Below are 72,089 nucleotides of genomic sequence, written 5' to 3'. Positions count from 1 at the left end.
CAATTTGTTCGATAGGACGTTACAGCCATATTAATTAAACCTATGTGGCATCATGGAAAGACAAATTGATCAATAGAATGGAATTGAGATTGTAGAAATAGATTCACGTATAAACGTAAAACCATCTATAATAAATATGACTGTTTAAACCGAAGAGTGCATTAGTCAGGGATGAGTGCAGGAAACAGAAGTTGCTCTGGGTATTACAGAGAGATTTTATATAGGGAATTAGATATTTACAACACCACTGGAAGTCCTACAGGGGAATATTCTAGGCTGGATCTCCTGAAATGACTCAGCATAAATAGAGCTGATCCAATGGGGAGCCTTAGACACTGTCGCTGAAGCCATGCCAGAAACAAGAAGCAACTGCCTCTCACATGCAGGAAACCAGACCATGGTGTCCAAAGCTGTGGTCTGGGAACAGGAAGTCACACGAAGAAGTTGTCCCCATCACCACAGCTTCTTGATTCCTAGGAAGCTGGAGGATGGACACAGGAGTGCCATATAAGCAAGCTTCACGGTTTTTGAGTTTCCTTCCCAGTGGCAACATCGAAGAGACATGAAGAGATGGCTCACCCCGGCCTTCAAAAAATCTCTCACAAGTGCATCTAAATGATGGAAGATAATTTCCTCACAGAACCTCAGTTTCAAGGGAGTCTAGAAAATGTTTCCTCTGGCTTTCTGATTTTGCCAAGTAGAAGCCAGATAAAATGGAGGTTGAAAGAATTGATCCAAAGTACCTACTGGTAACAGAAAAGAGTACTGTATTGGGATCATTGGTCAGAGCCTCACTTCATTCCAAACATAAAAATATTCTCATGGGATTCAAGATTTAAGTGTTGAAATTATGCATAAGATTACTCAAAAACAGATGGGAGAACAGATCTATAATCGTGGGGTAGGGTGTAGCTTTGATTTTAATTGATTTTAATTTAATTTTAAGCAGTTTGGGTTTGATAACAGATACCCCAAACCAAGTTCAAAGACAAAAAGTTAGGGGCGCCTGGGTGGTGCAGTTGGTTAAGCGTCTGTCTGAGTCTTGGTCTCGGCTCAGGTCGTGATCTCAAGGTTGTGAGATTGAGCCGAACATCGGGCTCTGCGCTCAGCATGGAGTCTGCTTGAGAGTCTCTCTCCCTCTGCCTCTGCTTCTCCTGCTCATGATCTCTCTCTTAAAATAAAATAAATACCTCTTTAAAACAAACAAAGCACCAGAGACAAAACGTTAAGGGAAGTATCTATAATTTTTATTCTAGATATAGGGTTAATATTTTTAATATGTAAGAGTTCTTACAAATCCACAGAAGATCGACAGCCCATAAATGAGATCGAAAGCCAGTAAAATAGGCAATGGACAGGAATAACTGATTTTTGAGAAACTCAGATGCAGATGACTTTGAAGCATATGGAAACACGAGTAACGGGGATCCCTGGGTGGCTCAGCAGTTTGGTGCCTGCCTTTGGCCCAGGGCGCGATCCTGGGGTCCCGGGATCGAGTCCCACGTCGGGCTCCCAGCATGGAGCCTGCTTCTCCCTCCTCCTGTGTCTCTGCCTCTCTCTCTCTCTCTCTCTCTCTCTCTCTCATAAATAAATAAATAAATCTTTAAAAAAAAAAAAAAAGAAACACGAGTAACTCCATTAATAATGAATACATGAAATTACAATGAGAATTCATTGCTTATCCACCTGGCAAACATGGGTGTGTGATAATATCCATTGTTGGCAGGAGTGGTATGGAAATCGAGTGCCTAATGGATGCAAACTTTAAGAAAGTGAGTCTGGCGATATGCGTCAGATGTTAAAATGTCCCCGCCTTTTAACCTGCAATACGCTTCCTAGAATCTGTCTCACAGAACTAGCAATACACTTCTCAGAATCTGTCCCACAGAAATAATCACATAAGTAAGCAAAGACTCACGCTACAAGGATTTTGACTATAGAGTTGTTTGTAGGAGGGAAAACTGGAAACAATGGGGGCCGTCAAGGGGCCGTTAGTTAAATAAATGATGATACATCCATACAATGGAATACTAAACAGCAGTTAAAAAGTAGCTCTATTTCTATTGGCTGGAAGAAGGCAATAATGTAGTGAGTTGAAAGTAGATGTACACAGGTCATATCATTCCACTTGTATCTTTTTAAAAAGAAAAGCATTTTATTTATTTATTTGAGAGACAAAACAAGAGAGACAGAGAGAGCATGGGCAGAGGGAGAGGCAGAGGCAGAGGGAGAAGCAGACGCCTTGATGAGCAGGGAGCCCGATGCAGGGCTTGATCCCAGGACTCAGGGATCATGACCTGAGCCAATCAAGAGTCGGATGGATGCTTAACCCACTGGGCCACCCAGGTGCCCTGATTCCACTTGTTTCTTTCTTTTTTTTTTTTAATTTTTATTTATTTATGATAGTCACACAGAGAGAGAGAGAGAGAGAGAGAGAGAGAGGCAGAGACACAGTCCGAGGGAGAAGCAGGCTCCGTGTACCGGGAGCCTGACGTGGGATTCGATCCCGGGTCTCCAGGATCGTGCCCTGGGCCAAAGGCAGGCGCCAAACTGCTGCGCCACCCAGGGATCCCTCCACTTGTTTCTAAAGACAAAAATGTATATCATACATGCGGTGGATCCAGAGGGATGCACACCCGATGTTGCTCACCCTGGGCTACAGGAGTAGCGCTCAACATGGGCAGAGCTTCCACTTTTGACTATGTGTGCTTCTTCAAGTTTCCACATCACAAAAAGACCTGTATTTTCTTTTTTAACAAAGAAGATCCATAAAGAATTAAACCCCAAATTAGCCATTTAACATATAAGCACGGCATCGAGGGTCACTGAACCCTCCCCTTTATTAAAATCAAAAGTTGCTTGGAGCTCCCTCGATAGATACAGAAATTAGGGCGCCCACTTCATTGGTCCGGAGTCTAGATGGAAGGAATTGCATTATTTCCTGAGGCCGTTACTTCCAAATTCCAAAACCAGAAGCAAAGAACACTTTGGCATTTTAGAGTTGCACTTGCACCTTCCTTGAGAGGAGCTGCTGCTTTGGCTTATAGTGATTAACTTTCCTGCCCAGGTTGCCTGGTCTGCAAGACCAGCATCTTCCAGGCAGCCCTGAGGGGGGCTGTGTGCAGGATTTGGCTCCTGATTGACACCTGCAGTTACTATTATCTGCCTCTTGCCTGCCCAATCTGCGTATTATTTTTATATTTATTTATTTATTTATTGCTTACACTGAGTCACCTTATCGTGGCTCGCCGCTTGCCTGTGCAGGCTGTCGTAACGGGCCTATTGCTGTAACTTCCTGAATACAATCAGAGATGTTACATTGCTTAAAAATTTCCTTTGAAATGTCAGACGCGAAGCTTTGTTTTCGACCCAGCCTCTTTTGAAAATCTCTCCCTCCTCGCTGTTGGGGGGAGCAAGCGGATGGCAGAGGGACCAAAGTGGAGCAGGGAGGCCCCCAAGGCCCGGCCCGCGTGTAGCCAGCCACGCCTTTGCACGTTCACAGTCGTGCCCTCGGCCTGGCCGTCTTCCCCTCTGCACAGCGAGTGGCAGCCCAGCTGCTCCGCGCAGCTTCTGCACCTCAGAGGCTTCCCGCCACCCTCGGGGGAGAAGCCCCCCTCCCACTGTCATCCGTGAGGGTCTGCGAACCCTGCTCCCTGCCCTCCCTTCACCTCACACCTCTCTTCTCGTTCCCAGATGCACTAATCTTCCTCCAGTTTTTGTTTTTTGTTTTTTGTTTTTGTTTTTTTTGCTTATGTTACTGTTTCCCTCCTCTCATGGCCTTTGCCTGTGCTGTTTCCTGTGCCTGGAACATTCTACCCAATGTTTTGTATGGCCTCCTGCTCTGTCATTAGGTCTGGCTTCAGTACCATCTCCTGTGAGAGACAGGTGTGTGTCCACCCAGCACCTACTCCTATGTCTATTGCTTGGGATAGCAATGCCCCCAGGTCCCTCTGTGGAATTGTCCCTCCCACACTCCGGGGGGTTGACACAGGGGAAGCCACACCAGCTCCAGCAAATAGGAGCTATGAAAGTCTTCCTTCTCACTTCCCCGGGGGAGAATCTCTCAGGGGTCCCAGCGATGGGGTGGGGACAGTGCCATGGTGGCCACATGGGCAGAGGAATAAAAGTGACCTTGTACCCAGACTTTCAGGAGCTCCTCTCTTAGCCCCGCCTTCCTGTTATTGGCCTGAGCCTCCTGGCAGCTGCACCCGGCAAGTGAGCCCCTTGCATGGATCTGTCACCCGCGGGCACTTGTGCAGCAGCCGCCTCCGCTCTGCAAGGCCGCCTCCTCTCCACGCTCAGTCTGCAGAAATCGCTCATCTCCGAGTGGGTGGCTCCTGTCCCATCCCCTGCGTCCCGCTGCATTGATACCCTTGGAAGCCCGGCCCTTTCTTGCAGTTCCCCTGGCTTTTGAGCAAGGAGAAGAGACTCCTCAAGGAGAATGAGGAGTCCAACACGTCCAACTTCAAGAGGGTCCCTAGAAAGCTCAATCTTCTCCCTTCGGAAAAGGACTGCAACCTTTTCCTGCTTTGCTCAGACCTCCTACTTCATCACCTCCCTGCTCAGACTCAGGAAATGACCCCATGCACTAGAGTTTCACAGAGAAAAGACAACCTCCCCGCATGGCCTGTCATCATGACAAGGTGACCCCAGTGCACACAACTCCATCACCATGAAGGAGGTGCCCCCTCCTGTCTGAGCCTGATAATTGTCCTTTTATGAAGCTCGGGTTCAGTTCCCTCCCCTAGGGTCCTAGCTGGGCCCCCCTCTCTCCAGCATTTAGTATTGACCAGCTCTCATTAGTATCTGAACTTACAGTGACCACCTCCCTCCAGTGTATGAGGGGGTTCCCTGGACTCAGAAAACTTTCAGCACAAAAACCAGAATGAATTTGTCACCCGATTTTTCTCCTAGATTCTGAACTAATCCTCCTTCAACCCTACTCTTTCTTCATCTTCATCTTTCCCTAAATCTCTCCTCTCCTTCACGCCCAAGATTCTTAAAGCAGATGTTTGTAATCTGGGGTGAGGGGCGGTGTTGTTTACTTCCCAGTCACTTCCCAGGGAGAAAAGGAACAGAACCACGTGACTGCAGGAGCAGCTTGGGGCATCTGCCTGTTGTCCCTGCTGCAGGGGGCTCCCCATTCTGCGGGGCCGTGGGCAGGACCCCTTTCCCTCCGTTCCACCACACACTGTTACCAGACCCACCATTTCCTTGAGATGGTTTTTGGCAGGGTCAATGGTTCATATCCAGGTACATATCCCATCATCATTCCCCTTGGATGTTCGGTTGGTGATGCTCAACACAAGTGAGCCTTGGCTTCTGTGCCCTCATACTGTCTTAGTTCCTGTCAACCTTTGCAGGTTTCTTGCAGGCTCCATCCCCCTAATCATGAAATCCTTAGGCCCTCTTTACACACTCACCCCGGGGAGCTCATCCACTTGTCTGGCTCCACTTGTCCTATCTATGCTGGTAAGTACAAGTCTCTGTCCAGTTCTAATCTCTGTTCCAATCCAAATTCCTCCTGGACAAACCCATCTGGATGCCCCCAAGGCAACTCATGCTCAGCTCATTGAATATCAATCTCATCATTACTCCTGCTTTACCCCGCAGCAATTCCTGGGTATCCATCTCAGACAGTGGGGTCAGTATCTACCCAGTTGGACAAGCCATGGGTAGCTACCGGTCATCCTTGAGTCTTCCCTCACCACACCTTCTATGTCAATGAGGATTCTTAATTGCAAGCCAAGAAAACCAGCTGGAAGCAACTGGAAGGATGTTCAGTAGCTCACAGATGCTACAGCAAGACTGCTGAGCAACAGTTCATCTGAGTGGAGCCAAAATCAATGATGCCTGCTCAACCGACAGAACCGACATTGCCCCCAGGCACTGACTCCACTGTTTGTGTCACTAACAATTCTGATCCTGGACCTCAGTCGCTACTGCTAGAATTAACACAGATGCCACCATTACCAACTTCACCAGAATGGAGTCTGTGTAGTACCAGCTTATTTTTATGATTGGTTTACAACCAAGAAAGCAGGATGGGGTTGGGGGTAGGGAAGCCACTGCAATTTGACTGACAAAGTATAGCAGCTTCATGCCAGTGGCTTCACTGCAAGCAATGTTGGGAAGTGAGTATCTCGCATTTTTTGCTTTGGGAGTGGGAGTAGTGGTTCTGCATCACACGATGGTAGGAATGCATCCTCAAGCACGGGAATGAGGTTCTGATGCCAGGTGGCTGCAAAGAATGGATAGTGTCTACTGTCCACCTATTGACTGCTCAACAAACACTCTTCACACACTTATACTTCATTTTTAAAAAATATTTTTATTTATTTATTTAAGAGAGAGGGAGAGAGAACGCACAGGGAGAGGGCCAGAGAGAGAAGGAGAGATTTCCTGCTGAGCTTGATCCCAGGACCCTGAGATCATGACCTGAGCCAAAGGCAGAGCTTGACCTACTGAGCCACCCAGATGCCCCTCACACACTTAAACTTCTTTAAAAAAAAAAAATGCTCCTGCCCAACATAATGCAACTCGCCCTCATAAAAGAAAGCCCATTTGTTATCTGTCCGGAACCTTATCTTTTTTCTGCATGCAGCTTCAAATCCAGGATCTTAGATAGTGACCATTTCTACCTTATTTCTAAAATGATCCCATCTCCATGTTTTGTTGTGGAAGGATTATGTGTCAGTTATATCTCAATAAAACTCAGAGAAAAAAATTCTTCTTAATGGTGTGGAAGAAGAAAGACAGATGATTTCAAACCATTTCCCTTACACTTGAAGCAGCGAGGAAGAAAACACAGGGAACTTCTGTGGCCATAGTTTTGTAACCACCCCGTGCCTCTACTAAGCACATCTAGCAAGCAGTTCCTTAAAGCCTTGGTCTCCTTGTCTCCTATCATCCCTCAGTTAATCCTTTATACTATGAGCTGATATAAATAGTCACCCCTGAAAGATCTGAGCCATAGGTGGCCCTGCCTTTATAGACTTCCAGTAATACTAATCCTTGGAAAAGGGGAGTCAGGAGCATCAGAGTGTCCCTGGGGAACCCCCGCCCCACCTCAGGTTCATGCACATTGTCTACCAGTCTCCCACCTGTAACTGTCCTTATATCCTTTAGGCAATTAATTTAGCCCCTCCATCTGATGGCACAGCCCGTCCTGTATTACCTGCTCCCTGAAGGTCATAAGAAGCCTAACATGGCCAGCTGGCAGTCTTAAACTTCTAGTTTAAAGGCATCTTTGCTATAGCAGCTGGTGGGAGCCTCTTCTTCCTCTTGGGTATTAAGTCTGAGTGATCAAGGCACAGAGTTGTGAGGATCGAGAGAAAGACTTTGACACAGCTGGTAGTCCAAGTGTCAGGCTCCTGAAAATGCTGCTGCAGAAAAAACCCAACATCTCTGTGACCTTCTTGCCTGTAGCGATTGCTAAATCAGCAGGAAGATGTGCCTCACCCCTCTTGCACCATCACATCTTCTCTCAATTTGCATCTGAAACCCTAGTTGCAAGAGACTTGCAAATGTGGAGTTCGGTCTCTGTGTCACAGGAAGGGCTACTCAAAGGGGATTGGGGTGGCACTGGGTGCCAATTCTATGGGGACTGACCCCGTCTCGACCATCTGTGCTAAAGTGATGGATGGCCACTCTGTTTGGCACCAGTCTGTTTGGTCACTGGTGAACTGGAGTCTCAGCGGTGTCAGTAACTAGGTCTGCCTTGGTGGGGTGAGGACTAGGACTTTGCCATGTCTTCATGCTTATTATCCTATTTCCTGACACTGACCAGTTAGACCCCTGGTGAATCTTCAGTGAGGACTTTACTCCACGTGTCCACGGTTGATAATCCAGGTCACATCTCACTTACACAGGCCTTGGGCCATCAGAACTCCTGTGCTTAATACTACCTGGAGTTTGACTTCCTTCAATAACATGTCCAGAAAAATCCAGTCCATATTTCACTCAACTTCCTGAAGATCTGGGACCAAGTTTCATATTATTTAGGGTACTTTGCTGCAAGCAACAGAGACCAATTCTGGCTAATGTAGTCAGAACAATTATTATTTCAAAATTACCAGGCATTTCAAAGAATCTGTGGAAGGGTGGCAAATCAAGGTTGGATACCACAGAACTGGTAGTCATCTCCCAAATTAGACTGCAGGGATGGTGTTATGAATGCACCGCCGTCTATACCATTGGACAGCTTACATGGCTGGCTCTTTCAGTGTTGCCACCAGAATCAGTGCCCTTGCAGAGGGGATGTAGCCGCTTTCACATGTACTGCCCCCCCCCCCCCCCCGCGCCCAGAAGGACTCTGCATGACTTCACTGCTTCATGTCACCATCTTCTGATTAAACACTGGAGATGAGGAGCCATAAAGAGGGTAGGTAGTTTTGATTGGCAGGGTCCTGGCTACTAGGAGGCTAGCAAATGAATACATGATTTTTTAACTACTGTGTTAGGAGGCAGACTCTGTTCCCAGACCTGGGAAGAGCTTCAGCTGCAGTGTGGCCATAAAGAATGACAAACACTCACTATGTCCCCCATATATACTCAATTACTCATTCTACCCATAGTAGAGTATCTATAGTAAATTCCTACTAACTCAACCTCCGAAATCTCTCTCTTTAATGGCTTTATTGAAATAGAATTCACGTGGTAAAATTTACCCATTTAAAGTATATAATTCAATGGTCATTGGTATATTATATTATGAATGTTTGTAAATTGGGATAAAATACATAACATAAAATTTGCTGTTTTAAGTGTACAATTCAGTAGCATGAATTACTTTCAGAATGTTGTGCAACGATCACCACTATTTCCAAAACTCTTTCCATCATCCCGAACAGAATCTCTGTAATCATAACCATCATTTTATATTCTCACCAGCAATGTGCAAAGGTTCCAATTTCTCCAACATCCTTACCAATACTTGTTATTTTCCATTTTTTAAAGATTTTATTTGTGAGAGAGAGAGAGAGTGGGGGGGTAGGGATTATAGGGGGGAAGCAGAAGGAAAGGGAGAAGCACATTCCCTGCTCAATGGGGAGCTTGATCCCAGGACCCTGAGATCATGACCTGAGCCAAAAACAGATGCTTAGAACAAACTGAGCCACACCAACACCCCTATTTTCCACTTTTTGTTATAGCCATCGTATTAGATGTGAAATGGTATCGCATCGTGGTTTTGATTAGCGTTTCCCTGATGATTAGTGATATTGAGCATCTTTTCATGTATAGATGCATGTGTATATATTCTTTGAAGAAATATTTCATTCAAGTCCTTTTGCTATTTAAAAAATTGAGTTGTCTTTTTGTTGTTTAGTTGTAGGAGTTCTTTATGTTTTGTGAACACTGGACCCTTATCAGATATATGGTTTTCAAATAATTTTCTCTAATATGTGTGTTGCTTTTTCACTCTATTGATAGCATCCTTTGATGAACAGAAATTTTAAAATATGGTGAAGGACAATTTGTCAGTTTTTTCATCATTGTTACTTGTGCTTCTTGTTACATTTGGGAATTCATCGCCAAATCCAAGGTCTTGAAGATTTACCCCTAAGCTTTCTCTAAAAATTTTATAATTTTTGCTCTTATATTTAGGATATTGATCCATTTTGAGTTAATTTTTGTTTAATTTTGTATATGGTATGAATTAGGTGATCTAATTCCATTTTTTTTTTGCACCATCTGTTTAAAAACTGTGTTTTTCCCCATCAAATGCACTTGTTTCCCTTGCAGAAACCAATTGGCCAGGGTTGCGTGAGTTTATTTCTGAACTGTCAATTCTATCCTACTGATCTTCCATCTATTCTCATCAGTATCACATTATTTTGATTACTATAGATTTTGTATTAAGTTTTAAAATCAGGAAATATGAGTGCTATAACTTTGATCTTCTATTTTCAAAATTTCCTTGCCTATTCGAGGTCCCTTATAATTCCATATGAATCTGAATATTGGGTTTTTTTATTTTGGCAAAAAGAGGCCATTGGAATTTTGATAGAAATTGCATTGAATCTGTAGATCTTGGTTAGTATTAACATTTTTACACTATTAAATCTTTCTATCTATGAGCATGGGATGACTTTCCATTTACATAGATTTAATTTCTTTCAGCAATGTTCTTTAATTTTCAGTGTTCAAGTATCTCACATCCTAGGTTATATTTATTTTCAGGTATTTTATTTTTCAGATGCTATTGTTCCTTCTTTTCTTTTTCAGTTTCCTTTTCTGATTATTTATTGTGGGCGTATAAAAATACAACCAATTTTTATGTGTTAATCTTGCTTCCTGCAACTTTATTGAATTCATTTATTACCTCCAGTAGCTTGTGTGTGTGTGTGTGTGTGTGTGTGTATGTGTGCATATTCTTTGGGATTTTCTGTATGTAGAATAATGCCATCTGTAAATAGAGGTATTTCATATTAGTTTTCCAATTTGGATATCTTTTATTTCTTTTTCTTGTCTAATTATTCTGGGTAGTATGATGTTAAGTTCAACAGTGGTGAAAGTGGACATCCTTGCCTCATTCCTGATCTTAGGGAGCAGTTTTAAGTCTTTCACCATTAAGTATGATGTTAGCTGTGGGTTTTTCATAAATGCTCATTATCATATCAAGGAAATTCTATTCTATTCCTAGCTTTCTGAGAGTTTTTTTTAACCTTGAAAGTATATTGGATATTGTCATATGCCTTTTCTGAATCAATTGAGATGATCATATGATTTTTTTCTTTCATTGCATTAATATGATATATTACATTTATTGATTTTCTTATGTGTACTGCCCTTGCATTCCTGGCATAAATTCCACTGGTCACAGAATATAATACTTTCAGTGTGCTGTTCGATTCCATTTGCTAATGTTTTGCTAAGAATTTTGCTTTTCTATTCATAAAGGATATTGGTCTGTCTTTATCTGGCTTTGGAATCAGGATAATGCTGGCCTCATAGAATGAATTAAGAAGTCTTCTCTCATTTTTATTTGAAAAGTTTGAGAAGGGGCACCTGAGTGGCTCAGTCAACTAAGCATCCACCTTTGGCTTAGGTCATGATCTCAGAGTCCTCGGATCAACCCCCGCATTGGGCTCTTAGTTCAGGGGAGTCTGCTTCTCCTTCTCCCTCTGTCCCTGTCCCCACTCGTGCTCCCTCTCTCTCTCTCAAATAAATAAATAAATAAATAAATAAATAAATAAATAAATAAATAAAAATCTGTTTTAAAAAAGAAGAAAAGTTTCAGAAGAATTGGTATTAATTCTTCTTTAAATATTAGTGGAATTCACCAGTGACACCATCTTGTTTGGGGCTTTTCTTTGATTCAGTCTCTAGTTATTGTAGGTCTGTTGAGCTTTTCTATTTCCCTTTTTTTTTTAAGATTTTAGTTATGTATTTATTTGAGAAATAGAAAGAGAGAGAGAGAAAGAGAGAGAGGGAGGGAAAGCAGAGGACGGTGCAGAGAGAGAGGGAGAAGCAGACTCCATGCTAAGTGCAGAGCCCAATGTGGGGCTCGATCCCAAGACCCTAAGATCATGACCCGAGCTGAAATCAAGAGTCAGATGCTTAACCAACTGAGCCACCCAGTTGACTCTAAATTTCCTATTTCCTTTTAAGTCAGTTTAAGTAATTTGTGTTTCTGGGTATTTGTCCATTTTATCTCTAATATCCAATTTGTTGTTATACAATTGCTCATAGAATTCTTTTATGATCCATTTTCTTTTTCTATGGTCAGTAGTGATGTCCCTACTTGCATTTCTGATTTTAGTTATTTGCATCTTCTCTCTCCTTCCCTTTGTCAATCTAGCTAAAATTTGTCAATTTTGTTGGTCTTCTTTTTTTCTTTTTAAGATTTATTTATGATAGACATAACGAGAGAGAGAGAGAGAGACAGAGAGAGAGAGAGAGGCAGAGACACAGGAGGAGGGAGAAGCAGGCTCCATGCCGGGAGCCCAACACAGGACTCGATCCCAGGACTCCAGGATTGTGCCCTGGGCCAAAGGCAGGCGCCAAACCGCTGAGCCACCCAGGGATCCCCAATTTTGTTAGTCTTTTCAGAGAACCAATTTTGGGGTTCATTGATTTTTCTCTATTATTGTATTTTCTATTCTATTTGTCTCTGCTATAATGTTAGTATTTCCTTCCTTCTGTTACCTTTGAGTTTAATTCACTCTTTTCTACCCCACCCCACCCCCATTTCCTCAAGGTATAAGTTAGGCTATTGTCTTGAGATCTTTCTAATTTTTTTAAAGAATTATTTTTAAGTAATCTCCATACCCAATGTGGGACTTGAACTCACAACCCTGAGATCAAGAGTTGCATGCCCTATTTAGTGAGCCAGCCAGGTGCCCAAATCTTTCTTATTCTTAAACTTTTTGACAGCTATGAATTTCCCCCTGAGCTCTGTATATAATGCAAATACCCATAGGTTTGGGTATGTTGTATTTTCATTTCGTTTGTATCTAACTATCCAATTTCCTTTGTGATTTCTTCTTTGACCCATTGGTTGTAATCAGAGTGTGTTGTTTAATTTCCCCATATTTGTGAATTTTCCAATTTTCCTTCTCATTGATTTCTAGCTTCATTTCATTGTTGTTAAAGATACTTTATATGATTTCAACATTTTAAAATTTATTGGCCCCTATTAGTGTCATATAGCCTATCCTGGAGAGTATTCATGTGCATTTGAGAAGAACACGTATATTTTTGTTGTTAGGTGGAGTGTTCTGTGTACTAGTTAGTTTATAGAGGTTGAGTTTAGCTGGCCTATTGTGTTCTTCCAGTCTCTGTATTGTTATTGATCTTTTGTTTAATATTCTATCCATTACCAAAACTAGATATTTGGAAGTCTCCAAATATTATTGTAGGACTGTCTATTTATCCCTTCAGTTCTGTCAATACCAAAGATCTCTTGAATCTATCCTTGCCAACAAACTTTTTCCTGTTCCACTGTAATGGCATTTAACTGACCTCTGCCTTACTCTGGTTAAATCTGTTCTCCACACAACAGCCAAAGTGGTCTTTCTTCTTCTTCTTCTTCTTTTCTTAAGATTTGTTTCTTAGAGAGAGAGAGAGAGAGAGAGAGAGAGAGTCAGAGGGAGAGAATTTCAAGCAAACTTCCCTGCTGAATATGGTACCCCACTCGGCTCGATCTCACAACCCTAAAACCATTTTTCCTAGGCCTCCATTGTACTCAAGAAAAAATTCAAATTCTTTAGTGTCATTTCAAAGCCCAAAGTGACTTGGCTTTGACTCTAATTTTGTCATCTTACCATTTGCCTTTTTAACTCTAATTTCAGATATATTGAATGTTTCATGTTTCCAATTGCATTAATCCTTCTCTAACCTTCTGACCTTTGCTTTAATTTTTTAATGCTACCTAGAACTTCCTCTCACTCTGCACCTCAACCTCTTCATATAGAGAATTTTTGTTGACCATTTACATGTCAGTTAAGCTATCAAATCCTCCAGGAAGCAAACTATGACTTCCTGATACAAAATGAGGTGCTCATTTTTTGTTGTTTTGTTTTTTTTTAAATTCCACCTCTACATGTGCTTTGACATTTATCATAGCACTTAATACCTCATAACAGGATTACTCTTTCTTTGGCTTGTTGATCTACACCAGTGGAGCCTTTAGCATTGTACCTGGAACGTAATAGCTCTGTTGGAAGAGCCAAGGCACAGTTGGCCATGAATATCTTTGCATGTTCTTATTGGTTATGCTGAGAATACAAGGCCTTGACCACTCTTCATCTGAGCCACTTGCGATGAGTAACCCCGAGATATGATGTCGTATCTCCTCCCAGATGAAGAGCAGTTCTCTTTCCACTTACTGTAATAGTGATGACTCTCCTAAGCTCTGTGTATTCCTGTTTTGTAACACAATTCATTACACACACAGGCATACATTATGGAAGTTTTGTGTTGGCCCTGTGGGATTGAGGGTGGGGAACATAGGAAACCCATGCACATCTGCTGCTTTTTCCATCGATAACCAAAGTCTTTTGTCTCTGACCCAGGAATCTCATGTCTTCTGTTAGCATCCAAAAATGCCAACAGGCTAACTTGTTAGCTTGCAAGTAGAATAAAATCCTAGACTCTTTACTGCCCTTGACAAAATCAAGGTATAGTTATCTCTAAGAACAAGAACTGGAATTGACATCTGTATTAGTTTGCTAAGGCTGCCTTAACAAAGCATTGTAGACTGGGTGGCTTACACAACAGAAATTTATTTTCCTGCAGTTCTAGAGGCTAGACATCTGAGATTAAGGTGTTGGAAGGTTTGATTTCTTCTGAGGCTTGAGGAAAGATATGTTTCAGGCCTCTCGCCTTGGCTTGCAGATGGCCATCTTCTTTCTCCCTGTGTCTTCACATCATCCTTCCTCTGCACATGTCTGTGTCCAAATTCTTTCTTCTTATAAGGACATCAATCATATTGGAATAGGGCCCACCTTAATGACCTCATTATAACTTAATTAGCTCTGTAAAGATGCTATCTCCAAATATGGTCACATTCTGAGGTACTGGGGGTTAGGACACTGACATATGAATTTGAGGAGGACCACAATTCTGCCCATAATAGCACCATAAAGAAAAGCAGAATACAAACATTCATCAGGTTTTATAGCATAACCTCCCCACCTTGTTATTTTTAATGAATTATCAATAAAAATAATTTAAAAAGGAAACTTCAAGATGTTAAAGTTATTTTTGAAAGATATAAAACTCATTTTTTCCCTAGGTATTTCAAAAATTATTCTTAAATCCTTGAAACTTGGCAGTTTCCTCAAGTGGTTACACTAATAGATCTTTTTGATAATCTGAAACTGTGTTTTAGAGCAGAGATATTTCTAGCATTACACTAAAGCAATAATTTACTACATGTATTGATTTAAAATTTTCTCTGAAATTAAAACATAGGAATAAGGAACATTTTTTATTGGTAGATATTCTCTAACTAAGAGAAACGATAGAATTAAAACATTACAAGTAGTCACAACATGAGGACAATCTATATTGACTTGGGATTTATGCTTTTAGCTTATTATATCTCATTTCTTGTTTTGTTTATTATGTGGAATTCAACATTAGCTAGTGATGTGGAAAAGAGATTTCAAGTGAATGAGCCTTGAGGAGTACAATTAAAGAATAAAACAGCTAAAATAACTCATAATTTATATTCCCTCAGTACAAACAAACAAGACAGTTGGAATAGAGAAAATATTTCTATTCCGTGGAAATAATCTTTTAGAAAGGCTTTTAATCCCAAAAGCATTTACTTTTTTGTTTGTTTACCAAAATATGGGTCTTTGTCTCTGAAGAAATACTACCGTATAACCACAATCTTGATTATGTATAAGAATATACATTTTCTAATAGATTGAGCCATAATTGAATTACTCCAGAAATGATCATCAAATTTGACTTTTAAAAAGTTCCCTAAGAAGGGACACCAAGGTGGCTCAGTCGACTTTCCTTCTAACTTCCTTCATGAGTATAATTACAGTTGAGATCTATCCATGCTGTTGTGCATATCAATTGTTCATTCCTTTTTATTGCTGAGTAGAAGCCCGCTGCATGGATATACTACTGTGTGTTAAACCTTTCACCTGTTGATGAATATGTAGATGTTTCCTGGTTTGGGTTACTATAGACAAGCTGATATGAACATTCTTATATAGGCTTTTGTGTGGATGGAAAGACGTTGGTGAGGGTGATGCAGAAAGTAGAGAGATTGGGATTTTATATGTTCCCTTGTTCACTAAACATTTTAGAAAGAGAATACTGAACCAGGGGCACCCTCAGTGAAGTCTGAAGCATGCGCTTACATGCTGATAGTTTGAGAAGCAATCCCCAGAGTGGGAATGAGGGGCTGGGGTGAGTTGTGTGGGAAAGAAGGTAAAGTCAATACAACGTGCTTTATTGGGGTTGCCACTTTTAAGCAAGGAAGCTTGATTGTTTAGTATATGTGCTGCCAAAGCAAGGACAAGGAAGCTTGATTCTTTTTTTTTTTTTTTTTTTAAGATTTTATTTATTTGAGAGAGAGAAAATGAGCAGTGGGGAGGAGCGGGGAGAGAGAGAGAGAGAGAAAGAGAGAGAAGCAGACTCCCCACTGAGCAGGAAGCCTGATGAGGGGCTCGATCCCAGGACCCTAGCATCATGACCTGAGCAGAAGGCAGACTCTTAACTGACTGAGCCACCCAGGTGCCCCAAGGAACCTTGATTCTTAGTGGACACCTCCTGAACCCAGAATTATTCACCCAAAGGACAGGAGATGGGAATGTCTATCTACCAAATCTTACTCCTTATTGTTCAGGGGCTTTCCCTGGAGGAATCACTCCATGCTTCTGTGCTGTGCATGTGCCAGAGCCTAGCAAACACTGCTCAACTCTGTAGTTATGAAATAGAGAAGTAAAAAAAAATGAGCATCTGGCTCATTATGCGTGGCATATGGTATGAGTACATTGGGCACCCTCTGAAAAGCATCATAAATCCAAAAGTACTATTTTACTTATATCCTGAAAACTGCAAAAATACCTCATCCATCCTAAGCATATGGGCAATATAGAAAGATTTAGAATGGAAATGAAATGTTACATTACGATTCCGTTCCTCCTGTGTAACTTTAAGAGCAATGAGTAAACTGATTTCATCATTTTCCCGAAGCCTGGGAATGTCTACATTCTGTGCCCTCCAAGCCTGTAATCTATGCTATGTTTGTGGTTTCTTGTGTATCTTGGGTGAAAACTTACTCCTGGTCATTGATTTGTGGAAGATTTGTTCAGTTAGTGATACTGATGGAGAACTTATTAGACTTTGTTGTATTTCGAGTGATAAAGGCATTCAATTACTGTGTCAGTTTCACAGCTTTACATTTTCCAATTAATATATAGAAAAACAAAATCATACCATTGGGAAAATGAGGTTGGGTATGACCTTTTAAGCTTTTTAAACTAAAAATGAAATATAGGTAAAAATCCAAAAGATTATGAAACAAAACACAGAAAGTAATAAAACCAGAGGAAAACTTGAATTGATAATTGAACATTGAAAGATAATTGTGTTGGTTTCCTAGAGCTCTCATAGCAAATCACCATGGACATAGTGGTTTAGACAACAGAAATTTATCCTCCCTCAATTTTGGAGGCCAGAAATCTGAAATTAAGGTGTGGGCAGGACTATGCTCCCTCTGGAGGCGCCAAGGGAGGATCCATCCTGCCTATTCCAGCTCCTGGGGACTGTAGGCAGTCCTCCGCTTCCAGGGCTTGTCATCACACCCCTGCAACATCTACCTCTATCTTTGCCAGCTTCATTCATTTTGCCTTCTCTTCTGTGTCTGAGTCTTCCCCTCTTCTGTCTTAAACCACGATCTGCCTTTCTCTTAGGATGCTTCTGATTGGAATTTTGGTCCATGCAGATAATCCAGGATGAGCTTCTCACCCCAATATGCTTCATTGCATCTGCAAAAAACAACATTCACAGATTCTGGGGATAAGATTATAAACATATCTTTTGGTGTCACCATTCAAACCAGTACAGTAATTGTTTGAAAAAAGTAATAAAATAGACATAACCTGGACAAGTCTGATCAAGAAAAGGAAGAAGAAGGAGAAGGAGAAGAGAAGGAGAAGGAGAAGGAGAAGAAAGAAGAAGAAGAAGAAGAAATAAGGCACAGGAAAGAACAACAGGATAGGAAAAGGGGTGTAATTATATATTATAGATACAGAGGAGATTTAAATTTAAGGATAACAAAATGTACAGCTTTATACCAGTACATTAAAAAACTTAAAGAAAACTGACAATTTTCTAAAATGCTCAAGTTTGCCAAACTTGGCTCTAAAAGGCATAGTATAACTAAAAAGATCATGAATCAAAAGAGAATTTGAAATGGTAGTCAAATATCTTCTAAAATAGATATTATTTAAATGCTTTTATAGATGAGTTCTATCAAACCTTCAAGGAACAGAAAAATTTATCCTATATTCCAAATACAAAAAAAAAAAAAAAGATTGTATTCGTTTTCTTGAGCTGCCATCACAAAATATCACAGGCTTATTACTTAAAAGACAGAAAATTACTTTTTCGTCATTCTAGAGGCCAGAAGTCCAAGGTCAAAGCTCCAAAAAATTCAGTTTCTGGTGAGACTTGGGTTGCAGACAGCCCCTTTCTAGCTGTGTCCTTACCTGGCTTTTCCTCTATGGATGCATGCAGAAATTGAGTGAGAAAGCTCTGGTGTGTTTTCTTCTTCATATAAGGACACCCGTCCTATCAGGCTTGCCTTGCCTGACCTGAACTGCCCCCTCATGCCTCACTTAAGCCTAATTACCTCCTTAAAGATCGTATCTCCAGATAGAATCACATGGGGAGTGGTCAGGCCTTCAACATATAAATTTAAGGGTGGGACACAAGTCCATTTTTAATAAAGGTAAAAAATTAAATAACTGAGTTTATGACAATAGTATCAATCTGATATCAAAACAGGAAATGGACCTCACAAATAGAAATCGGTAAGTCAATGTTGCTTGCCTATGAGTCTAGATAGAAACCCTTAGAATATTAAAATAAGTTTATGCAAGGAATGTGGAATGTTTCAAAATAGAAAAATGACAATGTTTTCGATACAGACATTATTCAAAGCTGAAATCCCTATTATCTTTAATTTGACACTAATGATAAAAGAATAAGCATCATTGGGAAAAATTAGTCATAGCAGGAAATAGCCTAAATCTGCATTGGATGTTAAGAACAGCCAGCAAACATCAGTAGCGATCTGGTTAAAATCAGAAACAAAACCAGCTGGTTCCAACCCCTACTGAACATTATGCTGGAGATTTGAGCCACTGCAATAACCAGCAGAAAGAGGTATGAACATCAGTGAGGAAGACAAAACAATATGATTTTTTCAGTTGACATGATTTCTGTCTTAAAAAAGGGCACAACTAATAAATTATTAGTTTTAATAAGTTACTTCAATCAGATAGCCAGACACAAGATGAATATAAAGAATCAATAGCATTATTGCCTAGAGGACAATAATCAATTAGGAGCCATAAGAGAAAAAAATTATAAACAATGGCAGCCAAGATTTAATATCTGCACTAGTAAGTCTAACGTAGTAAGTGGAAGATCTATATAGAGAAATCTGTAAAGTATTATTCGATGAGTTAGAAGAAAATTTAATAAGTGACAAAATATTCCTGAAGTTCATTTCTAAATTCAGTGAATAACCATCAAAATTTCAACGGATTTTTTTTTCATGGAAATTAACTCTCTGATTTTAAAATTCATAGGGAGCAATAAATGTGCATGAACACCCAAATATTGTTAAAAAGAGAGCTAGGATTTCTACACAGGTATAAAAATATTACAGATTTGCTCTTCCAGACATTGTTGGTGGTCTATCTGATATCCATTCTCTCTTCTTACTTGCTAACACAATCTTGATTTTATTTGGAGTGGTATAGTTTTCAACCTCACAGTTTCCTTTGCTCTTGAAGTGGTCCTGTGACATAGTTTAGGTCAATCGGATTTAAGTAAAGTTTCGTCATGTGAGACTTTTGGGAGAAGTATAGTTTTCCTGGCACAGAGGGATGCATTCAAATTAGATATAGGTATAGTTTTTCCCATTCCTTGCTCATTCCCCCCTTTACTCTGCCTATGATATGATGCCTGGAGGTTCATCAGCCATCTGGCGGCCATGAGAGCCAAAACCTCAAGTGACAAAGTGGCAGCGCTGACAGCAAGAATGATTCTGCATCACAGATGCCATCTTGGACTTGCCATGCCTGACCTGGACTGTCTAGCTCTGGCATTTTCGTTACACAAGAATAATCAACTCCAATTAAGCCACTGTTATCAGAATTTTGTGACATGCAGCCAAACGCAGTCCTAACTGATACAAAAACAGGGAGCCACTGATATGGGTGGAGGGATAGACAAATCCATCTATGGAAGAAAATACAAAATTCTACATCAGAACCATGCAAGTATGGGATTTTGCATAAAATAATTAATGAAAAAAGAATGGGCTAATGAATAAATTGTAATTGGCTGCCCATCTGAGAAAAAAGATGGAGATATTTACCAGATACAAGGGGGAAAGAATAGAGGTTGTGAGTGGTAGGGTGACCTGACATCCTGGCTGGCCTTGGACAGCACCATCTTACTCTTGTTGTCAAGGTATAAGTATCAACAGCACTCCAGTGAAGGCTCAACAGTGAATTGTCTGGCCATGACTAGTCGTGAAAGGACATTGGCAAAGCTGCCTGTACCACAGCTTGTAGGAGCCTGCAGTGCCCGGCGTATAAACCCAAATGGAGCTTGTGACTAGTTACAAAAACAGGCCTCTTGCTGGCATGGAGAAGGACCTGCCTATTTCCACCAACTCTGTAGGCACAGGAGGTTGGAATCATTAATACCACATCTGCTTCTAGATGTAGGGTTCCGGGAGCCTGAGTGAGCACAAAGGAGATTTTGAAATAATACGGAACCAAAACGAACTTCCAAGTCAAAATTCTAAAGCACATTAGGAGATCAAATAATTGACGAAAGAAGAATTTTGAAAGTAATTTCATCCACGTGAAAGTATATTTCTTGTAGGACCTTTTAATAATTTAAAAAAGTGTATGTAGGGATCGTTAAAGATACAAATGAGAGGATAGTGTCTATTAAAAACGAAGAAGACATCGTCAAACACAAAGCCAGAAATGAAACAGTAAGGGTTGAGTCTATGAATTAATTAATTAGAAATCTAGGAAACAAGATATATGGTCTCCTTAAAAATTGAGACTGAAAAATTTAGAGCAGACTTAGGTTTACAGAAAAATGGAGCAGAAAGTTTGCAAAGACCTCATGTACCTGTCACCTTCTCTCTACCCACACACAGTCCCCCTGTTATTAATATCTTGCATTAGTGTGGTACAGTTGCTGCAATTGAACCAATATTGATACATATTAGCTGATGTATGAACTTTATATTAGGCTTCACTCTTTGTGTTGTACATTTGTGGGCTTTGATAAATGTGTGATGTCATATATCTACCACTTTAATACCTTATGGAATAGTTTTACTACCCTAAAAATCAGATCTGTAGTTTTGAAATACAAGAACTTGAATAGGAAAAATTCTATACTGAACACAGTAAAAACAAGAAAGTGGTACATTGGGGGAATAATAATAAAGCATCTGTTCTGTACTCCTGATGAAAAAACAAGTATTTTAAATGTACAGAAAGAAAATTAAGGAACATCGATGCTAGGTCAAAAGGGTAAGCCTACACCTCTAGGAAGGAGTTCCAGAAGGAGTGAGTCAGAGGCAAAGGAAAGGAATCAATATTTGAAAATTTAAACTCTTAAGGATTTCCCAGAAATTGAGGAAAGGCATGGGTGCTTAGGTCAGAAGTGCACGGAGCATCGAGGAGAATAAACGAGATAAACATCACCTAGATCCAGAGTGAGATCTACAATTTCCAAGACGTAAAGACAAATGTATAAAACAGTCAGAAAAAGAAAGAGAGAGAGAGAGAGAGTCCTTACAAGGGAAGATTACATTGGCTAAACACAGCAGAAAAGCTAGATGTTAGAAAATAATGAAATCACATCTTCAAACAGTTGAAAGACATGGCAAGGCTAAATGACCAATCAGAATTGCCTGCGTACCTTAGAGATTCTCAGGTTCAGGTCCGGACCTCCACGATAAGATCCCTCTTGAGGTGTCTCCTTTGACAAATGCGTTCTTTAGAAGTGTCTTGCTTAGTGTCCAAATATCGGGGGATGGTCCAGCTGTCCTTCTGTTACCATTTACTGGCTTAATTCCAACGTGGTCTGGATGTGTTCTATCTGGTGAAGGTCCATGTGAGTCTGCCGTTGGGTGGAGTCTCTAAACAGGTAAGTTAGATCCGGTGGGTGAATGGTGCTGCTCAGATAATCTATGTACCTAATGATTTTCTGCTCAGTCTATGAACCGCTGAAGGAGTGTTGGCGTCCACAACTCTGAGAACATTCCCTCCCTGAGCTCTGTCGTTCCTGCCTCTTGAGTTCTCATGCTCTATTGTTAGGTGCGTGCATGTTTAGGATTGTTATGTTGTTTTGGCAAATTGACTCCTATATAACTATGTGGTGTCCCTCTTTCACTCCTATAATTTTGTCTGATTTGTCTGAAATTCACGTGTCCTCTGGCTTCCCTTTGATGAGCGTTAGCGTGCTATAGCTTTCCCCTTCCTTACTTCTGACTGCTCTTTGTAAACAGCACAGCAGAGTTTCCCTGGTTGTTATTGTTGTTGTTTTTTTAATGATCTCTGACACTTTTTGTTTTTTGTTTTTTAAGATTTTATTTATTTATTTGTGAGACACACAGAGAGAGGCAGAGACATAGGCAGAGGGGGAAGCAAGCTCCATGCGGCAAGCACGATGTGGGACTTGATCCCAGAACCCCGGAATCATGCCCTGAGCTGAAGGCAGATGCCCAGGCATTGAGCCACCCAGGCATCCCTGACACTTTCTGTGTTCTAACTGGGGTACTTAGACCATTCACATTTAAAGTGGTCATTAGTACAATTGAATTAATACCCACCACTTTGTTAAGTTTGCTGTATTTATTCTTACCCCCAGACCACCATCCAATTTTTTCCCCTGTCTGGTTTTAATTGAGTATTTTATATAATCTCATTTTCTCTCTTCTCTTAGCTATCAATTATACCTTCTTTTTTTTTTTCAATTTTCAGATTTCTTTTTTTTTGTATTTTTTTTTTATTGGAGTTCAATTTGCCAACATATAGTATAACATCCAGCGCTCATCCCGTCAAATGCCCCCCTCAGTGTCTGTCACCCAGTCACCCCATCCCCCCCCACCTCCCTTTCTACTACCCCTTGTTCATTTCCCAGAGTTAGGAGTCTCTCATGTGCTGTCACCCTCTCTGATATTTCCCACTCATTTTCTCTCCTTTCCCCTTTAATCCCTTTCACTAGTTTTTTACATTCCCTGAATAAATGAAACTATATAATGTTTGAAGTTTAGTCAATCAGAGGTCAATTATACCTTCTAAAAAGCTTTTTTAGTGGTGGCCCTACAGTTAACAATATACATTTATTTATTTTTTAAAAAAGATTTTGTTTATTCATTTGACACACAGAGAGAGAAAGAGAGAGCACATACAAGCATGGGGAGGGAGGAGGGAGAGGGAGAAGCAGACTCCCGCTGAGCAGAGAGCACAATGTGGGGCTTGATCCCAGGACTCTGAGATCATGACTTAAGTGGAAGGCAGATGTTTCACTGACTGAGCCACCCAGGTGCCCCAACAATATACATTTAAAATCAAACTAAGTCCACCTTCGGATAATGTTGTACAGATGCAGGGACCTCATAGCAGAGTATTTCCTCCCTTCCTCATGACACTGCTACCATTCCCTTCCCTTATCCGTGTGCTGTGACACCCATTACATTACTACTGTTAATTACTCTACACAGTTCTCCTTTAAATCAATTAGGAATAATAAACATCTTTATTTTACTACCGTTCATCCTCTTCTTCTTTTTAAATTTTTTTGTTTTTAATTTCTTCTTTTAACTTTTTCAGTTTTTGATTTTTATTTAAACTCAATCTGCCAAAAAAATAAAAATAAATAAACTCAATCTGTCAACATATAGTACATCATTAGTTTCAGATGTAGTATTCAATAATCCATCAGTTCCATATAATACCCAGTGCTTATCCCATCACGTGCCCTCCTCAATGCCTGTCACCCAGTTACCCCATCCCCCCACAGCCCATCCAGCAATCCTCAGTTTGTTTCCTAGAGTAGGATTCTTTCATGGTTTGTCTCCCTCTCTGATTTTTCCCCACTCAGTTTCCTCTCCCTTGGCATATGATCCCTTTAATTCTTTCTTATATTCCACATATGCATGAGACCATTTAACTGTCTCTCTCCAATTGACTTACTTCATTCAGCATAATACCCTCCAGTTCCATCCACGTAAATGTAAATGGTAGGTATTCATCCTTTCTGATGCCTGAGTAATATTCCATTGTATATAGAGGCCACATCTTCTTTATCCATTCATCTGTGGGAGGACATCATGGCTCCTTCCACAGTTTGGTTATTGTGGACTTTGCTGCTGTGAACTTTGGGGTGTAGGTGTCCCTTTGTTTCACTACATTTGTATCTCTGGGGTAAATTCCCAGCAGTGCATTTGCTGGGTCACAGGGTAGCTCTATTTTTAACTTCTTGAGGACACTCCACACTGTTTTCCAGAGTGGCTGCACCAGCTTGCATTCCTGCCAACAGAATAAGAGGGTTCCCCTTCTCCACATCCTCTCCAACATTTGTTGTTTCCTGTCTTTTTCATTTCATTCTCACTGGTTATTAAGTGGTATCTCATTGTAGTTGTGATGTGTATTTCCCTGATGCCAAGTGATGTGGAGCATTTTTTCATGTGCTTGTTGGCCATGTGTCTTCTTTGGAGAAATGTCTGTTCATGTCTTCTGCTCATTTTTTGACCAGATTATTTGTTGTTTTTTTTGGGAGGGGGTGTTGAGTTTGATACATTCTTTATCAAGATCTTGGATACTAGCCATTTACCTGATATGTCATTTGCAAATATCTTCTCCCATTCTGCAGGTTGCCTTTTAGTTTTGTTGACTGTTTCTTTTGCTGTGCAGAAACTTTTTACCTTGATGAAGTCCCAATAGTTCATTTTTTACTTTTGTTTCCTTTGACTTTAGAGATGTGTCTTGAAAGAAGTTGCAGTGGCTGAGGTTGAAGAGGGTGCCACCTGTGTTCTCCTCTAGGATTTTGGTGGATTCCTTTCTCACATTTAGGTCTTTCATCCATTTTGAGTTTATCTTTGTGTATGGTGTAGGGAGTGGTCTAGTTCCATTCTTCTGCATGCAGTTATCTAATCTTCCTGACACCATTTCTTGGAGACACTGTCTTTTTGCCATTGGATGTTCCTTCCTACTTTGTCGAAAATGAGTTGACCATAGAGTTGAGGATTTCTGAGTTCTCTATTCTGTTCCACTGATCTATGTGTGTCTGTTTTTGTGCCAGTACCATACTATCTTGTATCTTGATGATGACATCTTTGTCATACAGCTTGAAATCCAGAATTGTGATGCCCCCAGCTTTGTTTGTTTGTTTTTTCAACATTCCTCTGGGTATTCAGGGTCTTTTCTGATTTCACACAAATCTTAGGACTATTTGTTCCAACTCTGTGAAAAATGTTAATGGTATTTTGACAGGGATTGCATTGAGTGTGTAGATTGTCCTGGATAGCATAGACATTTTAACAATATTTATTCTTCCAGTCCATGAACATGGAACATTTTTCCAACTCTTTATGTCTTCCTCAATGTCTTTGATAAGTGTGCTATAGTTTTCAGTTTTCTTTGGTTAAGTTTCTTCCTAGGTATCTTATGGTTTTTTGGTGAAATTGTAAATGGGATAAATTCCATAATTTTTCTTCTTCAGTCTCATTGTTAGTGTATAGAAATACAACTGATTTCTGTGCATTGATTTTGTATTCTGCCACATTGCTAATTTGCTCTATGAGTTCTCCAATTTTGGGGTGGAGTGTTTTGGGTTTTCTATATAAAGAATCATGTCATCTGTGAAGAATGAGAGTTTGACTTCTTTGCCAATCTGAGTGCTTTTTATTTCTTTTTGTTGTCTGATTGCTGAGGCTAGGACTTCTAGTACTATGTTGAATAATAGTGGTGAGAGTGGGTATCCCTGTCATGTTCCTGATGTTAGGGGAAAAGCTCTCAGTTTTCCCTCATTGATAATGATATTCTCTGTGGGCTTTTCATAGATGGTTTTTATGATATTAATCTGTGTTCCCTCTATCCCTACACTCTGAAGAGTTTTAATTCAGGAAAGAATGCTGTATTTTGTCAAATGCTTTTTCTGCATCAGTTGAGTGATCCTATGGTTTTTATCTTTTCTTTTATGAATGTGATCTATCACATTAATTGATTTGGAGATATTGAATCACCCTTGTATCCCAGGAATAAATCCCACTTGTTTGTGGTGAATAATCCTTTTAATGTACTGTTGGATCCTATTGGCTAGCATCTTAATGAGTATTTTGACATTCATATTCATCAGTGATATTGTTCTGTAATTCTCCTTTTTGGTGGGGTCTTTTTCTGGTTTTGAGATCAAGGTAATGCTGGCCTCATAGAATGAGTTTGGAAGTTTTCCTTCCATTTCTATTTTTTGAAATATCTTCAATAGTATAGGTATTGTTTCTTCTTTAAATGTTTGATAGATTCCTCTGGGAAGCCATCTGGCCCTGGACTCTTGTTTTTTTTGGGAGGTTTTTGATGACTGCTTCAATTTTCTTGCTGGCTATTGATCTGTTCAGGTTTTCTTTTTTTTTTTTTTTTTAAGATTTTTTATTCATTTATTCATGAGACACACACACACACACAGAGAGAGAGAGAGAGAAAGAGAGAGAGGCAGAGATACAGGCAGAGGGAGAAGCAGGCTCTACGCAGGGAGTCCGATGTGGGACTTGATCCCGGGTCTCCAGGACCACATCCTGGGCTGAAGGCAGCACTAAACTGCTGAGCCACCTGAGCTACCCTGTTCAGGTTTTATATTTCTTCCTGTTTCAGTTTTGATAATTTATACATTTCCAGGAATGCATTCATTTCTTTCAGATTGCCTAATTTGTTGGTATATGTTGTTCATAATATGTTCATCCTCTTCTGATGCAATTCCACTCTTTATGTACATTCAGACGTCTGACTTATATCAATTCCTGTTGCCTGAAAGATTTCCTATAATATTTTTTGCAGGGCCAGTTGAGTAGTGATGAACATTATCATTCTCTTTCTCCTACAAAGTCTTTATCTCTGCTTCAATTTGAAAGTTAATTTCACTGGATATAAAATTATGGATTGGTAGGTATTTTCTTGTGACATCTTGTGACTACTTCAATTCAGGCTTTTGTGGATTCTGATAAGATGGGTTTTATCTTCCATACGGTTAAATCTTATCCTTGCTTCTCTATGGGTAAGGCATGGTTTTCCCTGGATTCTTCCACAATTTCCTCTTTGACTTTGATTTTCTAGGTTTGAATAGGATATACTCAGGTGTGGGTTTTTTGACATTTATTGTGCTTGGCATTCTCTAAACTTTTTCATCTGTGGGTTGGTGTCCGTTATTAATTTTGGAAAGTTCTTGGCAATTTTTACTTCAAACATTTCTTCTGATCTGTGCTTTCTTTTTTCTTATGGCATTCCAAGTCACATTTGTTATACCTTTTAATATTTCCTGAAGTTCTTGGAACTGTTTTTATTTTTTTTAAGTAGGCTCCATACCCAATGTAGAGCCCAGCACAAAGCCTGAACTCACAAGACCTGAGCTGAGGTCAAGAGTTGAATGCTTAACCAACTGAGCCACCCATGCACCCCTTGGATATCATTTTTTGAAAAAAGTTATTTCTTCCCTTTGCCTTTCAGTTTATGAAGTTTCAAATGACCTGCCTTCACTGTGCATGCCTCTATCCTTGCCACACTGAGTCTTTCAGAGGTATTATTCATTTCTGTCATTGTATTTTTATTTCTAGTACTTCATTTTGATTCTTTCTTACAGTTCCATCTCTCTACTTGCATTATCCACTTGTTCTTACATGGTGCCTATTTTTCCATCAGAGCCCTTAACATATTATTCACGTTCCTTTAAATTCCTGTGTGATAATTTCAACTTCTATGCCATCTCTGAGTCTGGCCCTGGTGCTTGCTTTGTCTCCTCATAGTGTGTTTTTAATTCCTCTTGGGTTTGCCTTTTAATATTCCATTGGAGGCCTAGCATGCCATATTGTGCAATAGGGGTGGAGGTAAGTGGGCTCCAGCATGAGGATTTACATTAATCTGGGCTGAAGTTGAGCAGTGTGTAATGCTTGCTGTGGCTGCAGGTGCCAGATGCTTGAGATTCCTCTGGTGTCCTCATTTTTATCTCCCTCCTCACTTTGGGCTCCCTAAGTGCTCCTCCTCAGAGAGAGTCCACATCTCACAGATCTTCCAGTTGGAGCCCACTGTTATTATACTGAAAGCCTATTGGTGCAGCAGTGGTGGTGATGGTGTGCATTGAATGTATGTATGTGTGTGTGGTATATGTGTGTGTATGGCTGTGTATATATGTCTGTTGCATGCATGTATATATGTGTATATGTCTGTTGCATGTATGTATATATGTATGTATATATGCCTATTGTATCTGTGTGTGCATAGGTGTGTGCATACGTGTATGTATATGTGTAGTGTGTGTCTGCATGTGTGTGCAGTGTGTGTGAGTATTCTATAATCACATGCATGAACCTCTGTCTCTGTGCTGTGCTCCTCACAAGTGCTTCTCCCACAGACCAGCTGGTTTTCTCTTCCTGTCCCCTCCTTCCTGTCCCCCGGCTGCCACATTCCCAGCCTGTTTCCTTGAAACTCTGACTCCTCTTGATTGCAGTGTCACCTGATCCTTGTTGTCAGGTCACAAGAAGGCTGGAGGGGCCTGGAGGGAAGGAAGAAATGCCCTTCCTTCACCTGGCAGAGGCTTTGGCAAAGTGTTTTTCCTCAGAATAGGCTCTGGGCATCTTTCACGGTGACTGTTCTTCCTTTCCCCAGCCTTAGTCACAAGATCTTTCTCAGATGAGAAAGATGAGAATCTGCTGAGTTTCCTGAAGGGAAATTGCCTGGAAGCGGGCCCCTGAGACGGCCACCCCCAGCATTTCTCACTCACACCAGCCCACGCACAGCCCCCGGGAATTTATCGCAATTACCATGTGGCTTTTCTCACCAGCCTACAGCTCCAGCAGCTCCTGCTCCTGGGAAGCAGATCTCAGCTGGGACTCTTCAGATCTGCCTCTTTCCAGACGAGGGGGGAGGGGCGACAGTCACCCTGCGACCTCAACTCTCTGATGGGCCAGGAGAGGCAACTGGTCTTCAGTGCATCCAGCTTTTGCTTCTTCTGAGGATGAGTGCTGGCCTCTAAGCCCTTTACATGTCAGAGATGAAACTGGAAGCTTCCCATGACAAACGTACACACAGTTTTATTCTTTATTATTTTACCATTATTTCATCATGGAAATTTGAAAACACTTCTTAAAGTAGAGAGAAAAGCATAAAGACCCCCTGGGGTGCCTGGGTGACTTAGTCAGTTAAGCCACTGGCTCTTGGTTTCTGCTCAAGTCATGATCTCAGGGTCATGGGATTGAACCGCTCATGGGGCTCTTTGCTCAGCGAGGAGTCTGCTTGAGATTCTCTCTCCCTCTCCCTCTGCCACTCTCACTTGTGCTCTCTTTCTCTGTCTCTGAGATAAATAAATCAATCTTTTTTTTTTTTTTTAAGCATAATGACCCCTCAAGTGCTCCTCCTTACGGTAGGTCCTGCTTCCTGGAACAGTTTCCTCCCGGCCCTCCTGGCTGCAGCCTATCCCAAAGCTCATAGCACACAAGTGTGTACTGAAGCTTGTTAGGGCAGCGTCCCAGATACCAACCTGATAATGGATGTACATTACTATGAAAAAAAAATCCAGCTTCAATCATTATCAATATCTATGGCCCACCCACTCCCCCAAGATCATTTTGAAATAAGCTGGACATATTAAAATTTCACCCATGAACATTTTAGCAGGTGTGTCCCGGTGATTCTGTCGTCAGATGTGACCACCTGCTCCTACATTCAGGCAGCGTCCATGTGTCCCATCATTTCAGAATCATTTTGTAACAGATCATCTGAATCAGGGCCCAAAGAAAGAAGTCTTCCAATTGTCCCCTCACCCCATACCTTTTTTGTGGGAAAAAAGTGGATAATTTGTCTTCCAGTGCTCCTCATGGTCAGCTTTTCACCGATGATTCCTCTATTCCTTGTACTTCCTATAAATCAGTAGCTGGAACACAAGGTTTGATCAGATTCATGTTCCTTTTTTTTCTTTTTTGGCAAGATTCCTTCCTAATTCTTTTTGTGATGCCTGTGGCCTTAACTCATGACTCCAACAGGGACTACAAAGCACAATTTTCTCATTCACAAAACCATCTTCATTTCCTGGCTGGAATATTTCTATAAAGAGAGACTGAGCAGGAAGTTGCCCTTCATGGGCAAACCCTGGCTTGGGGTTGCTCAGCAGAGACCACACTTTGCTGTTTGCTCTGTCTCCCCTGGTGGAGACAATTCGGGGAGATTCAGACCTGAGTCACCACCACCATGATCCACCTCAATTCTCACATGAGTCCTTTAACACCTAACAAAAATGAAGCAGAAAAAAAAAAGAAGGGCAAAACATTAACATGTGTTAGAATTGAGTGACTATGTTATTCTATGTCAGTAGTTATTATGATTCTCTACCCTTTTTTGAATTGTAGAGTATCTTATGGCAATGTTTCTTATAGTGTTAAGAAAATGTGTCCGTGACCTTGAGGTAGTGAAAACTATAAATAACTTGTAAAAACCCAGGAGATTAACAGCCTAAAGATAAATAGGTCAAACCCAGGAACAGAAAAAAACTAAAGAAAAGCAAATGGTGAATTAATCTCACTAGCAGTGATGGGGGCAGAATGAAATCAGGGTAGGATATGAGATGCAATTTTCCCCCCCTTTCATTTATTTTTTTCTCTTCGGCATTTAGTAATGCAAGTGTTTGGGGCATAGAATTTTCCACTGAGTGCAACTTAGACAAATGTCATGACTTTTGTTACATACGTTAAAAAAATTCATTACTTTTTAGGTCTCGTGCAATTTTGATTCCGAGTATCTCTTGGAGACAGAATTTGTTTCTTGCATGAGGCAAAATTAAACATTTTTGATGTTTGAGTTTTCCTGGTTGTTAATTTTCTTTTATTTCTCCTCAGTGCCGTTTGGTCTGAAAATGTTAACTGAGTTATTTCTACTTCACAGAATTTTTTTAAACTTTTATTTCAGGCTTTATATATCATCAGTAAATATTTCATGAGCAATTCAAGATAATCTGTATTCTTTACCCCCTGCCCCCCATAATAGTGTTCAATATCAATCTATTACTTTTACCTTATTTGGTGGGTCACTCGGATTTTCTATATCATTTTTCTTTTAAAATGTTGTCTGCACATTAGAATCATCTGGAGAGCATATTAAGTTCAGAATCCTGAGCCTTGCTCCAGACCTACGGGACAAGAATCTTCTAAATGCATTTTCAGAAGCATCACAGATCATTCTGGTGCACATGGCACTTCAAAAATCATTTGCTATAGTCTTCATTTTTCTCTCCTTGAAAATATACACCCACACACACTCATCCACCTACCCTCATACACTCAGACTTACATTCCCTCATCCACACACACATCGCAGCCCTGCACCTTGCACAGGTAATGCTCAACACAGACTTAGGTGAATCACAATTTATCTCCACATCCTTAACTTTTTGATGGCCAACCTATATCTAGATTGTTTTTGTGAACTCTTTGATTTTTAGATTTGGAGGTTATCTGAGATCTTCTTCTGAGCACATGTTGTAATTCCACTGATTTCTGTTCTTGATCTGTAACCCTGGATGGAGAAAGTGTGTGTGATGGATGAGTACTCTGCCTTTGGAGTCCTAGAGACCTGCGTGGGGTTTGAACCTCAGCTCTACCATTTACAGACTATAGGAATGCCAAAAGTTAAGTGATATCTCTGTGGCTAAATGGGATCTATGTAAACATTTAGCACAAGGGTTGGTGACTTAATGAACACTCAACAAATAGAAGCTATAAGGGACAAGGCCTGTTAGCATGACTATAAAAATTACTTACCACCAAGTGAATGAAATTTAAAAGCTTAAACATGTGAGATAAGTTACTTATTTTGATTTTTAGATGTGGGAAATAAGAACTGAGATGATTTAAAAAACACCAAAAAAAGGATAACATTTTTCTCAAGAACTGGCAGGTGGGTTGTCCCTTGTTGCTGTCCTGTTTTCACCTCTCCCTGTGCTTTTCTCCTTCTTAGCTTTACGAATTTTTTTTTAAAGATTTTATTCATTTATGAGAAACACACACACACACACACACACACACACACACACACACACAGACACAGGCAGAGGGAGAAGCAGGCTCCATGCAGGGAGCCCGATGTGGGACTCGATCCCAGGACCCAGGATCGCAACCTGGGCTGAAAGCGGTGCCAAACCGCTGAGCCACCGGGGCTGCCCAGCTTTATGCATTTTGATCCGAGATTACGTGGGGTGTAAAAGTCGCTGCGGGCTCTCCATGGTGGCTTTTTCATTACAAAGTGAGCCTGCTCACTTATTGCTCTTTGCCTCAAGTTACATCTTCTCTGTTACTATTATTGCTGCCTTGCTTTCTTCTGAATTGTGTTTGCTGAGTACATCTTTGCCCACCTTTGTCATTTCAGGTGTTCTGGGTTGTTTTGCTTTGTCGTTTGTTTTTAGATGCAGCTTCCAGATGGGTTTTGATTCAATCTGAAAATCATTTTTCCTGGTAATAAAGCGGTTTATCCATGACTGGATATTACAGATATATTTGCCTTTAACTCTTCACCTCATTATTCTTCGTGTCTTCTACGCTTCTTTTGCTCTTCTTATCTCTTGCTCTATGGCTTCTCTTTTTGAGTGTGTCAATATTTTCCTTTTGATAATTTGGAAGATTTACAGTCAATTTTATTTCTTCTAGGATTAGCCTTACAACTTTTAAGAGCTTACAGAAACCTTCTTTCTCACTAGCCAACTTTAACATTATCTATTGATTCCCTTCAAGGAAACAAGCACTTCCCCTACCTCATAATTTTTATGTTATATTATATTCTTCAAGCAGTTGCTGCGTTATCTTGGGAAGTACCGTCTTCCACTCAAGCTCCACTGGGCTCCAGACCTGGCCAACCAGCTGTCTCCTTAATAGCACTATCGGGTGTCTGAATAAGCATCTTCACCTTGATACCCTAGGCCTGAATTGGAACTCTTGCCTACCACACTCTCTTGCACGTTCTCCCACATTTCAGGAAAGAGATCACTCTCGACCTCTTTGTCAAAGCTAAAAACTGCAGGGTCATCCCTGATTCCTCCTTTGTCCTTCTCCAGAAAATTCAATCCAATATTCCTTCTCCAAAACATACTTGAATCCTGTTTTTTTCCCCCTCATCTCACCAGATGCCCCAGCTCATGACACCGGCTCCTCCAAGCCTTTCTGCCCACCTCCCCACTGGGTCCATCTATTCTGAACATGGAAACGGGGTGTCTTTGTCCTGCGTCAGGCTTTCTCGGATCCTGTTGTCTTCAGAATGAAACTCTCTCCCCGCCATGGCCTATGAGGCAGGCCTCTGCAATGGCAGCCAGACCCAGACCCAGACCCCGGGGTGACCCCCATTTATCTGCACACTTTTGCACAGTTATGAGTTGCACCCCCTTCCTTCTGAAAGCCTCTCTGTTTGGACGACATGTCATACAGTGGCCTTGGCTCCTGCTTGTCTTTCCCACAAATGCACACCTCTATGAGCCGGCCCCCTCTGCCTGCGTCACCACTGTAAACCCCAGATCAGAAGCTGGGCCTGGTCCATAGAGTGCATTCAAAAAAATATTTGTTGAATGAATGGATATATTTAATCGACTTTTTTTTTTTTTTTTCATTTATCAGATCTGGGCGGTATGTAACAGCTCCCAACGGAAGTTGAGAAATTTGCTCACTTTACACTTTCTCCATCTGTTCCATCTCCATGATTTTCTCAGTTCTGTTCTCTCATTTGTGTTTGCCCGTAGTTTATAATATTCCCCTTCCCCTGGATGCCCACAGTCCTGATGCCCTGTGGTTCTCAGTCCCACCTTTATAGGAACGCATGCGGCTCCCACCACCTTTGAACCCCTGGGCTCCTACCACTGCAGCCGGCCTCTGCCTCTCTCTGCCCAACAACCCCCCACCCTGCCGCAGTGGCTGCATTTCCCCCATTTCCCACCTCACCACCCCCCTTTCACTCCCAGATCACATCCTTTCATGATATTTTTTTGTGGGTGAATATTCTGTCTATAAGGCAGAACTGTTGGGGCCCTGACAACAGACCCCATGCTGTGTTTCCTCTGTGTCTACATGGTGTCTAGGCAATGATTAAGTGCATCCTACATCTTCAGAAAACTGCCCCAAGCCCAAAGTGCCCTCCCACCCCCGGAGTGGCTGGCACCCACTCCGAGGAGGGGAATGCTCAGTGAAGCTCAGGTGGGCCCCAGCCGAGAGATGACCAGGAGCGTGCAACGTTTGTGATCCATGTGTGGGGTAGCGAACACCTGAGGATACAGTGGAGCTCGGCATCCTGATCACTGAGGAGTCATGACTGCATGACATCACATGCCAGTGACAGAGCATGTCCAGGTGGTCAGTGCTGATGGCTTCACGTGGGTATGGAAGCAGATCCTGGTGGAGCCTGGGCCAGGTCAGCCATCAAGAGAGCGAGGGGGGGCAGCTCTTTTAGGGTCCCCCATCCCCCAGTGAGTCCTTGTGTGCTTGCAAGGACAGGGGACCTTTGGTGGGAAACCCCAGAGGATAGGCCCGGGCCGTGTTTGAAAAGAATGCTTTTTGCAGAGATTTATAATTTTTATAATGATTTATAATTTATAATGACTTATCATTTTTCATTACATTTGCACAAATAATCTCTGTGAAAAAGATGTGCCATCTCATATAAAGGGTGTCGCTTTACTTGACTGACAATAACCATTTGTATTAGAATGCCCCAGGCGTAGTTTCTGAATTAGAGAAGGAAGCTTTCTCCTTGAAACCTACACTTCCTCGATGGACACCACACACATAATTTTATCTTCGTCTTTTGGAAATAGGTGATTAATTATACTTTTGTTATGTTTTGTTCTTTAAAGACATCTTAAAAAAATATATATCTTCTTTACAGAATTCTAAGGGATCCCATACTCGTACAAGTACACAGCGAAGGGACCATTCTACGGCTGAGACCACTTGCTGTTATTATTAGGGTTTCCTTCCTTCAGTCCTGTGCATTTTGTGTGTGGGCAGATTCTGCTGCTGTAGCGCACGACCCTTCACGCGTGCGGTGGCTTGAAGTGACACAGATTTCCTAGCTCATGGCTCTGTAGGTCTGAAGTCCATGGAGCTGACTGCGTCTCCGTCCTGGGGGCTCCCAGGTCGACGTCCAGCTGTCCTCAGGCGGGGGTCTTATCTGGAGGCCCTGGAGCAAGAACCCGTTTGCAAACACACTCATGTTCTTGGCCAGATTCCGTTGTTTGCACCGTTGTTTGCATCCGTAGGGCCAAGGGCCCCATTTCCTTGCTGCTGGCGGCTGTGGCCTTTGGTCCTTACTAAGCTGTCTGCTTTCCTCCTCCCCGGCCGCCTCCATCCTCAGACCAGCGCTGTCATACTGTCACGCCCGTCGCTTCAAATCTCCTGGATTTCCCCCTGCAGGCAGCTGAAAGATGCCCCCTGCAAGGGGTCTGGTGTGATGGGTTAGGTCGTCAGGGATACTCTACCCCTATTTTGGGCACCGGTGCCTGTAGCATCACTCAGGCAGCAAGTGGCATCTCGCCCTGCTCACGAGCTCTGAGCTGTAACCAGGAGAATGTGGGGAGACATGCTTGGAACTTGGCTGACCACACGTCTGGGTATTTTATTTTATTTTATTTTATTTTATTTTATTTATTTTATTTTATTTTATTCTATTTTATTTTATTTTATTTATTTTATTTTATTTTTATGTCTGGGTATTCTAAAGTATTTTATCTTTTACACTTTGATTTGGCATTTTATGTCACTGAAAAGTGGAATGGTACTGGCACTGTTTTTGTAAGTTTTTCACTTAATGGGAATGCTTTTTCTGTCATCAAATGTTCTAGGACGTGATGTTTTAGGACCAAAATAGAGGTACATAATTGATTTTTATCATATCTGTGTTATTGGGCATTTGCATCATTTCAAACTTTTCTTTAAGGAATTCTTTTTGAAGATTTTTATTTATTTATTTGACACACAGAGAGACAGATAGCAAGAGAGAGCACAAGCCAGTGGAGGGCCAGAGGCAGAGAGAGAGGCAGGTTCCCCACTGAACAGGGAGCCCGATGCGGGACTCGATCCCAGGACCCCCGGATCATGACCTGAGCTGAAAGCAGATGTTTCATTAGCTGAGCCACCCAGGGGCCTCTTGCTTCAAACTTTTCTGTCTCATAATTCACGCAGCAGTGAACATAATTCTGTACCCGCGTCCTATACATCCTTGAATGTGAATGGCTGAATGTGTCTCAGGGTGAGTATGTTGTGGCTTCTGAGACAAACTGCCACACCGGCCCCAGAAGAGCCAGGCCAGCCACACTCCGACTTCGGGACCACTTATATGGTCTTGCTAACATCGGGATGACTCCCTCTGACTTAATAGGGTCACAGCAATCTGATACTGTGACACTGAACAAACCAACCATCTAAAACCCAGGCCTTGGGACTCAGCACATTTTCAGTTAGGGGATGCCAAACACTCAAGATTCTTCCCACACCTCGAGGATCATCCATTGAGGGTTGTCCCCCCACTGGGGACCCTGTCTCAGAAAATAACAAGAAGTAACAACACTTATATGGCTTCCCTGGGGGACCTGAGTCTTCCAGGGTGGTTTTTCAGGATGGCCACCTCACATAGGGTTGACATGGCCAGTGAGATGCAGCCATGTGCCGAGAATGTCACCCATGTCACCCACGACCTCCTCTGTGTCAAACCTGATGACTGGCCTCCCAAGCCCCAAAGTCTTGTGGCGACAGCAGGGCATATCTGGGTGACGCTGCTGAGCAGGGTGGGCTCCCAAGATTTCCAAGTGGATGTCACGTCTCGCCTGTCACCGTCGTGGCACCTATGGAGCCATTCTTTCTGATCAGTGTCTTTCCGCCTTAAGAGGTGGTCTTACCATCCCTTGCCCAGGTCCACAAAATGAACCTCTAATTGTAAGTTTTTTTCTAGAACACAGACCCCATGACAGACGTAGGCTTTTTCCTGGAGCCCTAAACGTGCACCATAGAGGCAGTGAACTACTTGGTCTGGACGTACATCCAGCCTGTGAAAGGACACCTCTTGCCTGACCGACGACTCCAGTCCTGGCTGGGGAGCAAACCCCCATTTACCCTCCGAGCTGTTGAGGGAAGCTGTCCTTGGACCCAACACCACACGGACTTATAAGCAACCCTCTCATGTGCTTCTATGGGCAGGAAAGTTGCTTTGGGGGAAAATTATAGACACCAAATTTGGTTTTTCTAATGGAAAAATTTGTGTGTTTTCAGGTTAGGACCCAATCCCTAACTTTACTACAGTCACAAGCTACTACCCCATAGATTTAACTCCTAGAATGGCGTGGCTGTTAGGTATAGAGCTTTCCAGAATTTGAACTGATTGTATAACGCAACGCAATACGCAATGCCACAAAGATTTAACAATATCAATAGCATTATGGAGTGATATTCAGATATTTTATATCCCTTTTGACAACTCTGGGTATATTTTATGCAAATAAAGTACAGAAGATCACACAGTGACCTGTAGCACCTTTCCTGTTAGGGATGCATTTTCATATGCAGATTGGAGGGAAGCTTCAGGGAAGCTCAGGTGTCTGAGGGCTCCTGGGTGGGGGAAGGGGGGTTGCAGGTGGCCCTGCTCAGGGGCATACAGTGCTGAGATTGCTCCTGGACACATGAAATCAATCCACAGGTGGAGCACTTTGTATTTTGATGGTGAATTCCAGCCACTGCAAGAGGGCATATTTTCCTTTAGGCAGGATTTCTTAAACCTACTATGCATCTTGTAGAAAGCAAAGTGAGGTTTGATGTTTTGAGTTTTCTTTTTAAGATTTTCTTTATTATTCATGAAAAACACAGAGAAAGAGGCAGAGACACAGGCAGAGGGAGAAGCAGGCTCCCTGTGGGGAACCTGATGTGGGACTCGATCCTGGGACCCTGGGATTACGCCCTGAGCCAGAGGTAGGCGCTCAACCACTGAGCCACCCAGGTGTCCCATGGTGTTTTGTTTTTGTTTTTTAAAAAAAACATTAACACAGGGCTCTGCACCAAGCAATGTCCTTGAAGCCTGTGTGCTTATTTTTGGGTGGACACCACCGCTCAAAAGCCCTTTTGGAACTTCATTGACACTGACTTCAGAGCCAGTTCATTGGTCAAAGAAGCAAACTGGTGCTCTTAAATGCAGTCTGAGGTCAGTCCCCAGACCTGTGTCTGTCCCCTCAACTTCTCTCTTTCTCCCCATCTCTTCCTTCTTCTTCAACAGTTGGGATAAAGCCCACGATTCCCAGGGGAAGGTCATGTATCTGGCCCAGTGCTCAGAGATTGGAGCTGGGACATGGAGGGTTGGGAGTGAGCCTTCAGGGGTGCTGGTGGGGGGCCCAGGCCAGGGCCAGGTGAGGACCCTGCAGGAAGTGAAGGAGACCTCACTACCCTCTCCTCTTCACAGCTGGGAAGTGGCTCCTCTGTGGCCTCATGCATTCCCTACTCAGACCTCATAGAACCAGCTAAGGTGGCTATTCTTATCATCAGGAGGGATGTCAAGGCATGGAGAAGTCAAGAAGAGCCACAGTCGGGCCTCAGAAAGTGGCATCACCGCTTTTGCACACTTCAGGCAGCATCGCGAGGGCCGCCTCTTCCAGCAAGACTTGCTGGCCACCTCCCCTGTCCCCTGCCCTCAGAGGTAGTGACGTGGACCTGGTGCTCCCTGGGAACCACTCGGTTCCACCATTGTCAGGCTTCAGGTGCTGTGTTGCCATTACTCACTTATTCCACTCCCCCCTTGGACACCGCTTAAGGCAGCACAGCTAGATTGCTAAGAGTTAAGGACCAAAAGCCAGACTTCCTGGGCCTGAATCCCTGCTCCGCCACCGGGTAGCGGTGGGACATGCAGCAACGTTGCTTATCTTCTCTGTGCCTCTGGATCCTCATGCATAAGATGGGACCAACACAGGAATCGGCTCATAGGGTCATTGAGGGAATTAAATGAGCAAATGTTTGGAAGGCACTTGAATAAATCAGGTTGTAGGTGCAGAGTAGGTGCCAGCGGGTGTGAAATAGATTATGTACCTGTGTCAGGAGGGCTGAGTCTGTACCTTTGCCCCGTGGTCCCCAGCATCGAGAGCATCCAACACAACACCTGCTATGGTCTGTGCTCAGTGAAGAGTTTTAGATGTTGAAGGTTACTGTGCTTAGGTAGGTTTCACAGCAAAAGCTATGTTTTTAGCCACCATATTAACACCACTTCTCTGAAATATCAAATTTTCCCTAAGCATACTGCTTCTTCAAATGACAAGATTTCCCTAACTGCGATGCTTAAAACTGCAGCAGATAATTGGTATTCAAAATGCATATGGAATGTTATTCAGCAAAAAAAAAAGGGGGGGGGGAAGGAGCCATCAAGCACGAAAAGTCATGAAAGAATCTTAAATGCGTATCACCAAGTGAAAGAAGCCCATCTGCAGAGGCTCCGTGCCATAGGATCGTACCTCGATGACATTCGGGAAAAGACAAAACTATGCTGACCTTACAACCATGAGCGGTTGTCGGGGATGAGGGAGGAGGGAAGAATGAACAGAGTAGAGAGGATGTTTAGGGCAGTGAGACAACTCTGTGTGACACCACAATGGTGGCCACGTGATATTACCCACTTGGCAAAACCCACAGAAGCGAAAAACAGCAGTGTCCGTCCCAACGTAAACTGTAGACTTTAGCTAATAACGAAGTATCGATACCAGTTCATCAGTTATCACACACGTCTCGCTCTAATGTGACATGTTGGCAGCAGGGTGTGTGGCTAAGAGCAGAGGGTACACAGGGAGCTCTCTGGGCTTGCTGTAAAATTTTTCCATAAACCTAAAACTGTTCTAAAATAATCTGTTGAGATAAAATTTTTATGTTTTACATTTGTTTTTATTTAAGTTAGATTTGCCAACATATACTATAACACCCCGTGCTCATCCAGTCGTGTGCCCTCTTCAGTGCCCATCACCCAGCGACCCCACCCCCCATCTCTCCTTCCACAACCCTCTGTTTCCCAGAGTTAGGGGTCTCTCGTGGTTTGTCTCCCTCTCTGATTTTTCCCCACTCAGGGGCACGCTCAGTGGTTGAGCTTCTGCTTTCGGCTCAGGGCATGATTCCAGGGTCCTGAGATCGAGTTCTGCAACAGGCTTTCCGCAGGGAGGCTGCTTCTCCCTCTGCCTGGGTCTCTGGCTCTCTCTGTCTGTCTCTTATGAATAAATAAAATCTTTTTAAAAAAAGATATAAAATTTTTAAATGTGTATGAGGACTCCAAGCCACCTCCCAATTGGAGAAAAAATGACAGGTGTTCACATGAACTCGTGCAGTGAACGAGTACGCATGGCAGGCCAAACACCTTGTGCTTATCTCATTGAATCCCCAACAACAATGAAGTAGGCATGATGCTTATTAGGCAGAAACCAAAAGACAGACACATTGTGAGTGTATCTTCTGATTTTTCCCCCCTCAATTGGGAAGACATGATTTTCTTCATCTGACCCCTTCTTCTCAACCATGAAACACAGTATTCATCTAATTTGATAGAGTTATTCATTAGCTATCATTAAACTCCTTTCACATCACTTTAGAACTTTTTGCTTTTTAAACACATTGAAAGAGAATAATCTAGAGGAGAGAGATAAAAATAATTTCTTTTTTTTTAAAGATTTTATTTATTTATTCATGAGAGGCACAGAGAGGCAGAGACACAGGCAGAGGGAGAAGCAGGCTCCTTCCTGTGGGGAGCCCGATGCGGGACTCAATCCCAGGCCCTGGGGATCATGCCCTGAGTCAAAGGCAGATGCTCCACTGCTGAGCCACTCAGGTGCCCTCTTTTGATCCCTTTCAATTTCAAAAATCTGAATTATGTTAAGTCCCCCCTTGTTCTCAGAACCTGGAGTCCTTTGAAGGTTATGATCCTGGACCTGGACGTCTTCCCTTATCTGACGTTGCGGAATCTTCCCTCTGCCTCCCCGGCAGCCTGACCAGGGTCCACGGTGTGGAGGCGGCCTCACTTCCTGCACATGTTTACGGCTTTGCCAGGGCTTCTCTGGAGCACTTTTTCTTTTGAAATACCATCTATTGTTAGTTGTTGTGTAAGGCTTCCTGTCAGTGGAGCAGTTGTTTAAATAAGGCATTCCTGAAAATTACCTTCTCCCCACTGGCTTTTTTCACTTTCCGGGTGGAGGAACTTGGGGATTCGAAGAGATCCTCTGTCTGATGAGGTCACCGGCCTGCTCGCAAAACCCCAGCTGCTTGCAGCTTTGCCCTCAACGTGCTGTTGTGGTTGGTCATTGCTCTGTGATAAAGCTTGTGCATCTCTCTGGTTTCCCAAAGGTGCTATGATTGATGGAGAGGCTGGAACACACACCAACAAGGAATGCAAGGTCCTTCAAATGGATGCAAAGGACATGCAACCTCCACCTGGTGCAGGGGGCCCACCGCCTGCCCACGAGTCCCCTTCAGGGCGCCGAGCTGGGTGACACCTGCTGGTTGGGACGAGTCCGCCAGGTGTTTCAGGAAGCTCCCTGCAGCATCCTCTGGGCGGCTGGTCACCGTGGACTCTCCCTGCCTTTCCAGAGCCTGGCTAGGAGTTTGCCTGGTCCCTGGGTTCAGGAGACTGTGAACCCCCACTCTCGAGCTCCTCCTGGGCGTACCGTCCACTCGCCTGCAGCCCCCACCACCAGGCCCCCCGAGATCCATCCTTGGGGCATCTCTGACGAACCTGTTACTCTGGCAGAGCCAACTGTGCAGAGCTGGTTTTTCTTTCTTTCTCTTTCACACATGTCTTGCATCTGAGACAGAACAAAACAGATGCTCATCCCTCCTCCTACAGCAACAACTTGAAGGAACACAAGAAGAAAATGTATCAATTAAACCAGCAGTTCCAACACTTCGTGGTCCCAGGATCCCTTTATGATCTTAAAAAGAAATGGAGGACCCCAGAGGGCTGTTGTTAATCACTTGTTTACTGGTATTCACTGTCCTGGAAATTAAACCTGAGTTTTAAAATATTTATTCATAAGTATTACTTAGTAATAAATATTTATGAGTGGAATATGTGTCAATTCATTTAGAACAACAATAACACACTCATCCCATGTTAAATGGCATGTTTTACGCAAAAATAAAAATTGCCAAACAAAACAAATGATGAGCAGAGCGCCGTGTTCTACATCTTTTCTGTGGCAGCTGCGAGACGGGTGGTGGAGTCTCGTGGCCACTTGTGTGTGTAAGCTGTTGTGGTTGCACAGGGGAGGAGGCTCTGGGAGCCTTCAGTGCATGCTCACGGCTGAGGCTGAAAAAGCAAACACCTCTAGCATTAACATGGAAAGGTTTGACCTCGTGCAACACCAGGGGTCTGTGAAGCCGACTTTGAGAAGTACTGAGTTAAATCAAGCGTTTCATTTCATAAAAACCAGTGACAGTGGTGTAACGTGCCCCTCAGGGACCCCCTCTCTGATGTTGGAGGAGCCTCCAGCCCTCGGCATGAATGCCCAGACTAGCACTGCGGGTCACCTCTTTTCCAGCACACTGGATGGCGTTCACCCCGTTTGTGTGTGATCAGGTGCCTGTGCTCAACCCATCGCAGGGGACCAGAGCCTTTTTTCCTTTTTTTTAAAAAAAAGATTTTATTTACTTATTCATGACACACACACAGAGAGAGAGAGAGAGAGAGAGAGAGAGAGAGAGAGAGGCAGAGACACAGGCAGAGGGAGAAGCAGGCTCCTTGCAGGGAGCCCAATGCGGAACTCGATCCCAGGACCCCAGGATCACACCCTGGTCCGACGGCAGATACTCAACCGCTGAGCCACCCAGGTGTCCCCAGAGCCTTTCTTCCTATGTGACATTCAAGTCATCCTCTCCGGGACCTTCTAGCCAGGATGACTTGCTATTTTTTACCATTCTCATACCTTCCAGGTCCAACGGGCATTTCTTCATTTTGACAGCAACAATCGTTCAGACTCATCTCTGGCTCACTTAGTCAGGACAGCTGCCTTCCCAGGCCCGCTTCCTCCCAGTTGGGAAGAGGGCTGAGCACTAACGCTCACGCTTCAGCTTGCAGGAACACTCCAAGGTAGGGTGCCACAGCAGAAAGATTACTGATTCTCAAAAGGTCAAAAGTGGAACTTGATATTTCTAATTTGATTATTTTTTAAAAAAAATCTCACTTTAGTATAAAAGTGTATCCATCCCGTCTGTTCTTTTCCTTGCCAACTTTGATGCACCACCGCACATTATACCAAATCATGCCTTCAAATCACAACGATGCCCCTTCTTTTAGAAGGTCTTCATTTTCTTTTGCTGTTTTTCATCTGTGATTCAAGTGTCCTGGAGCCGAAGTCTGCATATTCGGATGTCCTCCTGACCTCCATCACCCATGAACAGGGAAAGAAATCTCGATGGCCCCTCACTACAACACTCCAGTTGAGCAGTGGCAGCAAATGTGATAACACAACGCCCCAAATCTTATTGTCTAGCTGTTTACTGAAAAAGCTTGTTGATACCTTGTGTAAACGTGTCACATAGCTATTCAATTGTACAAGTGCCAACTGAAAAAACTCTTTCCCCCATTGGGCTGCCTTTGAATGTTTTGTTGTAAATCACTTGACCATGAATGTAAACATGTCTCAACTTTCCTTTCTGTTCCATTGATCTACCTATCTATATGCACACCAGTACCGCCAAGTCTTTCTATGACTGTTTTCATTTATATGCTTGACTTCCTGTGAGTCACTCTGCGCTCGTCTACATTAGCATTCATCCAAGGATTGCCCAGGGATTGTGTTTCAATGTCCCGAATGAGTAAGTCTTCTTCTCCTTGGCCAGTAGATCTGTCTGTGGCTGGGGAACCTAATTTAGGGTTTAAGTCATTAACGATTTTGTTCAGACTCTCACTTTCTAACTGGGCTTCTTGTGTCCCCTCGGTGTGTGTACGTGGTCTCAAGTTCAGCCAGAGACGAGAGGATCGCTGGGGACCTCTCTGTTCTCTTGCAAGCGTGCACTCAGCCTTGTGCACACACACAGACCTCCAGCCCACAGAAATGTGGGCACTTATCAAGGTACACTATGGCTGTCTCAGTCTTTCTCTTTTCCAGTTAAATTTCTGGTTAGTCAGCCAGTCAACTGGCCCCAACAGAATCACAGCCTCAGGTTCCCTGGAGTGCTGGTCTTCTTATTCTTTGGCTTCTGGACTTGATATTGTTTCCAGCAGTGACCGGCGTTTGCATCCGTGGGGTTTTCTTCACTCGGCTCCAAATCAGGTCATCAACCCTCTGGTGGCAAAGCTCACACTTTTCATGCCCTGATAGAAGAAGTCCTGCAACTGACAGAGCTGAGAGCTGGGGACAAGACCAGTCCCTGGGCGAAAGTATCACAAACTCTGTTTTTACTCAAAGCTGAGTGGTTTTACTGAATAAACCGCACTCAATTGGTTGGATGACCTTGGTTGATTTATACAGTCTTGAAATGGTGATTTTTGACATTTTTTCTCTAGTTTTCTTCTTTTTTTGGGGGGGGGGGGTGTGATGTCTGCCAAGTTTTTCACTTGATCTTAGCCAAAAGGCTGAGAAGCAATACTTGCCAAGTCTTTCTTACTGCACCATTATGGAAGTCCTGCCCTCAGGAATCCATCTGAACAAACACTTCATATTTTTTCTGATGTCCCCTAAGGTTTGAGAACTGGTCCCAGAGATAAGCTACCCTGTTGCTATCTAAAACCGAATTTTCAATTTGTGCAACAGATTATCCTATCCCCTCTCACATGCTCAAGAACAGGAGTGTCACTGTTCTTTCCTGAGCCTGCTTCGCTCAGAAAGCCATCCCACTGGCTTTCCCAACTGCCATGCTCTTCTTCTGGCTATTCATGTGACTCCTTTTTTTTTTTTTTTTTTTTAAGATTTATTTATTTATTTTAGAGAGAGTGAGAGTGCAGCAGGGAGATGCAGAGGGAGAGGAGAGAGAAACTCAAGCAGACTCCATGCTCAGTGCAGAGCCTGCTGGGGCTCAATCTCACTATGCTGAGATTGCAACCTGAGCCAAAACCAAGAAGTGGCCATTCAACCAACTGCACCACGCAAGGGCCCACAGATGACTCACTTCTTTACCTCTTTGTTCAAATCTCATTGTTCTCTTACTACTTTACCTAAAATTGTAAGTTCTCTTATTTGTTATCCTTACAGTTTTTGTTTGCTTCTCCAGCCTAGACTGTATGCTCCGAAAGACAAGCATCTTTGTCAGTTTGTTCACTGACATATCCCAGATGCCTAAAACAGTCTCTGGAATACAATAAATCATTGTTGAATGAAGGCATGTAGTATGAAGAATGTACCATGAGAAACAACATTGGGTGATTTTATGTAAATTAGTGTGAGGGGTTTAGTTATTTCCCCAAGAATGGGATATTGTTTTGTTAAAATTCTAAGAGGTCACAGAGGCATTGGGTTTCTTGGCTGAATCTTGACAAAATTAGGGAGAAAGAAGAGAGGGGAATCACAAGTTACGTTCAAGTATACTCTACTTCTGCAATGCTCAGGAATCTCACTGTTTTGATCTATTGTGCTCTTGGAGGCTGGTCATACTGGAGTTTCTTCTTCTGTTATCCAGTTAGCATCTGGTGGCAGTAAGGAAATACCTGAAGGCTCTGTATCATCCCACCCGTAGGCCTTTTCTGCTGCCGCTTCTAAGTAAGGCACTGGTGATTCCAGATAGAAGGGCATGACACCTTGGAGAGAGATTTGGTTTGTTCAACTTCACCAGCTTCCAGCATGTGAATGTTACAACCATGCTATCTGAGCTGGTGAAAGAAGAGTGATTGTATTGTGTTCCCATGACCAGGACATGTTTTTCACAGCCGTCAGTATTCTTTCTCTGCTTATCTTTTGCTATTGCTTCTGGAAAGCTTGGATATTAAGTCCTGTGTCATTTAATAAGCCACTCTTCTTAAATATTCTTTTCATGAAGAGCAAATGAACTGGTGATTTTTTCATTCATTCAACTCTGAAACCATCATTAATTGACAGTTGACCAATATAAAAAGTGAAAGAGGGCAGCCCTGGTGGCTCAGCAGTTTAGCACCTGCCTTCGGCCCAGGGAGTGACCCTGGGGACCCGGGATCGAGTCCCACATCAGGCATTCCTGCAGGGAGCCTGCTTCTCCCTCTGCCTGTGTCCTCTCTCTCTCTCTCTCTGTCTCTCACGAATGAATAAAAAAATCTTAAAAAACCAAACCAAAACAAAAACCTATAAAAAAAAAAAGTAAAAGAGCAAAAGATAGACCAAAGGTTTTTTGACTTCTTATTTTGAAATAAAGATAGATTCTCAAGAAGTTGTAAAAATAGTGTAGAGAAGTCCTGTGTACATGCCTAGCAGCTTCTTCTAATGAAAACAGAATACTTAACTAAACTACATAGATGGTCAGACCCAGGAAATTGACCCTGACACAATATAATAAAATATTTAAGAGTAAATGTAACTAATGAGGTGAAATTTCTCTATTTTGAAAACTACAAGACATTGATGAAATAAATGGAAGAAGATACAAATAAATGGAAAGGTATCCCATGTTTCTGGATTGGAAGAATTGATATTGTTTAACTGTCAGTACCATCAAAGCTCACCTACAGATTCAATGCGATCTCAATCCATATTCCAAAAGCATTTTTTACAGAGGTAGAAAAAACAATCCTAAAATTTACATGTACCCACAAAAGACCCCAAATAGCCAAAGCAATCCTGAGAAAGAAAAACTAAGCAGGAGGAATCACACTTTCTGATTTTTAAGCAATACTATAAAGCTATAGTAATCAAAATTGTGGTATTGGCATGAAAACAGACAACTGGGCCAATGGAATCAGAAATAAACTTAAATATATATGGCCAACTAATATTTGACAAGGGAGCCAAGAATACTTAATGGAGAAAAGAGTTTCTTTAATAAAGGGTGCTGGGGAAATTGGATATTCATGTGTAAAAGAATGAATGAATGAATGAATGAATGAATCTCGACCCCTAACTTATTCACAAAAATTTACTCAACATGAATTAGAGACTTAAATGTAAGACCTGGAACCATAAAACTCCTAGAAGAAAATATAGGAAAAAAAAAAACCCTCTCTGACATGGGTCTTGGCAATGATCTTAAAGCACAAGCAAAATAATAGAAAATAAACAAGTGGGACTATGTTACTAAAGAGCTTCTGTATAGTAATAGAAACCATCAATAAAATGAAAAGAAAACCTATAGAATGGGAAAAAGTATTTACAAACCATATATCTGGTAAGAGGTAAATATCCAAAATATATAAAGAATTCATACAACTCAATAGCAAAAGAAAGAAAGAACGAAAAGAAAGAAAACCCCAAATAATCCAATTAAAAATAGGCAAGGGACCCAAATAGACATTTTTACAAATAAGATATACACATGGCCAACATGTGTATGAAATGATGCTCAGTATCACTAGTCATTAGGAAAATGCAAGTCAAAACACAAAATCACACCTGTTAGACTAGCCATCATCACAAAGACAAAAGATGACAGATGCTGTCAAGGATGTGGAGAAAGGGGAACCCTTGTGCACTGTCGATGGGAATGCAAACTGGTGCAGCTACTGTGGGAAACAGTATGGAGGATCCTCAAAAAATTAAAAATAGAACTACTATATGATCCAGCAATTCCACTTCTGGGAATATATCCACAGGAAACAAAAACACTCACAAAGATATCTGCACCCCCACGTTCATAGCAGCGTTATTCATAAAAGCCAAGATGTGGAGGAAGCAACCTAAGTGTCCATCAATGAAGGAATAGATAAAGAAAATGTGATATATATATATAGATATATATAATATATCTATATATAATATAATTATATAAATCTATATTGATATAATTCTAATATATATATATATATATATATATATATATATATTAGAATATAACTAGCCATAAGAGAAGGAAATCCTGTCATTTGCAACACCATGGATGGACCTTCAGGGCATTACACAAAATGAAATAAGTCAGACAAGGACAAATACTATATGATTTTACTTACATTTGGAATCTAAAAACAAAAAAAGCAAACAAAGACCAAAAAACCAAACTTGAGAGATCAGATGTGTGGTTCTCAGGAGCAGGGTGGGGGGACGGGGCACCGGAGGATGGTGGTCAGAAGGTACAGACCTGCAGGTATAAGGTGAGTGAGAGGTCGGGATGTGACAGGCGGCACCCAGATGACATCACCCTCAGTGGTGTGATACCCAGGAAAGCTGTCCCAGGAGAGCACATCCTAAGTGTTCTCACCACAACGGGAAATTTTCTTTCTTTTTTTTTTTTTTCTTTCTTTCTTTCTTTCTTTCTTTCTTTCTTTCTTTCTTTCTTTCTTTCTTTCTTTCTTTCTTCTTCTTCTTCTTTCTTTCTTTCTTTCTTTCTTTCTCTTTCTCTTTCTTTCTTCTTTTCTTCTTCTTCTTTTCTTTCTTTCTTTCTTTCTTTCTTTCTTTCTTTCTTTCTTTCTTTCCTTTCTTTCTTTCTTTCTTCTTCTTTCCTTTTCTTTTCTTCCTCTCTCTCTTTCTCTCTCTCTGTCTCTGTCTCTCTCTCTCTCTTTATTTCTTTTTACATTTCTTTTTATTGTGTCTACGAGATGACAGTTGTTAACTAAACTTAGACTGGTGATATCACCACCCAGTATATGTGAGTCAAACCCTGTGTCTGTACACCTGAAACTCATACAGTAATGCAGATCAATTATATCAATGAACCTGGAAAAAACCAGGCCAGTTTTTACATGCATTCACCTAAAGAAAAGCTCTAAATGATAAGATTGTCAAATTCTAGAAAATATTGGCTTCAAGTTTTATGCTTTACTTTTTGCAGTGTCCGTGATCCAATTAAGTGATGAGAGAACAAAATAAAACTGTAGCATATTTACACAGAAATAAGGGAGTATTCGTGTCCTGTTGCTATTGTAACAAATCACAGCAGACCCAGAAGCCTGAAACAGCAGAAAGTTATTCTCACACAGTTCTGGAGGCCGGGCCATCACCATCCATCTCTCTGGGCTGGAGTGAAGGTGTCCGCATGGCTGCGCTTCCTTGGGAGCTTCTAGGAGAGAATCCTTTCCCTACCAACTTCTGCTGCTGCCCACACTCCTTTGCTGTGGCCACACCATCCTCACCTGTGCCTGCCCCTCCTCGCATCATGCAGCCTCTTTGAATTCTTCTCCTTGTGCCTTTCTCTCATAAGGATGCATGGATGTGTTGGCCTCTAGACCCACTCAGATAATCTGGAATAATCTAATCAGGTAAGATCCCAAATTTAATCACTGGTGCAAAGACCCTTTTTTCTTTGTAAGGTCACATTTACAGGTTCCAAGGGTCAGGACCTGGTATCTTTGGGGGCCACTCTTCAGCCCGCCACATAAGAGATTCAGAAATCAAATGAGGAAAGGTTTTGTCACCTATGGAGCCTGACCAGAGGCTGAGCCCGAGAAAGAAACCAGAGCGTGTGGCTCAGATCTCTGGTCTGTGCCACACTGGTTTGTGGCCACTGCAGAATCCAGGGGTGGCAAGAGTCCTCCGCCGTAACCTCCCTTCTTTTTATCTGTTTTGCTGATGGGTTTGAAATACTCAGTGGAAATAACGATCTCCTTATAAAACACGACCGTAACTTTTATAAAATGTGTAGAGTTCGTTTCTGAGATAGAAACTACTTCTCCCTTCTCGGTGGACAGAATAACTGTTTCTTAATTTATAAACCAGGCGCTGAGTCTGGGTTGAGTCACCGTCATTGTTCTTACATTGGAACTGGCCATTTTGCTAACGAAAGTCCAGAAAATCTCCGGGTGCGTGGGCTGATCCCAAGCTGGCATTTAGATGCCTGATAAGCCGAGGAGGAGAAAGCGCGTAGACAGTGGGCTTGATTGCTCTCCCCGCCTGCACCTCTCCCCCACAATCCACTATGAATCACGCTGGATTAACAACACAGCCGAGACAAAGACACTGAATTATATTAGCATTCGCCTGCAAAGAAATTACGTCCAAGGCCCTCCGTGAAGTTACTTTGGAAAAGTCTCGTCTTGCGAGCCAATCTGCGTGTAACAAAATGAGGGCAAGGGTCAGAGAGAAACAAAGAATGTTTTTGTGACACGCTGCAGTCAGCACAGAGTTTATGTGGCAGATGTTCATCCTGCCACCCAATACAGATGACTTCATACGTGGGGGGGGGGACTCTGCTCACCACCGGCGTCCCTCCCTCCGCGACGACATCATCACCACCTCTGGAGGGCAGTTTTTATGAGCAGCGTGGAACACTGTGAGCACAGTCGTGACCGGGTGTGTTTTTACCCAGTTTGGTTGCTCTAAGGCAATCCCAAATGGATTTTGTTTTCGTTTTCTGAATCCACATTCTAATGCGGGAGGAAAAGGAATGATGTCTGGGTCTACATTTTTAATTCGTGCTTTAGGTACCTTTCCCTGTATGCTTTGTCTCCTGTAATTCGCACCATTAATTTCATATGCACTAATATAGAACAAACCTACAGCCATGTGAAAGTGTTAAAGTAAATTGGATTTAAAAATAAAATAAAATGTAAATCGCTTATAAAAACTTGTTTTAGAGTTCTGGTCCCAGTTCGCTTTCCTCCCCCGTGGCCAACTTAAAACCGGCAAAAAGAATGAGCATTAGAGAAGAAAATAACGGTTTTCGTTGAAAATGCAAAAGTAACTGCCAAGTATAACCAACCCGGGGTCAGATTGAGACACGACACCAGAAAGCATATGCAACCCCCGCCCCACAGGTCTTTTCTAGCCTACAGTTTTCCATAAAAGGGTAACAACCCTCCCCGTCCAACCGTAGGTCCTGGCCTGAAGCATCCATACCTGGCACCGCAGGTGAGACAGGTCGGAAGAAAACCATCCAGATGCCCAGTCTTTCCTCAAAGTGCAGGGGTCGGAGAAGGAATCTTCATGGCAGTCGGCTCAGTATCAGCTGCTCTGATACCCCAAGTACCCTGGCACCTCAGGGCTTTGCTCCACACAGGCCTGCTTACCATGATACGGACCACCGAGATCAGTAAGCAGATCCCATCCTTGCTCGGGGGATGTGGAGTGTTGAGAAAATCCTTCCAACAACTCCCGAGTTAGGCTACTGCTCTCATTCCTCCATCTATCTTTCCCCCAACACCGTTCTTAGCAAATAGCTCATCCAGAGGGAACTGTTCTCCTGAGCTGAGAAATTCTCCAGGAAGAGTGTGGCAACAAGCAGGAGGGCAGGTGAAGAATATCTATCAGAAGTAAAAGAAAATTGTGGATGCACTTTTCTCTACAAGCTCAAGAAAATGAAAAAGAAGGTTAGTCTCCCTGAAATAAGGACTCCAGGGAGAGATAGAAGAGGTCACAGGAGAGACAGTGACGCAACGGAAGGGAGGGACAGTGAGCTGTGGGAAAGAAATGTCAAGACAGGACAGCAAAAAAGGCCCTTCCAGAGGCAAGCACGGCTGCTGGCTCCCCAGGAACAGATGCCCAGCGGGAGATAGGCCAGCCAGACGAGTGTTAGCCACACCGTGGGATCCACACCTTGGAAGGAAGGCAGGGTTGGGAAGTGGAGTTGGCAGGGGTGAGGCTGAGCTGCGATGCACACTGTTCATTTGGATCCTTCAAGAAACAATATCCAAGAAGGGATTGGACGTGCAAATTTATTGGGTAAAAAATAGCTGTTATGGGGCAGCTCGGGTAGCTCAGCGGTTTAGCCCTGCCTTCAGCCCAGGGTGTGATCCTGGAGACCTGGGATCGAGTCCCACGTCGGGCTCCCTGCATGGAGCCTGCTTCTCCCTCTGCCTGTGTCTCTACCTCTCTCTCTGTGTGTCTCTCATGAATAAATAAATAAAATCTTAAAAAAAAAATAGCTGGAATGCTCCAAATAGCTCAAAGAGCTCCCTTTATTCAGCTTTACATCCTGGCTGCCTGGAAAGCGCCCCCCGATCCCTCGTGGGCGCCTCAGCCCTTGCTGGTACAGCTGCTCAGGCCTTGGAGCTCCATGGGCACCGTGGCCTTCTTCCTGCTCCAGTCCAGCAATGCCAGGCTGAGTGGCACTGAGACCAAGCTCGAGTCACTGACCTGGAAGCCTGTGGAGGACGTGGGGGCAGGTCCTAGGGCAGGCATGCAGGTTTTGGGGTGAAGGGGACCCCGAACCATTTTCAAGTAGAGGCAAATGCTAGCCCTCAACAGGCAGAGAAGAGCCACCTGCGCGGGCTCAGAGCTTCGGAGCATCTGGAGTCACTGTGTGGGAAGCGTGCCCACCACGTCCCCATCTACACACCAGGGCCCTCCTGGGGCCTGTGCTTCTCTCACGGGGAAGCCGGGCCTCTGACCCTGCAGCCAGTGAGAACCTCTTCTCACATGGCCAAGGAAGTCTCTGATTTTCTGCTTAGCCTTTAGTCATGAGCTGATTTATCTCAGCTTTTCATTTTCTTTCCCAAAGCCCGATCAACCCAATTCGTTTTCCGTGTAGTTACTATTTCCCTCACCTTTGTGAAACCCGATGGCACCGCCTGCCCCCCACCCACCCGCGATGGCACCTGGCACCTGTAACCACAGCACCACTCTCTCGTACAGGGTGGCCTGTACCCACCTGCCACTGGTGGGTGACGGGGTCTTCTCTGTTGCCAGACAGGCAGGGCCTAAGCCAGCAGGAAATTCTCTCCTTCTGATACCAGTTGTCACAAGCTGGGGTCCCTGTTGAGCAGGCTCTGAGAAGAGAGACTAGCAAGGAAGTTTTCTTGGGCGGAGCTCTTGAGCTCAGTCCCTGTGGGAGGGAGTTCAGGCAGCAGGACTGGGGAGGGGGCACTGAGCTGGTGTGCAGTTCCAGCAAAGGTGTGAGCCGCTCTTACAGTGACCTGTGGGACAGGACAGCCCTTCAGAGCTGCCTGAGCAGGAGTGAGCCGGCTGGGTCTTCATTCCCCTGCATTTAGCGGCCAGCGAGTGTGGCCTGCCCTCTGAAAGAGGCCTCACTTTGGGCTCAGAGGGGTCTTCAACTAAGTTAGCCCCCAGAGTGCTGGCAGCTGAGAGCTGTCTTCCCATAGCGCTCCCCCCAGTGGAGGGGTCGGGGGATCTGGTTATTCCTACAGCTGACTTGTCAGCAGCAAATGAGGCAGACTCCACTGCAAAGGCTGCTTTACTGGAATGGGAAAGCACAAGTGCCAACAGGTAATTCTACACCCACTGGAAAGGTCCTTCCGGAAGGAACGTGAATAAAGACATTGCCCAACAAGAGACCTGGCTGCCAAGAGGTCTGCCCTCGAAATGATGCTTTTTGGGTGAAGGAAAACAAACCAGATGGATGGTCAAAAATGCAGGAAAAAATGAAGGATAATGCCAAGTGTCAAAAATACATTGTTAAACCTAAAATAGCATTGACTTCGTAAAGCACTTGATGAAAAACTTAGGAGTGAAGCAGAAACAGTGGGTAGGACGGGTGGGGTCCGTGTTCCCAGGCTCAAGGGCTGGTGGGAGAAGTGGCAAAGGTATCAATTTATTTTGGACTCAGGTAAGTCAGCAATGTGGCACATCATTTTGTAAAGTAACCACGAGGCCATTAAAAGAATAGAAAATGAGTGTATGACTTTGCAACTAATAGAGGGGAAAAAAGAATTACAAAGTTCTCAGTTGGAACACCTGGGTGGCTCAGCGGTTCAGTGTCTCCCTTTGGCTCAGGTCGTGACCCCAGGGTCCTGAGATCGAGTCCCATATCGGGCTCCCTGCACTCGCTGCAGGGAGCCTACTTCTCCCTCTGCCTGTCTCTGCCTCTCTCTGTGTCTTTCATGAATAAATAAATAAAATCTTAAAAATAAAATTCTAGGTCAACACAAATAAGGTAAGAAAAGAATGAAAAATAATGTAGAATGAGTGGAACAATAGAAAAATATATTGCAAACATAAGGACGCAAAGGGGTTGGAATAAAGAATGAAAACAAGATACAAGCTAGCACTCCGCACCGTCAGGTTGGCATGGCTCTACCAACACCAGGCAAGGTGCGCTTTGAGGGGAAAAAAGCAATGAAACTCACTATGGAATAACAACATGGAATTTTCCTGTATTAACCCAAGAATTAATTCTGAATTAACCTCAGAATATGTAAAGCGAAAACTAACAGAACTACAGCAATTCACGACCTCGGTGGGAGACTTCGTTAAATCCCTCTCAGCAATTAACCAAATAATAACAATAAAAAAATCCAGAAGTTCCAGAAAGATTCAATCATGACCCTGTCCGAATAGGCCTAAACGCCACATTTCCTTGATTCTAAGAATTCACTGGCTGTCACATGCACGGTTATTTGATGAGCCACGGAGGAAAAAAAAAAGAAAATCTTGTCGACTGCGACAATGACTTCTCATTACTCAGAATTACTCTCTCACAACCTACTGGCAAAGCTCTTTCATTTTTAATTATGTCGTGGGTTCGCACACGTAAAAATTGGAAGATATAAGAGAAATGAACTACGGAAGGTATTTCTGAAACTTCTGTGAGAATTCTTTTCTCTGGGAGCTATTTAAGAGTTGGAGTCATCAATATGCATCATTTCTTCACCCGTTAGGGTGCTCGGTGACATCGGGAGGGCTGGGGTTACAGCACCCCTGAGACAAAGCCCCATTACCATCCACCCTGTGATGCTGTCGCCTCTGACTCTGCTGTTTGATCGTACCTGAAGGTGACGACGGGGACTTCCCAGGCACAATGGGGACGCGTGTTGCATCCTTAAATGGCCCTTACGTGATCTTTCTGTTAGAAGTTATGCACGCGTTCATGTACGCTGGGGCAATGACAGCCCTATCACAGAATGTCACATCCTCTCTGGTCATAAAATGCACTCTTAATTTTCAAGATAGTAAACTGTGCATAGCCCACATCCTAAAATCTTTGGGATACAGTGAAACACTGTACCCAACAGTGCCCGAATATGCAATATTTTCAAGCATGTGCAGAATATTTCTAGAAACTTCCCACACGATGACCTTAAAAATAAGCCTCAATACATTTTAAAAAATTGTATAATTACAGAGTGGGTTCTCTGGTCACAGTCCTATTCTCTGGTCACGGTCCTATTATGCTAGAAATCTACATACAACAAAGGAAAAGCTAAAAACTTCCTATATATTTGAAATAAGAATTATCTTTCTAAATACCCAACAGGTCCAATAAAAAATTACAATGGCAGTTAAAAATCTTTTTAAATGAACTTAGAAAAAAAATGTTAGTCTCAAATGAGTATATAGTTCATCCTCGAACAACATGGTTTGGACTGTGTGGGTCCACTGGACGCGAGATTTTTTTTCAATTAATACAGTAAATGTATTTGTTCTTCTTTATTATTTCCTTAATAACATTTTCCCCTCTAGCTCACTTTGCTTGTAAGAATAAAGCATATAATACACATAACGTATAAAATATGTGCTAATTGCAGGTTTATGTGATCGGGAAGGCTTTTGGTCCACGGTAGGCTATTACTGGTCAGGTTTGGGGAATCAGAAGTTATATGCAGATATCCAACTGCACGGGGAGGGGAGGGGCTCCTAATTTCTCCCTCCCCCCCAATACTATATTATGAAAGAAGAGAAAAGGAAATTAGGAAGATAACATAAAAATAAACCCAAAGAAAGATGAAGAAAGGGAATAAAGGCAAGGACACACACTAATGAAACAGAAAACAAATACCCTGAAGAGATGAGTGATTTGACTCTGGTCCTTTGAGATGGGTAAAGTCTGAACCAGAGGGATCCATGAGAAAGTCCTCCTGGAGAATTTGTTGCTGAGATTTGTCTCCAGGGCGAGAGGCCAATCCACGTGGTCCCTTTGATGGAACTTTCTTAACTCTGCAGATTTTCTGGCCCATGCTCCTGCCTCCCCTTGGGCTCTGCCAGTGGGATCGTGTTGGCTGGGGCCCTGTGCAGGCTTCGGGTTACTGTTTTCTAAGAGTGGCCCTGGACCAGTAGCTTTGGCACACCTGGTGGAGGAGGGGCTGTCAGAAATGCAGAGTCTCAGGTCCCGCCTCAGACTTCCTGATTCAAAATCCACCTCGGAGCAAGAGCCTCAGAACATCCCACTAAAGTCTGAGGGATGGTAGCCTGGAGAGATCACCAGAGAGGATGCTCAGTCTCACTCTCCAGCCCACGAAGACCTGGTGCTCGTGCTCCTCCCTGGCCCCCCACTTACTGTTCCCCATCTCCTTACAGCACTGGAAGATGGAGGTGTTTCCACATTTCCTCATTCTCTTCTCATGGATGAGCTGGCCAAGCCCCCCTGTTGTCCACCCTGCTCAGTGTCCTCCCTTGGTAGTGCTTGGCCCTCTGGCATAGACACCCTCAATCTGTAGGGCGGGTGAGTTACCTTAACACTGACCACGTCATCCCTGGAGGCAAGGTGGGGGAGGCACATCCAGCTCTGAGGTGAAGAAGCAGAAACATTGAAAAGGAAGTTGAAAGGGGAAGAGAGAAACCAGGTCACACAGCTCCCAGGCCAGGCTGCCAATCGCCCCTCGCAAGACGGCTGTGCCAGCTCAGCTTGCTGGCTTCTCATCCCATCATCCTGGGCAAACTCAGTGGAAAAACCATCTGAATGTGCCCCTCAGTGTGGGATAAAGGATGGCTCCCTTTAAAAACCCGTCGATTCCTCTGTCCTTTGCAAGTTCATCCCGGGGAGCCTGACCCCCTCGGCGGGTGGATTTGCGCGGTTGTGGGAGAGCCACCTCCTCCTCCCACCTTGCGCTCAACGGTTATTGTCAGAGCCCAAAGGCAAGAGTGCATCTTCTTCCTGGAGACTTACGGATTCCCGCAGGTTCCATCAGGGACTCCATCCACCATAGACATGCCATCCCCATGGGGTGTTCAGCGAGGAAGGCCAGAGCGTCCACGCGGCCTGCCCAGGAGAGGTCACATTCAAGGTCACTCCTACCAGAATGCTCCCTTTCGGAGCTAAGCCTCCGTGGCAGTGCCTGGCAACACAGGAGCTGATGGCTTGTCCTCCGATGGACTATTCACTGCAAGATGGGCCATCACCCTGGAGGTTACAGTTTTTCTCCAAAACCATGGTTGTAAAAAGATTCATATAAACTTTTATTTCCCGTCTTTGGAAATCTCATGCTAAACAAAGCAGGTAAGTTCTCCCAGCTAAGTAATCGGGCGGCTCGCTGGTGCTCGGAAAAGTTTAGCTGCGGAAGTGGAGGGAATAACGATGTACAGTCTTCCCTCAGACTCCTCCCAGTTTCAAATCCAAACGTCTGTAAGTCCCTAAACAGAAACATCTTCGCTCCTATGGGTCATCTCTGTCACCAGGGGTATGGTTGGCTCACAGAGTCTGTGGAAAAGACGGAGACCACGGTGTGACCAGGTGACAACGGTGTGATCATGGGGCCTCGGGGGCTGGGGGGACCCCATCACACACCTGCCACACTGAGCATGTGGAAACGTCACTTCAAGCAGCCACTGTGTCCCAAGCAGCTCCCGTCCTGCTAGAACCGGGGGAGGCTCTCCTGAGAAGCTGATCTGCCCTTTTTACACTTGGCTTATGTTTATAAAGGAATGGGATTGCAAAATTTCCCTGAGATGGGGTCTTGTGACCTTTTAAAGTGCCACAATGGCAATTTGAGCACTTGTGTGAGTTATTTTCAATACTTCCTACAGCTTAATAGAAACCAAACATTTACAAATAATAAGGCCACGGAGGCTAACTGAAATGGCCTGTTTCTTTTCATGAGCCTGGGATCTAGCCAGCTTCATGCTATTTTTATCTTGGTTTACTGCTGTGAGTTATCATTTTCGCTGCTACCAATTTTTGTGTACTCAACTATGATTAATAAAAGGGAAGAATTTATTTGTTTTTCTCTAATGAAAGTGATCGAGTTGGTAGATGCAATCTTTTAACTCCTGAAGTCCATGGGTAGAAATATTACTTCAGGGCTCGTCGGTGGTCAGATAGAGCTGCTGGCCAAGCCACTGCCCTTCCCTGGCCATTCAGCCATCACAGTGTCTGCACCCAGAGAAGAACCGTGTCAGATCGGGGTGTGGACAAGGCGCCACGAGTCACACACCTGCTCCCACACAGTCGAAGCACACGTTCTGGTGAAACCTCAAGGCACAGACTACTATGCATGTTTTTCTTATGTTTGCACATAGATACGGGTGAGGAGTTTCTTTTTTCACTGTGGCCTTCATAACTCGGATTCCAGAACCTAAGAAAGATAAATGCAGAAAATTAACCATTAGATGATCCAACTTTATGGCCAGTGGTGCAAAGGTCCTAAGCATATATTATTAAATCCAACACATTTATTGAAATATAACAAACCATAATCAAGCAACTTTATTCTAGGTAAGTTTTTTTTTTCATATTTTATTTCAGAGAGAGAGTACGAGCTAGGGGAAGGGGTAGAGGGAGAAGCAGACTCCCCGCTGAGCAGAGAGCCCAACGTAGGGCTCCATCCCAGGACCCTGGGATCATGATCTGAGCCGAAGGCAGACGCTTAACCAACTGAGCCACCCAGGCCCCCTGACCTTGGTAATTTCTACAAATATGATTTATTTTATAAGTTTATCACAATTTTTTAAAAAAATATGACATATCTATGGAAATCAAGAGACATTTTGCAAAATTCGACACCATGACTTTTTTTAAGGAACATTTTAATACATTATGAATGGAAATGTCCTTAATAAAGAGTATTTATCAAAATCAAAGACCAACTGTGTACTTCATGATAAAACAAGTAACCATACCTATGTATTTTACAGCCTTTTCAGGGCCCTTGCAACTTTAAGTTTTTTTTTTTTTAATATCTTAACTTCAGTGTTTCTCAGATATACTTGATAAGAACAATTCAAAAGGAACCACCATCCCGCCTCAAAATGCGAATCTGCACAGTGGGACCTGGGTGTGTGGTTGTCGAAAGAAGGCCCAGGTGAGTCTTACCATTTGGAGAAACACTATCACAGCCTCTGGTGCCATGTCAGCCCATTTATCTTCATAACATCCACTTTGTTCTCTTTTCCCACAGTGGAAAGTCTTATCATGACACTTCTCAACCTCTTCCCTGAGTTCAATCACACCGCTATGTCATCTTCAAAGGTTCCAGTTTCTAATCTCTAGTCATTCTTATCACATTGAACAGTCATGACTTTTGCAAACGTTAGCTGAGCATATTTTGGGGATTGGAAATCCCTCTTTAAGTTTGCAGGCCTGTGAACTTACACATGAAAGCAATGGTTTGCCTCAAGATTGCTGGGAAGCTCAGATGTCCATGGGTCATAGGCTATGGGACTTTCAATCCTCCCTCCTACTCCCCTATCTCTTCAGTAAATCGCACATCCTGGGAACATTGTGTCTGGTATAGTATAGGTTTGGTTTCCCTCCTTCTACAGCTGAAGTACAATAGATTCCCTGTTTGCTGAGAGTTTTTACCATGAAAGACCATCAAATTTTATCAAATGCTTTTCTGCAGCTACTGAGATGATTATATTTTTTTGCCTTTTTCCTGTTAATGTGGTAAATTATAGATTGATTTTTTTCAAGTTTTTATTTAAATTCTGGTTTGTTAACATCTGTGGTAAAATTGGTTTCAGAAGTAGAATTTAGTGATTCAACACTTACATAAAATACCCAGTGCTCATTACACCACATGCCCTCCTTAATGCCCATCACCCAGTTACCCCATCTCCCTACCCCCCTCACCTCTAGCAACCCTGTTTGTTTCCTAGAGTTAAGAGAGTACAGTCTGTTTCTCTCTCTCTTTTTTTTCCTTCCCCTATGTCATTTGTTTTGTTTCTTAAATTCCACATATGAGTGCAATCATATAGTATTTGTCTTTCTCTGCTTGACTTATTTCACTTAGCATAATACCATCTAGTGCTGTCTATGTTGTTGCAAATGGCAAGATTTTATTCTTGGCTGAGTAATATTCCATTGTGTGTATATACCACATCTTCTTTATCCGGTCAGCAGTTAATGGACATTTGGGCTTTTCCCATAGTTTGACTATTATTGATAATGCTGCTATACACATTGGGGTGCATATGCTCCTTCGAATTTGTATTTTTGTATCTTTTGGATAAGTACCTACTACTGCAATTGCTGGGTTGTAGGGTAGACTTCCTCAAGATAAAAAGCTTCTGCACAATGAGAGAAACAATCAACAAAACTAAAAGGCAATCTATGGAACGGGAGAATATAGTTGCAAATGACATATGTGGTAAAGGTTTAGCATCCAAAATCTATAAAGAACTTATCACACTCAACACCTCCCAGAAAATAATCCACTTGAGACATGTGCAGGAGAGGGACGCCTGGGTGGTTCACCGGTTTAGAGTCTGCATTCAGCTCAGAGCATGATCCTGGGGTCCTGGGATCGAGTCTTGCTTCGAGCTCCCTGCAGGGAGACTGCTTCTCCCTCTGCCTATGTCTCTGCCTCTCTGTCTGTGTCTTTCATGAATAAACAAATAAAACTTTTTAAAAAAAATGTGCAGAAGACACGGAGAGAAATTTTTCCCAAAGAAGACATCCAGATGGCCAATAGGCACATGAAAAGATGCTCAACATCACTCATCATCAGGGAAATACAGATCAAAACTACAATGAGACCCCCACCTCCCACCTGTCAGAATGGCTAAAATCAACAACACAGGAGATAACAGGTGTTGGTGAGAACGTGGAGAAAGGGGAGCCCTTTTGCCCTGTTGGTGTGAATATATGGATTAATTTTTAAAATATTAAACCTACCTTAAGTTTCTGAGAGAACTCCAATTTAGTCAAGATGTGTCATCCTGTTTATAAATATCTGGGTTTGGTTTGCTAATATTCTTGCCAAGGACTTTTATGTCTTTGCTCATGAGGGATGTTGATGTCAATAATTTTCTTGCAATGTCTTTGTTTAGTTTTGTGTCAAGGGTATTTGACCTCATAAAACGAAGTCATCCCCCCTTCTGGAAGTATTCCCTCTGCTGTGTTTTCTGGAGGAAATAATCTTTAGATTCTAGAAGGTGCCATTTCTCTTCAGGTTGGATGAGAACTTCTTGAGTTCTTCTTAAAATGCAGTTCTGCCAAAGATGAATATTTCTCTCTAAAATGTCATTTTTATTTTTGAAGACGTATCAGTCGAGGTTTAGCTGGAGAAGCAGAGCCAGTTCTTTTGAAAGCTTCTCTCTTTACTGATGCTGGGACACAGGAGACTGGTGGCTACATCAGGAAAGGGAGAGCCAAGGGACCCACCCCCGCTGAGGAAGATATGCCTAACCTAATGATGCTTTCTCCCTGCATCCCCACATCAACGAAAATTAATTCATTCCCATGTTTTTCCCCCATGATTTGCTTCTTTGTATTCATCACTGATTAATTCATTGCACACTCCTGAGCGGGTCCCCCGGAGGTGCTCCCTAGCATGGACTTCCCAGTGAGAGTCTGTGTTTCAGACATTCCACTGTTCTAGCTCACTCTCCCTGTAAGCAAGGGAACCATCCTGGCTAGCCTAACATTTTAGCATATATACAATAATACTCTGTCCCTTAGGCAGGATTTCAAACCTGGAAGCAATATGAAATCTCTGCCAGGCTCTGTTTACCCTGTTTGGCCTACTGAATTAGTGGAGCAAGAAAGAGACAAAAATATGGCACCATAATGTAACGTTCACTGATAATCCTGTGGGGAAAAAAGGCCCCCAAAATTTGGAAAGGAAACCAGGGTACAAATTCCCTCCTGTGGTGTTCAGAGGCCTGAGATACTTACAGGCGAAATACACAGCCATCTTATTTCTTAGCCTGTCATTCAGCGAGGGGTGGGAGCATCCCCTTCTGGTACATAAGCCAGTAATATACCCAGATCTTTCCTTTCTGTACCCTTACTCAATAATTCTTATCAACCTTCTTTCATGAGCCTCAAACCCTTCCTTCAAAGAAAAGGAATATAGCTCTTTGACTTGGGAAGATCCATAACTTTCTTTTTTCCATGGAAGACTACAGAGCAAGAATCAGCTGCCCACTTGAACTCCTTCTTTTATTCCTTTGCAGCCCTCAATTTGGTCTTTTTGGTTTTTCCCAACAATGCCTGCATCAGTGAGCTGTGCACAAGAAGTAAGCGCCGAGGCCTCCTTCTTTCCAAGAGGTGGTCTCATAGCCTTGTCACCTGTCTACCAAGGCTTTGTCTGGCCCTGGGCCCGGGTGGGCCTCCCTGGAGGTCCTCTCCATCAAATCTTGTGCTCATTCACCAACCAACCCAACAGTTACAAACCCGAGACTGGCACATATAGGGTGAAGTGTGTACAGCAATATCTCATATCCAGAATCCACAAGAAATGATTATCATATTATATAAATAAGTATATATTTATCATAAATATAAATGTATTAGATAAAATAAATTTTATTTTAAAATGCAAGCATTTTGGATGAAAGAAACCTGCAATTATCATACACATTTACCTGCCTTTTCAGATAGCCCATGGGCCTGAATTTAACCTTTTCTTGGTGATCCAAATGGTGTGGTCATCTGAAACCATCATATCTCCTGGTATTTACACCATTACGTCTTTCCTTCCCCGGCAATTTAGTGCCCTTGTGACTCACCCTAACCAAGTGACTGTAGTGACGCTCTGCTAGGCCTGATCCTTAGGAAGTCCTGGCAGCTTGCACTTAGGGCTCTGAGGGAAGTCTGCAGTCTCACACCCCAAGACCACTGCGCTGTGGAAAGCCCACCCTCGCCACAATGGAAGGCTGCCAGAGCAGGACTGAGATCCACAGCCAGCCCCAACAGGCCATCCTGGGAGCAGATCTTCCAGACTCTATTCAGGCTGTCCTTCATGTAACGCAGAGGAGAGAAAAGCTGTTCCCAGCTAGCCCTGCCCAGATTGCAGAATCAAGAACAAATCAATGGCATTGATCTGGAAGTCCCTGGATACAGTGGTGGATAATGGAAACCCGGCTTATCGGGATGGTGGCTGTGGAGCTGGGATTGGGCCAACCCCAGAGGGAGCGCTGGGATGTTCAGATGACAGTGGGGGCAAGTTCTTGGGATTTACTCCCTGTGGTTTTTCTCTTCTGGCTTTATTAGGGGGTCAGCTGCGACTTCTTGCTGAGGCCTAACTGCTGTCCTGCCACAAGGGCCCTCGAATCTTCAGGAGAGCTGATAACCGGGCTTGACAGAGGGGGACAGGTGAACACACGCAGCACAGTGGGGACAGTGATCGCGGGTGTTGACACATGTGGGGCAAAAGCATAAACAGCCTTAAAAAGACCCTTCAGACATTAAGTGCTCCTGGTAAACAGCAGAATGTCATGAACAAGCCATTAAACACCTGCACCCTGGCTACTTAATGTGATAAGCAAGACGAGAAAAGACCGGCTAATAAAATTTATTCCAGGTAACGTACAGTTAAGAATAATAAACAAAATGCTTAGGCATGAATTTTATGAAGTCCTCAGTAAATGATTAGGTATAATTTTGCATAGTTAGAAGCTCGAGGGCTTTCTTCACCTTCATGATCTCTTTCTGTCTTTGGGAGAGTTTTCATTAGAACATGCTTATTGGTTTATTAGTCTAAATAACTATGCTTTGGTGGGAGGTGCTGGCAACATGCTGATGGAAATGACATCCCCCGTGGGTCATCCTGCGGGCTTTACCTGGAATCCTCTGGAATTTCAGCCCTCAATTTTGATGAGAACATCACCTATGAAAATTGTTATTCTCTATGCCAAACATTCCATCATCATCAGGATTTAATAACTTAATGGTTTCATAAGGTGAATTTTGAGATCATTCCTTGATTTCTCCACCCATATGCAAGTGGCCCATTAGAAATAAGTAGAGTTAAAAAAAAAAGTATAGTTGACCCTTGAAGAACAGGGGTTTGAACTGCACAGGTTCACTTATATGTGGGTTTTGGGTTTTTTTGTTTTTTTTTTTTGTTTGTTTGTTTTACTGTAAAAAGATTTTTGTTTCCATTTGGGCCACAGCTTGGGAGAAGGCTCCAGCATGGTTAAAAAGCTGCCTAGTGGCTATGGATAAGAAGAGGTTCAGGCAAAAGCCTTGACACCAGAGGGACACCAGAAGGGTTCTTCATGGGCCGCTGGGCTCTAGCAGCTCCAGTCATGCTCAAGGGAGGGCCTAAGAGATACTTGCCCACTGGGAACCGCCAGCCTGTGGAGCTGAGTCAGGTGGTCGCCCATGTTCTTGATGAATTCCACCTCCTTATCTAGGAAGTGGGTCTCCAGGAAGTCACAGACATGGGAGTCCTCGTGGCAGGCCCCAGAGTATGCAGATACAACAGGGCTTGGTTCAGTCTTCTCCAGGACCTTAGTGGTTTCCATGACATCCAGGGTTTTACTCAATTCGTCTTGGAACCACTTCTGCACATTCTAGAAGAGGGCATCACCACCATGCTGGTTTTGCATCATCAAGAAACGCTGACCTGAGCTTTTCCCTGGCCAACTGGAGAAAGAAATGGCCCATATGCTCCAGAGCCACATCACTGAGGTCAAAATAGAACCCTAGAAGGAGATGAAGGAGGCCCAGAGGTGCATGTTGACCAGGTGGTCCTGGAAGCAGAGGATGGCTGAGAAGATGATTCCAAAGGTTTCAATTGGAAAAGATGTTGGAGGGTGGTCAGAGGCTGGAGAAGGGGCATCGCTGGGTTGTTTCTATCCAAACACTGTTGAAGTAAGAGGCAGATCCGCAGGACCTCTGGGTGCACTGTCTATATGCAGATTTTTTCCAGTACAGTACTGCGAATGTATTCCTTATGATTTTATCATTAACGTTTTCTTTTCTCCAGCTATCTTAAGATTACAGTATATAATACACATAACATACAAAGTATGTGTTAACCAACTGTTTGTGTTATCGGTAAGGTTTCCAGTCAGCAACAGATTATTAGTAATTAAGTTTTAGGGGAGTCAAAAGTTATATGTGGATTTTTGACTGCATGAAAGGTAGGCACCCTAATGGCCCATGTTATTTAAGGGTCAACTATGGATCAAAGTTTGGGTCACAGCCAGATTAGTGCTCCATGAGCTTTGGGCAATGTGGCCACAGTGGCCATGGGCTGAATGAGTTCTTCTGAAAGATGTTAACATCTCTTCCACTGTAGGCTCCATGTTTGGCATCTACACGTGGAGAAGGCGGTTGCAGTTAGGAGTCTTTCAGTTTTTTTACCCAAGTGGATGTGAAAATGTAGACTTCATTAATTTATTAAAAAAAGAGAACGTAGAACATACTCTGTGCAAGGCCCTGTCTGAGAGCCTCAAGCTCCCTTAATAGCATCTCATTCTTACTAACATCCTCCTACCAGTGATATTTTGGTGTACCCTAAGTGATAAAGATCATGTAATTCACACACATCCAACCACATTCCACAGAATAAATATGCTGAGTGGAGCTGTGTAGTCACCAGCTGGATTTCCCCCTTTCTTTCTTTTTTTTTTTTTTTTTTAAGATTGTACTTAGTTATCTGAGAGAGGAAGTGAGAGACAGAGAGAGAGAGAGCATGAGCAGGGGGAGAGGGAGAAGGAGAGGGAGAGGGAGAGGGAGAGGGAGAGGGAGAGGGAGAGGGAGAGGGAGAGGGAGAAGCAGACTCTCTGATGAGTAGGGAGCTCAACACAGGGCTCAATCCCAGGAACCCAGGATCATGACCTGAGCTGAAGGCAGACACTTCACCAACCGAGCCAGACCTGTGCTTCTGGGTGCCCCAGGGTTTCCCCCAATTTCTTTTAAACATCTCAAACTCTCCTTTCGGTCCCATGCCCAAGATGACCAAGAAAAGATGGAATAATGGTTGTGCCAAAAAAGGCCTCGGCCAGATGCAGCCCATCTGCTGCACCAGCTGCGCCCGTTGTGTGCCCAAGGACAAGGCCATTAAGAAGTTCGTTATTGGGAACATCGTGGAGGCCGCCACTAGCAGGGACATTTCCCAAGCGAGTGTCTTTGACGCCTACGTGCTTCCCAAGCTGTATGTGAAGCTCCATTATTGCATGAGTTGTGCCATTCGCAGCAAGGTAGTCAGGAATTGCTCTCGCGAAGCACGGAAGGACCGAACACCCCCACCCCAACTTAGACCCGCGGGTGCTGCCCCACGACTTCCACCGAAGCCCATGTAAGGAGCTAAGTCCTTAATGACTGAAGAAAAAGTGTTCTCCAGAAAAAAAAATAAATGGTGATTATACTTAAAAAAATAAAACAAAATAAAACATCTCAAACTTATAAAAAAATTGAAATAATGGTATAATGAATACCCATTAATCTCCTTTCCAAATTCATCAATTATTAATATTTTGCTACGTCGCTCCAAAAAAAAAATATTTTGCTACGTTGCTTTGTCTCTTTCTCTCATTCTGTCTCTCCTTCTCTCTCTGTCTCTGTCTTTGTCACACACACTTTTTGCTAAACCATTTGAAAATAAGCTACAGCTATTACCTACTTCAACATGCATCTCCCAAGAACAAGAATACTTGCTTATTGACCACAATACCTTTATCAACCCCCAAGTCAATATTTAATTTGAAAATAAATTTAGTAGTAAAATTTCCCTAATTGTTACAAAAATGATTTTTTTTTTTAAATTCAGGATGCTCTCAAAGATCATGCATTTTATTGGCTACCATGTCTCTCTAGTCTCCTGCAGTCTAGAATGGTCCTTCTACTTTTAGTTGCTCTATATAACCTTGGCAATTTTGAGGAGTCTAGCCTGGTGTCCTGTAGAATGCCCCACTATCTGGATTTGTAAATTGTTCCCATTGATTAGATTAATGTTGGGAATCTTTTAAAAAAAGATTTTATTTATTTATTCATGAGAGACACAGAGAGAAAGAGGCAGAGACATAAGCAGAGGGAGAAGCAGGCTCTCTCTGGGGAGGCTGATGCAGGTCTCGATTCCAGGACTGCAGGATCATGACCTGAGCCAAAGGCAGATGCTCAACCACTGAACTGCCCAGGTATCCCAATGTTGAGCATCTTTAACAAGAAAGCCACTTGGGGTGGTGTCTTCCTTTTACATCACTGGCTTCCCAGTGGTTGGATGATGCTACCTTTGATCGATTCCTCAAGGGGGATCCTTTCCCTCTTTGTAATTAAAAATGACCTGCACAGTGATGCTTTGAGGTTCTGTGCCTGACAACTCTTCCCTTGATGATTTTAGGATTCGCTGTTAAATCCTGCCTAAAGTAGTAATTACCTTAATGGTAGGAAAATTTAAGTGTTGCAATCCTTCATTTCTTCTACATTTATTAATAAGCACTATTTTATAAAGAAACACTTCTTTTTCCCATGTTAAAGATATCACTAAGGACTTGGAGATTCTTATTTTAGTCAATGTGTTATAACCCATTCCATCCTTCATCATTGTTCAAATTATTTCAACTATGATCATTGGAAGTCCCTTTTAGCAAGTAGTTGTGTCCTTCATACATGTCCCCATCAATTTTTCTTTTCTTTTTTTTTTTTTTTTAAACTTTTATTTATTTATGATAGGCACACAGTGAGAGAGAGAGAGAGGCAGAGACACAGGCAGAGGGAGAAGCAGGCTCCATGCACCGGGAGCCCGACGTGGGATTCGATCCCGGGTCTCCAGGACCGCGCCCTGGGCCAAAGGCAGGCGCCAAACCGCTGCGCCACCCAGGGATCCCCAATTTTTCATGCACTTTTCTTGCTTTCTGGCATAGCAAGATGTTCTCAGCTCACTTTTCGCTTGTTTCTGATAATTAGGCATTTACACTGTTTCCATCATTAGCTCTTACCATTCATGGCATAATGAATAGCTCTGTGCATGAGTTGATTTGTAGTTGTGCTATGGTATCTGAAAGGAAGACATGTTACCGTTTTTCCTCTACTCTGTTCTCAGAACACTTCTAACACCAGTTGTGTGGGGTTTTCCCACACTGAGTAATTTTCCAATTCTTGGCAAACAACAAACTGCAGTTTACTTCAATTCTGACACTATCTACCTGGAATTACCATCAGATTCCAAAAGCTAAGGGCTCAGTTCCACAGGACCACCCTTATTTCAGATGCCAATTACAAGCTCATGTTGCCACTTATAGTTCTGACAGATTGGCTAGAAATCAGAGGTTTCCCAAACCACCTCCTCAGGTTAATGTTAAAATGGTTCACAGAGTTCAAAACAGGTTTACTAGGTTATCAGTTTATTATAAAATGATCCAACCAGGAAGTGATGCATAGGGCAAGATATGGGGGAAGGGGTATAGAGCTACTGCCTGCTTCAAGCATATGACCCTCTCAGCATCTCCAAGTTCATCAGCTTAGCAGCTCTCCAAACCCCTTCAGTTAGGGTTTTGTTTTGTTTTGTTTTAATGAAGGCTTCATTACTTAAGCATGATAGACTGAATCCTTAACACTTGGAGATCAAGTCAACCTCTCCAGCCCCTCCCCCTCCTGGGACGTCTGAAAGTTCCAGCCATCTCATCACAGAGTTGGTTCCCCGTGGCAACCAGTCCTCCATCTTTAGGTGCTTTCCAAAAGCCACCTCATTAACACGAACTTAGGTGTGGTTGGAAGGGGCTTATTGTGAACAAAAGACACCCCTTTCGCCTTTATTTCTCCACAGCTGTTTCAAGAGCCTGAGGCAAAAGAAAAATATTATAAGATACTCCTATTGCTCTTACCACCTAGGAAATTATAAGAGTTTTATGAGCTGTGTGCCAGGAACTGTGGATGGAGACCAAAATATGCATTGCTTATTATATCACAACATCACAGTATCTAAAAGGAAAATTCTGAGAAATAAGGTGGCTGGATTAAAAGAAAAGACTATACAATTTTTTTCCAGAAATTTCCAAATTCTCCCCCAGAGGTGTTGTAACATTCTGCACTCTTATTTGCCATAGATTGTAGCGCCAGCTTGAATTTTTCATACTTCTACTTGACCATGAATTTCTCCTCAAAGCAGTCCGTGTTTCTTATACTCCATTTTTACAGTTACTTTCAGCCTTTCATCACAATCTTAAATTGTTTCATTCTTAGCAAATCTTTGTCACATGTGATAATAATTGGGGATTTTTTTCATCCTAACTTTTATTTTAATACGAAAACAATTGGAGTGACATCAGTGAGATGGCAGATTAATCATCATCATCCCTCATAGAACACTGATTTTTGGTAATTGCCCATAGATGACAATGCCTTTTTGGAAGTCCTTCAGAGAAGTTCCAGCACACCATTATAGGAAAAAGAAAATGCAAAAACAGATGCATTATAAAAGGTAAGAGGAACAGTTTTACCTTGCCTGTGTCACCTCCTCCCCCAAGGTGGCAGGGCTCAGGGCCCAGAGAGCCTATGGCTCACAATTCCTCCCATGAAGGAGAGCAAATGAGTGAGCACCCAGCTTCCCTAGCCATGTAAGATGCTGCCCAGGAGGCCCAATGCTTTCTTGCCCCACCCAGAATACCACATGATCTCAGCCTGAGGGTGTCGGAGAGCCTAAGAGCCTAAGAGCACAGCAGCCAGGTCCTGGAATTCATTAGAGGACACTAATAACCACTTTTCAAAGTCTCCTACTAACTGATTTGTGGTCTCTATCAGGAAGCCTACTCACGAATTGCTAGAGGTACTACACCTATGGACACCCCAAGCAACCCACAGGCACCCCCAACACTCTGTACACTCCTTTCTTCACAACCTCATACCCCACCTCCATGGTTGGCTCCAGGCACACAGTCTCGAAGATGGTGAGAGCAAGCCTTTGCTAGGGATCAAAGAGCAGAAAGCCCACTTGACTCTTTAGGATTAGGAAAAGGTTCACAAATGAGCATTTCAGGGCACTGCCATAGAGGAAACATATGAGAGGTCATCAGCACCCAGCCTGGCTTCCTAGAATTGAGAGATTACATACATTGCATACAATTAAGAATCCCCTTCAAGAGGGAACAAGAAGTGGGAATAACTTCTTGTATTCATAGAAAAGACTGGAGAAAGCCTCAGAGTCCCTATTTAGATTGACAGGTGAAAATATCTCTCATATGATGATGGGAATTAGACTGGAGGAGGTGACTGCCTCTTCAAATGCAAAGAGAGCAATGCAATACCTCAAGGAACACAAAAAATAAGGGAAACATAACTCCATCAAAGAACTGACCTCAAAGAAATGAAGATCTGCAAATGGTCTGACAAAGAATTCAAAACAATTATTTTAAGGAAGCTCAGCCAGCTGCAAGAAAATACAAATATATAATTCAGTGAAATCAAGAAAACAATATGTAAACAAAATGACAAATTCAACAGAGATGGAAATCATAAGTAAAAATCAAACAAATTCTGGAGCTGAAGAATACAATGTATGAATTAACAAATATAATAGAGAGCATCAGAAACAAACTTCATGAAGGACAAGAAAGAATCTTTGAACTTGAAGAGAGGTACTTGAAATTATCCAGTCAAGGGAGGAAAAAAAAAGATAAAAAGTATGAAAAAGAAAGAGTGAATAAAGCCTGCATGAATTATGAGATTTACTAAAAGAAATAATATTTGTATTATGGGAATCCCAGAAGGGGAGTAATAGAAAGAGTCAGAGGCTTATTTAAGGAAATAGCAACTAATATTATATGTTAACTGACTGGAATTTAAATAAATTTTTTTAAAAAGCAATCAATAAACATACTAGCTTTTTCATCTTCAAAAAAAAAAAAAAAGAAAAAGTGGCTGAAAATTTCCTAATTCTGGGCAGAGATACAGACACCCAGCTACATCAAATTTTAAGTGCCATACAGATTCAACCCAAAAAGGACTTCATCAAGACACAATATGATAAAATTCAAAAAATCAAAGACAAAGAGAAAATTTTGAAAGCAGCAAGAGAAACTCATTTCATACAACAGAATCCCCATGAAGATATTGATAGATTTCTCAGCAGAAACCTTGCAGGCCAGGAGAGAATGGGAGGATGTATTCAACATACTAAGATGAAAATCACCAACCAAGAATACTTTACAGAGCAACACTGTCCTTCAGAAATGAAGGACAGGTAAAGATTATCCCAGAAAGCCAAAACTGAAGGAGCTCATCACTACTACATGTGCTTTACAAGAAATGCTAAATTGAGTTCTTCAAACTGAAAAGAAAGGACACTGATTAATAACATGACAACATATTAAAGTATTAAACTCACTGGTAAGGATGTAGGCAAATTTAGAATATTCTAATACTGTCCTGGTAGTGTGTAAATCACCTATAGCTCTAGTGTAAAAGTTAGAAGACAAAAGCATTAAAAATAACTGTAGCCTCAATACAATAATTTAGTAACAAAGACACAAAATCAAAGATGTAAGTCATGACATCAAAAATATAAAATGAGGGGAGAAATAAAGGGTAGAGGGTTTTCATGCAATTAAACCTCATCAGCTTAAATATACTGTTATAATTATAAGATGTTTTACATAAGCCCCATGGTAACCACAAAGCAAAAAGCTATGGTAAATACACAAAAGATAGAAAGAAAATCAAAGCATATATAAAATCATCACATAGGAAGAAAGCAAGAAAGGAAGAAAGGCATTATAAAACACCAGAAAAAATAATTTAAAAGATGGCAATAGGAAGTTCTAACTTAACAGAATTGCTTTAAATGTAAATGGATTAGATTTTTTTAACCAAAAGACATAAGGTGGCTGAATGGATTTTAAAAAACCCATATCTAACTATATGCTGCCTACAAGATACTCATTTCAGCTTTAAGGACACACACACATGGAACCTAAAGACATGGGAAAAGATGCCAATTGCATGCAAATGGCAACCAAAGAAAGCAGGGGTAGCTGTACTTATACCAGACAAAATGGACTTTAAGCCAAAAAGTGTAATGAGAAACAAAAAAGGTCATTATATGATGATAAAGGGCTCACTCAATTCACCAAAAAGATATATTAGTAGATATTCATGCGCTCAATATAAAAGCAGCTAATTATCTAAAGTAAACATTAACAGATATGAAGGGAACATAGCAATAATAGTAGGAGACTTCAGTACCCCACTTTCAACATTTGATAGATCATCCAGACAGAAAATCAATAAGGACATGATGTACCTGGCCGTACTTTAGACCAACTTATGTACACAGAACATTGCATCCAAC

General features: G+C 42.6%; 1 protein-coding gene, 1 long non-coding RNA gene and 1 pseudogene across 2 annotated transcripts; 1 reads left to right on the top strand and 2 right to left on the bottom strand.

The window, feature by feature from the left end:
* Positions 1-16,124: 16,124 nt before the first annotated feature.
* Positions 16,125-51,545, bottom strand: LOC119870854. Its single transcript, XR_005354314.1, has 5 exons — positions 50,860-51,545; positions 31,014-31,128; positions 29,778-30,231; positions 21,658-21,877; positions 16,125-17,459 (listed from the first exon to the last, which is right to left on the bottom strand). It is a non-coding gene; the product is annotated as an uncharacterized LOC119870854 (long non-coding RNA).
* LOC484194 lies at positions 48,970-66,197 on the top strand (annotated as a pseudogene).
* Positions 55,305-64,326, bottom strand: LOC119870853 (ferritin heavy chain-like). Its single transcript, XM_038527297.1, has 3 exons — positions 64,136-64,326; positions 58,065-58,205; positions 55,305-57,331 (listed from the first exon to the last, which is right to left on the bottom strand). Exons 1-3 carry the CDS (start codon positions 64,321-64,323, stop codon positions 57,265-57,267), a joined length of 396 nt encoding a protein of 131 aa, XP_038383225.1. The 5' UTR covers positions 64,324-64,326; the 3' UTR covers positions 55,305-57,264.
* Positions 66,198-72,089: the final 5,892 nt, after the last annotated feature.

Source organism: Canis lupus, chromosome 1 (assembly GCF_011100685.1).
Source record: "Canis lupus familiaris isolate Mischka breed German Shepherd chromosome 1, alternate assembly UU_Cfam_GSD_1.0, whole genome shotgun sequence".
NCBI lineage: Eukaryota > Metazoa > Chordata > Mammalia > Carnivora > Canidae > Canis > Canis lupus.
Note: the sequence above shows the minus strand (reverse complement) of the source record. Positions and strands in the feature narration are given on the sequence as shown.

Coding starts and splice junctions, on each gene's coding strand:
- LOC119870853 (XM_038527297.1), bottom strand. CDS start 64,323: ATGGAAACCACTAAGGTCCTGGAGAAGACTGAACCAAGCCCTGTTGTA. Junction 58,206..64,135: donor AGGCTGGCGGTTCCCAGTGG/GCAAGTATCTCT, acceptor TATCTTTCTTAG/GTTCTGGAATCCGAGTTATG. Junction 57,332..58,064: donor CTTCGACTGTGTGGGAGCAG/GTGTGTGACTCG, acceptor TCTTTTCCACAG/ACTCTGTGAGCCAACCATAC.